This window comes from Mustela nivalis (assembly GCF_964662115.1).
Source record: "Mustela nivalis genome assembly, chromosome: 4".
NCBI classification, from domain to species: Eukaryota; Metazoa; Chordata; class Mammalia; order Carnivora; family Mustelidae; genus Mustela; species Mustela nivalis.
In genome coordinates, this window is record NC_139023.1 from 5,646,157 (window position 1) to 5,718,245 (window position 72,089).

A 72,089-nucleotide genomic window follows, 5' to 3' on the forward strand; every position below is an offset into this window, starting at 1 on the left:
TGTCATTCTGATCTGCTCCATGGAAGACCATTATTCTTCCAACCCCACAATCCCATTTTCAAAAGACAATGCCAAGACTTCTTAGCTGATTAAGGCAACTATTCTATTCTGGTCTACATGTGCTTTTATCCCTGATTACGGGGAAAGTTAGCAAATCAGCAACAACAAAGGGAAAAGATGTGGGCTGGCACATTCAGGATATGGTCAGAAGTTGGATTTCCTACCTTGCATTAACAGTTTCCCAGAACACCACAGCCATTTACAATATTATAAACAGGGAGCAGTTTTCTGTGTCCATGAGGTTTCTACTAGAGAATCAATTTTGCCTGGGAAATCTGCCCTGAAGAGATCACTGGTGCCCATACTACACAGCTTACATGACATGGAAGCCCTGATGTTCACACTGGGATGGTCCCATACAACAGGAGCCCTTATAGGCTCTTCCTCCTTTTATTTTTTGGCTGAAAACACATGCTGTAAGTTAAAGACTTCAGTTATCATGAGGCAAGCAAAGTTTTCTAGTCCTGGCCCCTTATGGGTGGAGTCATTTTGAATTTCTCTCACCCTAGTGTGTATAAGACCACGTGTAAGGCTGTTGCAGTCTGGAAAGTACTCCAACCTGCGGGCCTAGATCAGTCATCCTAAAAGCTCCTGTCCAGAAACTGGGGTAAATACTGACTTTTCTTCATTGAATAAGCTTCTCTAAGTAGGAAATGCAGGGGGTAACCATTGTAGATTGTATTCTACTAAGGCCTTGGGACCTCAAACAATTTGACCTAGACAGAGAGACTAAGTTTTCCATGTGGTAACCATCTGGGACATGGAAAATAAAATTCTGAACTATTTAATTTTGTAAGAAACAGAGGTCACACCTGAGACATAGGTTATGCCCGAGTTTTCACGTCTGAGAGACCATCAAGGAGCCAAGCACCGATGCAATCGCACGAGGGTTTATTTGACAAGCTTAAGCTTGGGCCCAAGTATACCCGACACAGCAGAGTAGGGACTTGGACCCTGAGCCAGATTACAGTCAGAGTTTTCAAAGGCAGAGTCGGGGTGGACTCGGCGGTGGGTGAGGACAAAGGGGGTTATGGATGATGTGAGTCTCTAAGGAATTTTGGAAGCGAGGTCTCCAGGACCTTGAGGGGCTAGCTGTTGTCTGAGGAAAAGGTTATTCATTACCTATAATAAAAATCTTCTTGTGAGACCCTTTAGATGTATATCAGTGGGTCATATACTTGGGAATGATTCTCAACACTATCTTGGAGGTTTAGAGATTAAGTTTCCTAAAGGAATTGTTAAAGTAGACTTACAGGATTCTGATCGGACCTGTCAGGGTAGGGGGTTGGTCAGGCTAGGATTGTCCTTAGCAAAATCTCAAGGTGAAGGCATTTAAGTCCCCAGGGCAGAGCCACTCTGTCTGTTTCAAGGGCTTGTCAATAGGTGAGGAATTTTAATGATTTTCTTCTCACTCTGTTTCCCACATCAGCTATACTTGAGGTGGGATGGCCTTAATTTTCTTGGCCTCCACACATATAGCCCAAACCTTTATGTGTTCTAACATGGTCCTCAGAGCGTGACTGCTACCAACTGGATTCTCCTACCTCAATTTCTAGATGTAAGATAGGAAGCTCAAGAAATAGTTGTCGCCTACATGCTTTTACAACCTACTTAGGACAGAACTCTAGCCTCACTCATATCTTCTATCTCACTTGCCAAACATCCAGTAACTAAAGCTCAGACTCCATGTTGGGGCTTTGTAGGAAAGCAGTGGCCCTCTGGAATGTAACTATGCAGACCCCATCCATGTACATAGCAGGCCAGAGACTAGAATGGATAGTCATATTCACAAAGTCACTGGAGATGGATGACCTGGTATTAGCTTTCCAAAACTCACTTCAAGGAAGAGCTTTTTGCCCAGCTGCTGGGACTACTGTCAGCTGTCACCTACTCCAGGGTTTGCCTCTGCTCTAAAGTGTGGCCTTCCCCTGGCAGCCCACATCCTATTACTGACTATGGAGGGCACACAAAAGGCCAGCCATCTCAGGACATTGTGGAAAAACTCTGATGAGCTATACATAGGCCAATGTTCCTATGGTCCTAGGTGAGGAACTGTTGTGTCTTCACTGCAGTTAACTCCAACCACTTCCCCATCCTGCCTCCTTTCCCACCCCTTTTATAGGATTTCATCTCTAATAAGGGATCTTCACGCCAAACACTTCAGTATCTAACTCTGAACAAGCCAACCTATACAATGAGGCAAAAGGGTCTAAGAGGAACAGGATTCTATTCTTCCTTGCCAGGGTTGTCTGCTTATCATGAGAAAAAAAAAAATTGTTCTGAATTCTAAATTCTTTCAAATGAAGAGATCTAGACAGGTCAGGCACCATGAGAATATGCTGTGTAGATGTACTCTTTCATGTAGATTTATTGGTGTCTAAACTTGCTAAACTAAGTCAGAGAACTGGGTTTTCTACCTACTCCCACACTGAGCTAATTTTGATCAGATGCTTCTCTTCTTGAACCAAAGTTCAATTGAGCTATTCCTTGTAATCCAAATTCACCATTTGTAATTTGATATCATTTGCCAGTGTTTCTGCCCAAGAGTCACCATGCAAATTGAAAATGCACAAAAGAACCTGTGCACATCAGCAAATCCAACTGCACACAGGTACAGGAGTATATGGTAACAAGCTGCTGATTTCTGTTTTCTTCAAGATCCACATCTCATGTTCATATTATTTACAGTGCCTTGTCCCTTACCTCCACCTGAGGAGGAAAACTAGATGAGCCCTAGAATCCTAGAAAAACTCTTATGTTCAGGGAAGAGTTTCATGCCCTAAAACTTTCTGAAGACTGAACCCATAGAAGACACACCTACCCCTCCTCTATGCACAAGAAAATGTGAAATTATATTTGTAGAAAAGGAACCATGGTTTTCAACCATGCTGCTCAAGCACAGGTACTTTTGAAAACATGGTTTCCTCTGCTATTACAACCATTCCACTGATACAGGACAGGTGTAACTCTTGGTTCTCTGAGGGTACTCTGCTCTGCTTTAGACTTCAAAGTACATTTCTCTGCCCACCAAAATCCTCTTTCTATGAAAGAACTTTTTGTTTTAAATGTCATCTGTTTAAGATTCATTTTTGTTTTCACTTAAGCCACTTGTCATCCAAAACCACTTCCATCCAGGGCTACTGATTCAAGATATCCCTGATGCTCAACTAGTCAATCACTGCTGGTTCTCTCAAAAACAGCCTAGGAGAAGGCTGCTTCCCAAGCCTCAGGGAAGGCAGAATTCTCATAGAAGTTCTTATGTAAGGACAGAACAGACCCTTATTAATCTGCATGCAAAGATGAACCATGGCTTCCACATGTTTTCATCAAAGACAAGAGAAAGGTAAGGTTTCTGGAAAGGATCCAAGGATCTTCTACCAGTTATCTGTAACCAATTCTAAGTCCTCAGCGTGACCCATAATACAATTTACAGTGCCTTGTCCCTTACCTGTATATATGTATATATACATACATACATATATACATATATATATATATGGTTTTACCACAACAATAATGTCAATATTATGCCACTCCATAACCTGTAACACCAGAACTGGCTTGATAGCCACTCCCTTGTGCATATTCAGGTACACACAGCATTTGAGTGGACTCAGGCCCCTCCACCAATCAGAATCCTAGACCTGCCTGTGAACTAGATCCTAGATCTAGATTGACGTTCCCAATTCTGGATATATTTTGACATGCTGACCCAAGAGACTAGAAATTTAGATGTATTATTATATACCTCCAAACTCAGCTGTGTTTATATATACTTCTTACAGAACTCTCTCAGCCTTGGAAAGCTCATCCGCAAGGAAATTAGGAATATCAACCTTCGTACTAGTCTCAGTACAGGAAGACTGTCAAAGGGAATTAGATCTTTGACATAAATTTGTTACTGCTTTTCATCCCCTAAGACAGCAAGGACAGTTGACTTACAACTTGGTCAGAAAAAGGAATAGGCCTTGAAGTCAGGGTCTATCCAACAATCTACTCCGCCATCATTCTACTCCAAATGGACATGACATGGCCTGTTCTTTTCCAAAAACGACCTCAACCCAGTGCTTATTCTATGGGCTACCCCCTGTTATACATCTAGTCAATCATTACTGGTTATTTCTACTCATAAATCCATCTCAAGAACAGCCTAACTGAGGTTCCAGCTCACCTGAGGGATCTCAAGGAACATAGAGCCTCACTATGTGAACAAGTCCTGCCATCTCCTAGGCAAAACACTAAACTCTACCCTAGTAGATTTACCCCAAAGTTCGCCCTTAGGTCTTGTCAGATTCTCCACCTGCACTGCCACACAGAATGAAAGAGAACCTCAAGATCAACCATATCTTATAAAACATAGAACATCTTACAGTACCTTAAAAGCAGAGCCCTAGAGAGTCACAAATCTCATTGTTTCTAGAATCCTAAAAATCTCTCAGTCATAAAAACATACACTCAATAGTCTTCTCTGTTTGGATGCTCTGGTCAAAGGAGCCAGGTGAAGGGATCTACAGAAATTCTGCCTAGCTTTTAGGTGTAGATTTGCCTTCATATGGAGTACATACTGATTCTTTCTGCCAGGTACAGTAGGATTTGTCCCTGAGTGACATCACATGAAAGGCAAACCTTGGATAGAAGACTTGTTATAAATACAAACCACTCTTTATTGGTCTGAATGTGTAGATGAAATCTCCTTCCTCTGAAGACAAACTAACAACCTTCCTACCCAACATTGAAGATCTGCAACCAAGGTTAAGTCTTCAACAACCCATTGTGTAAAAGTTGATACACAAGTGAAAAAACAGGCCATATTAGTAATATGCCACTCCATCTGTGACAACAGTAGTGGCTTGATTGTTTCTCTTCTGTGCACATCCAGGCATCCACTGTAGTTGTGTGGGTCCAAGTTCCTCCAATCAAAATCATAGGCTTAACTAATCCTAGATTTTTTCAGTCACCTGGAAGTTCCCAACTCTGGATACTGTTTGGCACACTGACTCAGGAGCTTGGAAATGTAGGTGTGTCATCTCATTCCAGCTCAGTCATATTTGTATAGACCTTTTACATGATTCTTCTTAACCTTAGAAAGCTCATTTGTTAATAAATGAGAAGTATCAACCTTACATTAAACTCAATACAGAGATTCTCTAAGAAGGCATTAGATCTTTGATATAATTTTTTACTATAAAGTTCCATCCCATTTTGAAGGATAGTAGCAGGTAACTCATCACACTTTGTCCAAATGGAACAGGGCTGGAAGTCAGGGTCTACCAATTAGGGTGAAAAAATGGAACTATCACTACAACCACTAATACTGCCTCGCCCAAAACTGACAGGACACTCAGTCCTCTTTCCCTAACCTGCATGTACATGGGCTCTGCCATCAGGCCTAGCTAGTACTCACCAGCAGCTACAATCTTAAGACAGATTTTTTTTAACTTTCCATTTTTTCCAATAAATGGAAATCACAATTATACTTCAAAAATTCCCTTACTATCCAATAATAAAATATGTCATATCCTTCATTATAAGGGAAGATAGCAAAGGCAGTTTTATTCTTGAACTATAGCCCAGATTCTTCAAATGCTTAAGAAATTATCAGCTCTGATACAGTTTTAGGATTAGGAAAGAAACCAAGTTATGTTCTAAATGCTAAAAACTATGTCCAATTCCAAACCACCTTAGATATAACCTATGATTGTGATAGACCCCCTGTTTAGGGAATAGTAATTGATAGCTCCAGCTGCTGTACTACAAATCAATTTTAAGTGAAATGACAAATGGCCCAAGATGAGTGGTCTATTGCCTGGCTATCTAGACTAGGTCCAGATGAAAAAGGATTAGGAAATCATAAAGAAGGTCTAAGAAAAGACATATTATGCAGATTTTTATACCACATATTAATACCTTCAAGTCCTGACTGAAGACTGAAATGTAGCTGAATAGACAAAAGGATTCTACCAGTCTTCTTCAGACAATGGACAAATGATTACAGTGGCCAGGGCCGCAGGGCTGAAGACTACATATGGGTCTAGCTACATGGAATGACAATTTTCAAACAAACTAGCTACTGTTGCCTCTGAATGCACAACCTGTCAGAGAGAACTGTTGAATCCCATATATGGCACTATTTCTTGAGTAGACCAACTTGCCCCTTGACAGAAGTTGACTACCCTCACTACATTAAGCCCCCTCCATTCTAAAAGAAAAAAGGCAGAAATTCAGCCTCTCAGGACTAGATACCTAACCTTGGTACGGGTTTGCTTGGTTTTTTTTCCTGCATACATAGCCTCAAACAATACTACTTTCTAATGACTCTTGCAATGCTCCATCCAGTAGACCTGGATACCATAGTGAAGCACCTGATCAATGGACTCATTTCACAGAAGAGGTAGAGAATGGGCCCTTGAATCATGGGGCCCACTGGTCCTATCACATCATATAACAATTCAAAACCAGTTGTCTTCTTAGAAAGCTGAAAGCATGCAGACAGGATAGCAGAAGTACTAACGCAGAGTTAACATGCTTTAAGTTTAGGATGCCTTCTGTCAGCATGCGGTCTGTACCTTAAAAAGGTATCATCTGTAGGTTTTTATCCCTACTAAGAAAGAAAGCCACATGGGTACAAGAACCAAGGGATGAGGACAAGAGCAGTCCCATTGTCCCTCACTTTCAGTCACCTACTGAGTCATTTCATGAATAATAATTGCAGGAATAACTGATCAGGAAGAAGCTGGGGTACTTCAGTGTGGTGAGAGCATATAAGAATGCACATTGAAACCCTGTGATCCACATGGGTATCCCTTCATATTTCCTTCTTTGCCCCATTATCAATGATACTTTAGTAGTCCAAGCTTGAAAAACTGAATAGTAAGTATTCAGAGTCCTTGGGATGACAGCTGGGGTCACATCACTAAAAGAAGCCAAACTTTGATATGATAGCCAAGGATGAAGAAAATTTACCATAGAGAGTGGAGGAGGAACAGGATGGGTTTCCAGTAATAATCCAAGATCAACTCCAGCAAGGAGAGCTGTATTTCATTCTACTCACATCTTGTCTCAGTCTCACCTCTGTAACCTAGGAACTCTGCAGTTTCTGCTCTGTGGACATGGATAGATAAGATCTGTCAGCACAAGGGGCAGACTGTGGTGGTCATTGAAAGGTCATATCCCCGATGAATTATATCCATGTACAGGAAGAATATTGAGGAAGTTCCATTAATGGGAGAATTGAGCTCCTCTGATGCTTGATTTTTGTTGTTACTTGCCCTTGGCCTTACCAATGCACTTGGTATTACATCAGTCTACACCACTTCCAACCCAAATTTTTCCTTTCTTCAGAGTCAGACTGGCATTATTCTAATGGCTATCTCAATCCTCCAGCTCCTTTTTCTCAATTCTTTTTCTAAAAATTTTCTTTATTTTCATCCTGACATCTGAATCTCAGAGGATATAAACCATCAGTATAGAAGTTTGGGGTCCCAGGGGAAGAGCTAAAATGACAGAGTGGTAAGAGGACCTTAGGTTTGCCTCCTCCCTTGAGCACAAATAAATATCAAGTCATTATGAATACCCAAGAGATTGATCTGAGGACTAATTGAACAACCTGCACCACTAGAGAGAGAAAAGGGCACATCAAGCTAGGAGGTATGAAGATGGGATTTGTGGGAGAAGTGGATCTTGGTGCTGTAGAGGATAGGGAGCCCTGGTCACATGGAAAGAGAGTGAGAGGCACAAGGAAGGAGTCCTGGTCATGGGGGGAGGGGTGGTTGGGCCAGAGGGGAGAAAGACAGACAGACACAGACACACAGACACACACACAGAAGTACACAGGGGAGTGCACAAGAAAAACACTTCCCCAAAGCCATTGACTAGGAATATGAGAAGGGCTGATTTTCATGAGTTTTTACAACCAGTGAGGCTCAAAGCCTGGAGTTCTAGAGGTCTGTAGCATGGCTGGTGTGGAGCCCTGAGGGCACAGCAGTGTTTCTGTGAAGGAAGGCAGTTAGCCCTGGAGCAGACCACATGATCACAGGATCCCCTGGGATGAATTGGGAGAAAGCACTCTCCCTTCTTGGAGCACATCTGGGAGAGGTGGCATTGCCTCTCTGAGGACAAAAGAGCTGGCAGGCACCTTGACCCTCCTCCACCCCTGAGCATAGGTGCAGAGACAACACCCGCTGAGGGCAGCTAACCTGGGCACTGGCTTTTTGCTACATTTTACTCATAACTGCATGCCCCTGCATTTTGGTGCAATCGCCCTTCTGAAACAAATCTGCATCAGTCCCAGCATGGTGAGACCCTTCCATGGAGGACCAGCATGGGTCCATGCCATGCCAGTTCCCCAACGTTTGAAGCTTTAAAACTCAATGCACCTGTCTAAGAAAAAACACAGGTACAGTGCACTCCTGGGCAGGCAAATGGCCCAAACATGGGCAGGATGGGCAGGTATCTGAGACATACCTGGGACACATGAGGGGAGATTGTTTGCTCTTCTGGGAGGGCTTCCTGGACAGTGGAGGCCATGAACTCCCATCTCTCCCGTCTCCAGGCAAGAGGAAGGGGCCTAGCACCATTTCTTTCCCCCACCCCTCAGCATAAACCAACTTCAGTAAGCCACACAGCACTGAAAGTGGCTGCCTAACCTGCTTACACCAAGCCCCACCCTTCTGCACTCTTCAGGTGCTACTTGTCTCTTTAAGTATGTCTGAGAATCAGAGCAGCCGTCCCCTCCCCCAAAATACCAGCACCAACCCCCAAAATACATGCACCACATCTACTGACCACAGAGTGCTGCAAAGCTTCAGATCTAGCAGAAACAACGTGTCTCTTTTAAGAAGCAGACCAGAGCACACCTAGTTAAAACTTGCCACACTCTGGCCAAAATCCAGACAGTCCCTCAGGTCAGTTCTCTGCAGAGTTTCTCCTTGCTTGCAGTGGGCAAAAAGCAGTCAAAAGAGCAGCAGGGACACCTGTATGGCTCAGTGGGTTAAGCCACTATCTTTGGCTCAGGTCATGATCCCAGGTTCCTGGGATCAAGTCCCACATCGGGCTCCTTGTCTAGCAGATAGTCTGCTTCTCTCTCTGCCTCTGCCTGCCACTCTGTCTACTTGTGCTTTCTCTCTGACAAATAAGTAAATAAAATCTTTTTTAAAAAAAGAAAAAAAACCACACACACAGCAGCAGAGGGTACACAGCATTCAACAGAGACATTTCCCCAAATGCCAGGCACTGCACAGCACATAACCTCTTTATAGAGCCATTACTCTCAGGAGTAGAAAAGTAAGAGGCTTTCTGAACATACAAGATGACAGAGAACTAGACGGAATTCCAAGATGGAGAAATTCATCCCAACAGAAAGAAAAGGTCACAGCCAGGGATCTAATTTAAATTGAAGCATAAATATTATGCCTCACCCAGAGTTTAAGTCAATAATCATAAAGATACAAGGCTTGGCTTAAGTAAAGCATAGAAGACACCAAGAAGTCCCTTACTACAGATAAAGGACACAAAAATTAGGTCAAAATGAGAAGTGCAATAACTGAGATTCAAAACCAACTGGGAGTAATGACAAGAAGCATCGAAGAAGCAGAGGAATAAATAAGCAGTAGAAGTTATAAGAAATTATGGAAAATAATGAAGCTGAAAAGAAAAACACTGGATCACAAATGAAGATTTAGGTTGCTCAGTGACTCCATAAAACATGATAACATTCGTATCATAAGAGTTCCAGAAGAGGGAAAAAGAGGCAGAGGGTTTCAGGAAATTTTAACTGAAAATTTCCCTAACCTCAGAAAGAAACACACATCCAAATCTATAGGGCACAGAGAACCCACATCAAAATCAGCAAAAGCAAGCCAACACCAAGACCTATTATAGATAAGGTTGCAAAATATAGAGATAAGGAAAAAATCATGACAAGAATGAGGGACAAGAAAACCCTTACAAAGGAAGACAAAGCTGCAGATCTTTCCAGGGAAACTTTGCAGGCCAAAAGAAGTGGCGGCATATATTCAACACGCTAAAGCGGGGGGGGGGGGGGGGGGGGAAATGCAGCCAAGAATATTTTATCTCTCCTATTCTGAATGATAGCCTTGCTGGATAAAGAGTCCCCCAGACCACAACTACAGGAGTTTGTGACCACTACACCACTCCTGCAAGAAATAGGAAAGGAGACTCCATAAGACTAGAAAGGAATGGGAATGGAGGGGTGGAGTCAAGATGACAGGGTAGTGCAGGGACCGTGAACTCGCCTCATCCTTCACGTACAGCTCGGTCAACATTAACTAGTTTGAACTAGGAAAACAATCTGAGGATTAAGGAAATAATCTGCACAATCACAGGGAGAGAACATGGCAGATGTGAGGTTCGGAGCTGTGAGTTGGGGGAAAGGGAAGCCTCAAGGCCACAACGGGGTGGGAACACTTTCCCAGAGCCAAGTCAGGGAGAGGGGAAAAGTGGGAGAGCTCCCACAGGCAGGACCACACAATAAGCCCCTGAGAGGAGATCCCTTAGGGAGTAGAGGGAGAGCTGGCTCCCCTTCACAGAAGGCATTTGGAAGACCTTACTTTGTCTCCCCAAGAACAAAAGTCCAGGTGGGAGCCATTGAGCAGTGCTCATCAGCAGATCCAGAGGCACACACAGAAGGCAGAAAACTTCAACTTTCTCTTGAGCCATGTGTGTGTAGTGGCTGCATTTCTGCAGAACTGAGCAAAAAGAGAAACAAGTTTCAGATAACTTGGCTGCCACTTTTAGCTGTCTGCCTCAAAAGATTCAAGCCACAGAGACAGCTTTTCTGGGACAAAAAAGAGTAAGGGACTGAGTTTAGTGCAAACGGCTGATAACCTGCCTCCAGCTTTTCAGGGAGCATTATAATGAACTCTAGCCTCTGCATGTGCACTGCATGATCCATGACTGCTTTTCCAGGTAAGAACTGTGCTGGGCATGCCCGGAGCCCCTTCCTTGGGGGTCGGGAGTGGGCCTGCACTTTAGAAGCCTTTTTAAAACTTGGAGTTTTGAATGCAGCCACTGGCCAGAGATAAAATACAGGAGATCTGTGGCTCTGGGTGTGCTTACAGCTGGGGCACAGATAGGTGAAGGACAAGAAACTGACAAAAGCCTGGGGCACAAGAAATTGTTCACTTTTTTAAGAGGGCCTCCTGAACAGCAGTAGCCAGGAGTTACATTCCCCAGGGACAAGAGGGCAGGGTGACACCATATTCTTTCTTCAACTGCCTTTCCTCCTCCCACCCACCATCAGTCAGATTTCAAGAGAAACACAGCACCTCCAGTGGAGGCTGGAGTTCCCCACACTAAACCCTGACCCCCCCCCCCCCCCCGACCACACACACACACCTGGCAGGCAGGGGCATCTTTACAAGAACAAGTCAGCTTGTGAGCCAGCAAAGAAGGCCTCCCCCTTGGAAGACCAACACAGGCTCCCCCTCCCCCATCTACAAGGTCTAGTGATTTAAGAAAACTCCTGAACAGCTTCCAGTGGAAATAGGACCATGATTTTTTCTTTCCACCCCTCTTAATTTAAATTTTTTTTTTGTTTATGACTTATTCTTTATCCTTTATTTTGTATATGTTTTCTTTTTTGTATCAGGCTTATAATCTTTTGTTCATTTGTTTGTTCATTTGTTTCCTGCTTCTTTTTCAAATCAGGGTTATTTTTCTCTTTTTTTCTTTCTTTTTTTTAAAGAGTCGGGCTTATAGTTGATTTTGCAATTTTTTTTTCCCTTTCCCTTTTCTGTTGACTTAGATTAGGCTTTTGTATATTGTTTTTCTTTTTCTTTTTTTCTTTTTCTTCCTTTATAGGCTTATCTTGACAAGCAAATTAAAGCACGTCGATTTAAAGTTCTAAACACTTCCCACTACAAGCAAGAAGGAACTCTGTAGAGGAAGAACCCATGGAAAGAGCAGCCAAAACACAACAGCAGAGTGCACACAGCAACACAAACACTTTCTGAAGTTTTGTTACTGCTATTTTTGCTGGGGGTTTTTTCTTTCCTTCCTTTTCTGGACAAAATGACAAGATGGACTAAAAAGCAAGTGAGCATTTTGGAGAAAGCTGAAAATATGATATGACTGTGCCATAGCCCTAACTATATTTTGTTGCAATTGTCTGTCTAATTACATTCCTTGAGGATAGGGAAGAAGTGCAACTTGTTCACCTTTTTATTGTCACCTAGATTGGGGCCTGGTATATTTCAGATAGCTAATTATCTGTTAAATAAATAATGAATGGTATATTATAGATTTTTTAAAAAATTATTCCTTCTTGGGGCGCCTGGGTGGCTCAGTGAACCGGTTAAGCCGCTGCCTTCGGCTCAGGTCATGATCTCAGGGTCCTGGGATCGAGTCCCGCATCGGGCTCTCTGCTCAGCAGGGAGCCTGCTTCCTTCTCTCTCTCTCTCTGCCTGCCTCTCAGTGTACTTGTGATTTCTCTCTGTCAAATAAATAAATAAAATCTTTAAAAAAAAATTATTCCTTCTTTTTAGAATTAAAGACAACTTCATAATCCACTGGCCAGATACATATTACTAAAAAACAATCTATAAAACAAAGGAAAAATAATGCAAAATGATTTCTTCTTCATGAAAACACTTGCGTAATTTATTCCCTATATATTTTTTTATGCATTTACATTTCAATTTTATTTTTTTATTCTTTATTTTTTTAATTAAATTATTTATTTTCAGAAAAACAGTATTCATTATTTTTTTTACCACACCCAGTGCTCCATGCAATCCGTGCCCTCTATAATACCCACCACCTGGTACCCCAACCTCCCACCCCGCCCTGCCACTTCAAACCCTCAGATTGTTTTTCAGAGTCCATAGTCTCTCGTGATTCACCTCCCCTTCCAATTTACCCCAACTCCCTTCTCCTCTCTAACACCCCTTGTCCTCCATGATATTTGTTATGCTCCACAAATAAGTGAAACCATATGATAATTGACTCTCTCTGCTTGACTGATTTCACTCAGCATAATCTCTTCCAGTCCCATCCATGTTGCTACAAAAGTTGGGTATTCATCTTTTCTGATGGAGGCATAACACTCCATAGTGTATATGGACCACATCTTCCTTATCCATTCGTCCGTTGAAGGGCAACTTGGTTCTTTCCACAGTTTGGCGACCGTGGCCATTGCTGCTATAAACATTGGGGTACAGATGGCCCTTCTTTTCACTCCATCTGTATCTTTGGGGTAAATACCCAGGAGTGCAATGGCAGGGTCATAGGGAAGCTCTATTTTTAATTTCTTGAGGAATCTCCACACTGTTCTCCAAAGAGGCTGCACCAACTTGCATTCCCACCAACAGTGGAAGAGGGTTCCCTTTTCTCCACATCCTCTCCAACACATGTTGTTTCCTGTTTTGTTAATTTTGGCCATTCTAACTGGTGTAAGGTGATATTTCAATCTGGTTTTAATTTGAATCTCCCTGAGGGCTAGTGATGATGAACATTTTTTCATGTGTCTGATAGCCATTTGTATGTCTTCATTGGAGAAGTGTCTGTTCATATCTTCTTCCCATTTTTTGATATGTTAGCCTGTTTCGTGTGTGTTGAGTTTGAGGAGTTCATTATAGATCCTGGATATCAACCTTTTGTCTGTACTGTCATTTGCAAATATCTTCTTAGATATCTCTTTCTAATTCCATTATTAGAAATCTAGGTTGGGTATGATAAAACTAAAGCGTCCATTTCCTGTGGTCTTTTTTTTTTTTTTTCCTGAAACACATCTGAGTAATGCTAATTTGATAGTTTTCATTTGAATGTGTATATCTTGATTTATTATATTTATTAATTTAATTCAAATGATTTGCTATCTTGAAAGTTTTAGAGTGTGCTTTTTCCATTTTACTATCCATAACTATGGTAATATGAAAGTTTAACAGATATAAGTAAAATTCACACTATCACATTTCAGAGGCACTAGAATATACAAGATTTCAATAAGGAAATACAGAAAATATTTGCAAAAAAATGGAAAGCAAATTTGAACTTCAGAGAGACATTATGCATTTAAATTTAAATAGAAATTGAATAAAATTTTGGAGTATTAGCCATGTAAGTTTGAATGTCAATATGTTGAACATTAACTTACAATCAATCAATAAATATATATTGATATTCAAAAAAAAATGACAAGATGGAGAAATTCACCCCTAAAGAAAGAACAAGAGGGAATACTGAGCACCAAGGATTTAAATCAATATTGATATAAGTAAAAGGTCTGAAGATGTATTTAAAACAATGATTATGAAGACAGTAGCTGTGCTTGAAACAAAGCAGAGAGGATACTAGTGTATAGCCCTTACTTAGGAACAGAAAAACTAAAATCTCATCAGGCCAAGTTAAAAATATACAGAGGTGCAGTCACAAATGGAGGCTTTAATAGCAAGAATAAACAAGGGAGAACAGAGTGACAAAGACAAAATAATGGAAAATAAGGACGCTGAAAAGAGAAGAGAAAGACAGTTACTAGATCATGAAGGGAGACTTTGAGAACTCAATGATACCATAATGTGAACATCCAGATAATAAGGGTCGCAGAAGATGAAGAGAGAGGGATAGAAGGTTTATTTGAACAAATTATAGCTGATAACTTCCCTAATCAGGGTAAGGAAAATGTCATTCAAGTCTAGGGAACACAGAGAATCTCACTCAAAAAAATAGGTCAACACCTCAACACATAAAAATGAAACTTGCAAATTTCAAAGATAAAGAGAAAAGTCCTGAAAGCAGTACGGGACACAAGGTCCTTAACCTACAAGGTTAGAAATATAAGGATGGCAGCAGACCTGTCCACAGAGACTTGGTAGGCCAGAAAGGGCCAGCATGATATATTCAGGGTGCTAAATGAGAAAATATACAACCAAGAATACTTTATCCAGCAAGGTTATCATCTCAGAATAAGAGTTTCTAGGACAAACAAAAACTAAAGAAATTTGTGAATTAACCAGCCCTGCATGAATTAAAGGGGATTCTTTGTTACTTTTGAAAAATGAACTATTGAGACTTCAAGATAAAAACTTCTGCACACAAAGGAAACAGTCAACAAAATTAAATGGCAACCTACAGAATGGGAGAACATATTTGCAAATGACCTATCAGACAAATGGCTAGTGTCCAAATTCTATAAAGAACTTATCAAGCTCAATGACCAAATAGTCCAGTCAATAAATGGGCAGACGGCATGGACATTTCTCCAAAGACAACATAAAAATGGCCAACAGACACATGAAAAAAAGTGCTCAGCATCACTTGGCATCAATCAGGGAAATACAAATCAAAACCACAATGAGATACCACCTCACACTGTTCAGTATGACTAAATTTAACAACTCAGGAAACAGATGTTGGTGAGGATGTGGAGAAAAGGGAAACCTCTTACACTGTTGGTGGGAAAACAAACTGGTACAGCCACTCTGGGAAACAGTACGGAGGTTCCTCAGAAAGTTAAAAATAGGGGGATGGGGGATGGGTTAGCCCAGACGGGTACTAAATAGGACACATACTGCAATGAGCACTGGGTGTTATACACCAACAATAAATCATGGAACACTACATCAAAAACTAATGAAGTATCGTATGGTGGGTAATATAATTAAAACAAACATCCATTAACAGAAAAAAATTCTTAAATTTAGAAAAAATTAATAGTTACCCTGGGGCCCAGAAATTGCAATACTGGGTATTTATCCAAAGGATACAGTGATTCAAGGAGGCACCTTCACCCCAATCTTTATAGCAGCAATGTCCACAATAGATACGCTATATAGAAAGAGCCCAGATGTCCATCGACAAATAAATGGATAAAGATTAAAGCTATGAAAAAGAATGAAATCTTGCCCTTTGCAATGACATGGGTGGAACTACAAGGTGTTATACTAAATAAAATAAGTCAGAGAAAGACAAATACCATATGATTTCATTCATATGTGGAATTTAAACAAAACAAATAAACATAGCAGAATGGATGGAAGGAAAAATAAAATAAGATTAAAACAAGAAGCAAACCATAAGAAATTCTTTTTCTTTTAATTTATTTTTTATTTATTTTCAGCATAACAGTATTCACTATTTTTGCACCACACCCAGTGCTCCATGCAATCTTTGCCCTCTATAATACCCACCACCTGATACCCCGACGTCCCACCTCCCGCCCCTTCAAAACCCTCAGATTGTTTTTCAGAGTCCATAGTCTCTCATGGTTCACCTCCCCTTCCAATTTCCCCCAACTCCCTTCTCCTCTCTATCTCCCCATGTCCTCCATGCTATTTGTTATGCTCCACAAATAGTGAAACCATATGATAATTGACTCTCTCTGCTTGACTGATTTCACTCAGCATAATCTTTTCCAGTCCCGTCCATGTTGCTACAAAAGTTGGGTATTCATCCTTTCTGATGAAGGCATGATACTCCATAGTGTATATGGACCACATCTTCCTTATCCATTCATCTATTGAAGGGCATCTTGGTTCTTTCTACAGTTTGGCGACCGTGGCCATTGCTGCTATAAACATTGGGGTACAGATGGCCCTTCTTTTCACTACATCTGTATCTTTGGGGTAAATACCCAGTAGTGCAATTGCAGGGTTATAAGGAAGTTCTATTTTTAATTTCTTGATGAATCTCCGCACTATTCTCCAAAGAGGCTGCACCAACTTGCATTCCCACCAACAGTGTAAGAGGGTTCCCCTTTCTCCACATCCCCTCCAACACATGTTTCCTGTCTTGCTAATTTTGGCCATTCTAACTCGTGTAAGGTGGTATCTCAATGTTGTTTTTAATTTGAATCTCCCTGATGGCTAGTGATGATGAAATTTTTTCATGTGTCTGATAGCCATTTCTATGTCTTCATTGGAGAAGTGTCTGTTCATATCTTCTGCCCATTTTTTGATATGATTGTCTGTTTTGTGTGTGTTGAGATTGAGGAGTTCTTTATAGATCCTGGATATCAGCCTTTTGTCTGTACTGTCATTTGCAAATATCTTCTCCCATTCCGTGGGTTGCCTCTTTGTTTTCTTGACTGTTTCCTTTGCTGTGCAGAAGCTTTTGATTTTGATGAAGTTCCAAAAGTTTATTTTCGCTTTTGTTTCCTTTGCCTTTGGAGACATATCTTGAAAGAAGTTAAAAGTTGCTGTGGCTGATATCGAAGAGATTACTGCTTATGTTCTCCTCTAGGATTCTGATGGATTCCTGTCTCACATTGAGGTCTTTTATCCATTTTGAGTTTATCTTTGTGTATGGTGTAAGAGAATGGTCGAGTTTCATTCTTCTACATATAGCTGCCCAGTTTTCCCAGCACCATTTATTGAAGAGACTGTCTTTTTTCCACTGTATATTTTTTTCCTGTTTTGTCAAAGATTATTTGCCCATAGAGTTGAGGGTCCATATCTGGGCTCTCTACTCTGTTCCACTGGTCTATGTGTCTGTTTTTATGCGAGTACCATGCTTTCTTGGTGATCACAGTTTTCTAGTAAAGCTTGAAATTCTTAACTATAGGGGACAAACTAAGGGTTGCTGGAGGGAGATGGGTAGGGGGATGGGGTAATTAGGTGATGGGCATTAAGGAGGGCACTTGAAGAAAGGAGTACTGGGTGTTGTATGCAACTGATGAATCACTAAATTCTAACTAATAATACAGCATATGTTAATTAAATTGAATTAAAGTAAAAGAAATTTTTAAAGACTAGAAAGACAGAAAATCTCTTAAAATGACTTAACAAGTAATGAAATGGCACTAAGTTCATATCAGTAATCCCTGAATATAAATGGACTAAATGTTTCAATCAAAAGATATAAGGTATCAGAATGGATTTAATAAAAAAAAAAAAAAATCCACAAGACCCATCTATAAGCTACCCACAAGAGATTCATTTTAGACGTAAAGACCCATCCGCAGATTGAAAGTGAGGGGTTGGAGAACCACCTATCATGCAAATGACATCAAAAGAAAGCCAGAGTAGCCATCCTGATACCAGACAAACTAGATTTTAAACTAAGGATTGTAACATGAGATGAAGGGTACTATATCATAATAAACGGGTTGATTCATCAAGATGTAACAGTTGTAAATATTTAGGTCCCCAGCTTGGGAGCTACCCAAATATATAAGACAGTAACAAACAAAGGAACTCATTGATGATACAGGTGGTAGTAGCACCTCACAACAGTAGACAGATCATCTAAGCAGAAAATCAACAAGGAAACAATGGCTTTCTCCTTATTCTCCTAATGTGAGCCTGATGGTGGATATTAAGAAGGGAGAGCTTGGGGGCACCTGAGTGGCTCAGTGGTTTAAGCCTCTGCCTTCGGGGCTCAGGGCATGATCTCAGGGTCCTGGGGATGGAGCCCCACATTTGGTTCTCTGCTTAGCAGGAAGCCTGCTTCCCTCTCTCTCTCTGCCTGCCTCTCTGCCTACTTGTGATCTCTGTGTCAAATAAATAAAATCTTAAAAAAAAAAAAAAATGAAGAAGAAGAAGAAGAAGGGAAAGCCTGGTGGTGGGTATTGAAGAGGGCACGTACTGCATGGAGCACTGGGTGTGGTGCATAAACAATAAATCTTGGAACACTAAAAAAATAAAATTAAATTTTTTAAAAAGGGTGCAGATTGCATGGAGCACTGGGTCTCATATGCAAACAATGAATCATGGAACAGTACATCAGAAACTAATGATGTACTGTTTAGTGACTAATATAACAATAATTTATTAAAAAAAAAAAAAAAAGAAAGAAACAATGGCTTTGAATGACACACTGGACCAGATGAACCTAACAGGTATATTCAGGATATTTCATCCCAAAACAGATTACACATTTTTGAGCACACATAGAACATTCTCCAGAATAAATCACATACTGAGTCACAAGTCAGTTCTCAACCAGTAAAGGATTAACAAAAGCAGTCCTACCACCACCACCTACAACCCTAACAAAAGTTTTGGGTCCCAACTAATGACTAAAGCACTATATTCATTCAGCTTTGGAAAGAAACCTATAGATATCTGCAAGTTTACTCCCTTTAGAAGAAACACATGAGGAGGTTAGGTGCAGCTCTTGAGTTATTTAACACTGTAGACATTGATTTTACCCCATATTGCTGTGATGGCTGAGATATGAGGATCCTGTTTTCCAAAGATCAGTCCCTAATATTTCCAAACCTATTATTTCCTTCCAAACCTATTATTTCCTTCATTGCCAATTTATCACCTCACATTTACTCATGCCTACTTATTTTGTTCTAGTTTTATGTTCTTGTCTTATGCCATTTCTGTTATTGACTTAGATCAACTTACAATTTCTTGGGCATAATTATCTACCTTTGGACCCCATCAATGTCCTTTTCCTGCCCCAAGAATTGGATCACTAAGTTTCTAAAATAAGTGGCTAGAGGCACCCAGACTCATCAGTAAGGTTCCTTCGGATTGGAGGCTCACTGAATCCAGGTTGACGGAAACCTGAGTAACTATTGCCAACACCAGCACAAGTGCTGGTGTTATTCACAATTACACTATGCTAATGCCTTTTGGTGGGGGGGCATATATGGTTTCCATTTCACTTTAAGTGTCTTCCTTCCTTGCAAACTTTAATCATTTATAGACACAAGTCCAAAGTGGTAGTAATTTCCTAACTTTACTTACATTACTCATGACATACCTCTTGAAAGCACCACCTTTCCTTTATTGAAGTCATATATATGCTGACAAACTCAATAATAAGCAGGACAGACACACAGATAAGGGCTTATTTCCAATTTATATTGGCCTTGACATAGCCTTTACAAATCCCTTTAGTATACTCTTTCCTACTCTAACACCATTTTTAACTATGCAGTCTTAATTAAAAACCTTTTAAGTCACCCTACCACCCAACTCCCCAGATTAACAAGCAATTTGGTTTTAATATTGCAAATGAAGCAAGACAGTTTACTTTAATATTTACCCATGGAATTTACCCATGGCAGGATAAGGACATTGATGGGGGAGATAATTATCCCTAAGAAAGCTGTAAGTTGATCTAGGTCAATAGCAGAAATGGCATAAGACAAGAACATAAAACTAGAACAAAATAAGTAGGCATGAGTAAATGTGAAGTGATAAATTGGCAATAAAGGAAATAATAGGTTTGGAAATAATAGAGACTGATCTTTGGAAAATAGGATCCTCATATCTCAGCCGTCACAGCAATATGGGATAAAAATCAATGTCTACAGTGTTTAATATTTACCCATTACAGTTTACTTTAATATCACTTACCCATCACATTTCAAGACTATTCCATTGGGCTATAACTGAAGATTTTTTCAATTGCAAATGAGAGTAAATCCAAACTATAATTGTTTTTAAGATAGAAATACAGGGCATCTGGGTGGCTCAGTCAGTTAAGCCTCTGCCTTCAGCTCAGATCATAATCCTGGAGTCCTGGGACCAAGCCTCATTTTGGGCTCTCTGCTCAGTAGGGAGCCCCTCCCCTGGCTGGGACTTTCTCTACCCATTCCAAATAAATAAAATCTTGAGATAGGAATACATTGGCACAACTGACAAGTCTAAATTTAGTTTTGTGTAAGTGAGATTGGTTTAAAGGGTTCTCTTTATCTTCTGGGAAATTCCAAGGTCACCCTTTATGATACCAAATATTCTACCTTATTACCTTTGTCATATTTTTTTACATATTCTTCTGGAAACTAAGCTGTTCCTTTTCAAAAATATCTTCTTGTGTTTTAATGGCTGACAGCATGCCTGTCCCTGAACTAGCCACTGGACTCATGGGTATATGGGTAGGGAAATGGAATATTCTGGTGAGCAGAAGTCTGATCTAGGACTGAGAATGACAAAGGATAGAGGGAAACTGAGAAATTATTCCTTAGAAGAAAGTCAGGTGTATGTTTGTCTTAAAATGTGGGAATAAATATTGAATAATCTATTAAGTGTTTTTGGTAAGATTTAAGCCCAGAGTAGGATGACTAGCTTTGAGTTCATAACTTCTGCTGAAGAGTTGTTCCTCTGAAAAGCCCCAGGTCTAGCTTTGACATCAGTTATTACTCCTTGAAATCTGTCAAGTTGACCTTTCTAATAAAAAGCAATGAGACAAAAAAGTGATAGCTTCCCATCTGATGTTACTTACTCAAACACATAATGTTTAGCTTTATAAACTATTTGAGATGATTTTGGATGGGGGTGATATACTTAATCAATACGAAACTGTGGGTATACTCTAATAGTTATTATATGTACTCTCCCACTTGAGACCATCCCCACCCAAAAGAACTACCAAGTAACAGATTTTGCAGTATAGCCAAGGCCAAATAATGATTGTATCACATTTCTATTCCATTTTTTTCCTTCAAATAGTTTTTTTTAATTAAATTAATTTATTTATTTTCAGAAAAACAGTATTCATTATTTTTTCACCACACCCAGTGCTCCATGCAATCCGTGCCCTCTATAATACCCACCACCTGGTTCCCCCAACCTCTCACCCCCTCGCCCCTTCAAAACCCTCAGATTGTTTTTCAGAGTCCATAGTCTCTCATGATTCACCTCCCCTTCCAATTTACCCCAACTCTCTTCTCCTCTCTAACACCCCTTTTCCTCCGTGATATTTGTTATGCTCCACAAATAAGTGAAACCATATGATAATTGACTCTCTCTGCTTGACTTACTTCACTCAGCATAATCTCTTCCAGTTCCGTCCATGTTGCTACAAAAGCTGGGTATTCATCCTTTCTGATGGAGGCAAAATACTCCATAGTGTATTCAAATAGTTTTTTTAATTTAATTTTATTTTTTCGGTGCTTCAAGATTCATTGTTTATGTATCACACCCAGTGCTCCATGCAATACGTGCCCTCCTTAATACTCACCACAAAGTTCTCCCAACCTCCCATCTTCCACCCCCAAACCCTCAGTTTGTTTCTCAGAGTCCACAATCTCTCATTGTTCATCTCCACCTCCAAGTTCCCCCAACTCCCTTCTCTCCTTTATCCAATGTCCTCCATGTTATTCCTTATGCTCCACAAGTAAGTGAAACCATATGATAATTGACTCTTCCTGCTTGATTTATTTCACTCAGCATAATCTCTTCCAGTCCCATCCATGTTGATACCAAAATTGGGTACACCAAGCACCACTTGACCACTTTTCAAAGATTTTAGTTGAAACCCATGACACATTAAATCCATGCACAGAGGTAACTGGTAAAATTTATCAATTCCAAGTGTACCTGAGATCAAGAACCCCCCTGGGATCTAGAGCTTACTACGGATTCTTAATTTGCATCCAAGATAAGTGCATTTTAAGCCATCTTTGGAGGACTCAGATCTCCCACCCACTTTCTAGGCTTTAATTTTGTACTCTGCTTCATTATCTGTAAATCTGTGTCCACACCAAAACGCTCCCATAACAGAAATAATCAAGAACCCACTATGTTCTGTGGTGGTCAGAATAATTGCCCAGCCCATGCCCCATGATAAGGAGTCTAAGGCAAAACCATTTCTTCCAAGACACAGGCCTTCTTTCAAATAGGCTTTGAGCAAAATATCTCCTGCCAGTCTACTCAAACCTCTTCTGTGACTTCATTTAAGTCTGAGGCCTTATACCTACCTACCTTCCTTCCTTCCCTACTTGCATTATGAAGGTTCTGTCCTGTCTCCTCGGGCTCCTTTCCCCTCCCTTCAGTATTATCTTTAGCAAGTTCTTATACATCCAATTCTGTCTTGGCACTTGCTTCTCCCAGAATTCTACACAAGGAATCACCAGTTTCACCCCAACCTTGGCTCAAAATCCTAGCAGTCAGTATATACCATATATGTCCCCAAAACTATAGCTTCAAGTGCCTAGCTCTGATAGAGACTTGCAGTCCTAAATTCTCACCAAGTCTCTGCCTTATGCCAAATACAACCCATGCCAACCTCGCCCAGTAACTCAGATGTTGGGATAAAGAAACTTCTGGATTATAGGAGTAACCCCAGAAAGAGTTGAGATATGGGATAAATGGAGATGCTAATGATTACATTTCGTGCCCTGCTCTAACCATATCCAAACCAAGAGGATCCCAGTAGTGGAAACAATGGCCACTATTACACACAATTGCTGGTAAGCAGCAGTAGCTCAGACAGAAATAAAGGAAATGTCAAACATACAGCTCATACCCAGGGACGCCTTCATTCTCCCACCCCTCACTGGGACCAAGAAATCTTCTCAGAACACACTGAGGTCAGAATCTAGAGTTGCACAGCTTCAGATCCTGCTAGCACCAGGAATAGGGAAGGAGAACCTCTCCCTGACCACTGAGCAGAATCATGTCCCATGCCCACCCTGTCATATAAGGATGATGTCCAAGTTTCTCTCACCTACTTCAGAGAAGGAGCCACCTTACTTTATGTAACAGTCACAAATTTTACCCACAATATAGATGTCCCTTCAAAGCTGAACTCCTTTTCTTTTCCCACCAACACTGCTCCTATTAGTACCCTCACCGGAGGGAATATTTATTCCTAGGTCAAAGCAGACACTGCTGTGCCCAGATTAGCTTTTGATAGATAAAAGGAAATATAATTTTTAAATTACAGAGAGATATCCCCAGGGGTACAGGTCTGTGAATCACCAGGTTTACACACTTCACAGCACTCACCAAAGCACATACCCTCCCCAATGTCCATAATCCCACCCCCTTCTCCCAAACCCCCTCCCCCCAGCAACCCTCAGTTTGTTTTGTGAGATTAAGAGTCATTTATGGTTTGTCTCCCTCCCAATCCCATCTTGTTTCATTGATTCTTCTCCTACCCACTTAAGCCCCCATGTTGCATCACCACTTCCTCATATCAGGGAGAGAGAGTTGTCTTTCTCCAATTGACTTATTTCGCTAAGCATGATATGCTCTAGTTCCATCCATGTTGTTGCAAATGGCAAGATTTCATTTCTTTTGATGGCTGCATAGTATTCCATTGTGTATATATACCACATCTTCTTGATCCATTCATCTGTTGATGGACATCTAGGTTCTTTCCATAGTTTGGCTATTGTGGACATTGCTGCTATAAACATTCGGGTGCACGTGCCCCTTTGGATCACTACGTTTGTATCTTTAGGGTAAATACCCAATAGTGCAATTGCTGGGTCATACGGCAGTTCTATTTTCAACATTTTGAGGAACCTCCATGTTGTTTTCCAGAGTGGCTGCACCAGCTTGCATTCCCACCAACAGTGTAGTAGGGTTCCCCTTTCTTTGCATCCTCGCCAGCATCTGTCATTTCCTGACTTGTTGATTTTAGCCATTCTGACTGGTGTGAGGTGATATCTCATTGTGGTTTTGATTTGTATTTCCCTGATGCCGAGTGATATGGAGCACTTTTTCATGTGTCTGTTGGCCATCTGGATGTCTTCTTTGCAGAAATGTCTGTTCATGTCCTCTGCCCATTTCTTGATTGGATTATTTGTTCTCTGGGTGTTGAGTTTGCTAAGTTCTTTATAGATTCTGGACACTAGGGTTGCTGGGGGGAGGGGGTTTCGGAGAAGGGGGTGGGATTATGGACATTGGGGAGGGTATGTGCTTGGGTGAGTGCTGTGAAGTGTGTAAACCTGGTGATTCACAGACCTGTACCCCTGGGGATAAAAATATATGTTTATAAAAAATAAAAAATTAATTTAAAAAATTAAATCTTTTAAAAAAAATAATAAATTACAGAGAGATAAAAAGTATCTACATGATAGATAAAAGGAAATGTTTAAAGGAAGTGTAACCATCATCTTTCATTACATTTCTTCTGTGCCAGGTTTCATTTCCTGCAAGGACCCAGATCTCGGACTGTTTTGGTTATAGTGGGCGAGCAGGTATTCAAATATGGTTGAAGAAGAGACTTCCCCCTTTCTAGTTTCACATGTATGGGCTTGGAAGTCACTTTGTCCTAACAAATAGAAATCTCAAAGAAGAAAAAGTCAACTCTGCTTAGATGTATAAGGAGAGGAAATACAGGGCAAACCACTGCCCCCTAGACTGAAGAGACAGATGAGTGAATGCAGGGAGTTCTGGCTTATAAGAACAGACTTCTTTTGGAAACTTCAGAGGGAGCCAGCAAGAGGGAAGAGAACCTAAACTGTATTTTATCAGTTTCTGGAAGTTAAAAGCAGCCAAGTCTTAGATTTAAAAACTTCATGGCCCTCATTCATAGGGACTGTGCCCACCTTAAGATAGAAGAGCTCCTGGAGGTAGATCTAAGTTCTACAATGAGAATAGGGGACAAAGTCCCTTCTGCTCCTGGCAGGGGCAGAGAAGAATCATTTAAAATGGGCCAGAGGGCTCTGTTATTAAGGTCTGCCCTCAAGGGAAACCAGTACACTAGAGCCTACCCTGCTAAGGTATTATCAGAGCCTTATCTAGAAGGAAAATACCCAAATTCAGCCGTTTATCCCACTAACAAGAGGAGGAAAACACACCTGTGAATTTCATCGTCCCAATTCATAGGCTCATCGAAAGCCTGAGACCTAACCTTGTGACTATGTAGGACTTACCCCATATTTCATATCCACATTACCAAAGTCCTATTTACCTGGAAGTTTCTTTTACCTGGAACACCGTGTCTACCACTTAAAAAGTTACTATATACCAAAATACAAAAAAGAAAAATTATGTTTTTAATATCATGTCCATTGTACTCACCTGTTGTTGTTTTTTTTAAATCAATCCCTTGCATGGTCGTTCCCCACATAGAGGAACCAGAGTCCTCTTCATCCTGCCCATTACCATCAACATTCCCAGAAAAAAATCTATTCATAATGGCCAGTGCATGGGCAAATTAAACTTCAAAGTAGAACAAAATTTTCTGGGCATTTTGGCAAAAAGGCGAAGTCATTTATAACTTCAACAGCAGAGACACTGTAAAAGTATCATCAAGAAAAGAAAATATGACCCAAAGGTTTTCTAAAACAAAGAACTTTCATGAGTCCACAAGATATTGTTAATAGGACTCAGAATACTGCTCCAACAGTCTACTAGATAACAACCTCCACAACAACCAAAATAACTGGTGAGATGCCAATATGGAAACTCTTGTCCCTGCAAGGAAGCAATGCTAAGATATACAGTATACAGTAAAGAAAAGACCCCCCCCCCCAAAAAAAACCCAAACCAAACCAAACAAAAAATAAGAAGCCATGTTTCTATATTCATCCATTGCCTACTTCTCCATAATGACTTATCTCAGCCTTCAGGTGGCTCCTGACAGAGGTCTCCCTCTGCCAATTTCTTACCCTGCCATTGGTTTAAACTTTGGAGCATTCCAGAAGATGCTGAATTCAATTTAAGAATGGAGAAAATGATTTCACAAAGCTATTTTGAGTTTTCTTCTTATAATTAAGCCCAAAGGCAAGCATACACAGAATGAGGGGTCACATCTCTGGGATAGTATATAGAAAAGTATGTGAAGGAATAAACACAAGATCTTTAGGCCTTACTTTCCATCTAGGCTTTGTCCTCTCCCTCCTCTAACCCCACAAGCATTAATGAACCATGTTGAGGCCAGGCTTATATCCCCTCAAGGCCCTTTTTACCATTTCTCTCTCTCCTCAACTCTGGCTGTCATGTGACTTCCAGAGCCAGCTCCTGCCTTTGTTCTAGAATACCATCCTTGGGTTATTGGACCTGTTTTGTCTTTACACACAAAGATCCAGATGTGCATTGGGTTTATACTTCCTTACCTCTACCGAATAAAGATGTTTAACTTCATGACTGTCAGATATGATACTTACAGTCCAACTAACAGTCTAATTTGTAGTCTAGTGCTCCCCTGTGTGATGCATATGAATGGTTTTGCCAGAGATCATTCTTCCTTGGTTTACCTACCAACCCCTCTATTCTGTCTTCCCACTCCTTCATGGAGTTCTCCTTAGAACGGTTCCTTATTGCTTACATGAACCTCATGTTCTTTTGTGGGGAGCCAACTCATAGCACTGCTGGTTTTGGTGATCTACTTCTTGATTCAGAAGTGTTTGGAATCAATAAACTTTTCTAAGGGTTTTCTTTCTAGCTCCAGGAAATGTTCTCTTTCTAGCTCCAAGAAAACCCTCTATCAGAGGCTGTCAGCACTCAGCCCACACCTCCCCAGGGCATCTCCTAATTGTAGGCATTATAGTTCCAGGTGATTCGACTGTCAACAGCCAGGACTTACATCTTTGTTGGAGGGTGCAGGGAAAGCAGCCATCTAAAGAGGGCCCAAGAGCCTGGAACTTGTCTCGGACAAGATTTAGTCAAAGAGAGATGAATGAGATGGCAGGAATACTTTTGTTTTTTCCCTTGATTAGAACAGCTAAGATAGGACCTATAGTATTTTCAGAGGTCCTCTGCCATATCAACCTGTTTATCTATTAGGACTTTACATGGAATCACACCTTTGCTTAGCCTCCTCTTGCCCATCCTACCTCCCTACTATCCTATGGAGTTTTACTTGGCTGTGCATCCTCACTCAAATTCTCATGTTAGGCTAGGCTTTAAGAAGCAGACCCCATGCACTCTATGCTCCTGACCAGCTTGTAAGCCACCTAAATCTTTCATAGACAGCACCTGCTTCTCACCACAAACCTCAATGTACTTCACAGTAAGTTCCATCCACACCAATGATGCTGCCAACTACCTCCTCAGTCAGCATCTGAGCAAACCTCTACTGGGCTATTTTGACCATGAGGATGTGGCCTTAAGACATGAAACCACATTCTCTGGGACTAGACAGAATTAATGAAGGCACCAAAATCATCCAAATTGCTATTTGGGTATCAACTGCATCCTCTTACTAGTAACAAATGGGGTCACACCCTGAATACCTCAACAAACATCAGACCCTCAGCCTTCTGGATCCATATACCCTGGGCTCTGCAAACCATAAATATGCTCATCCCAGTGATTTCCTATAGAACCAATTCCTGAAGGCAAAAGGCCTCAAGAACATAGCTATGACCTGGCAAGATGGTACAGACAAACGCGCCTCAGATTAGCTTATCTAGCCTGAGATTCTGAGAAACAGACTCAGGTGTGACTGGACTCGAACCACATGAACTCAGAAATCTATTTCTGGTAACAAGTCAAGTAAGTTTAAAATGGGGCGAAATTGGATCCAAATGTTTAAGAGGTAAACTGAGTAGTAATCTAACTGTTCTTGCTGATTTATGCAGGTCACCCAAAGATTCCTGTCAACAGTTCCACAGGCCAGTGGCTTCCTGTGTCTCTCTGCACAAGTTCCTCTGCCATAAGACCCTGTTTTCCAAGAGTGCTAGGATGCAGTCCCCCAAGAAGAACCCTCAGCCAGGGAGGAAGATTGGGCATCCTACCCTTTGGCAGTCTTCAAAATGTTGTTCCTCAGAACTATCCCACCAGAAGGTTCTGATCAGAACTAGCCCGAATTACCACAGTGGTTACCTACTCACTAGTGTAGTCACAGGTATACCTGCTATCCCTGCCTCACTTCTCTAACTCACTGTTTCCTCATAAACACCTCAACAAATTACTGCCTCCAAGATTCATTTCTCAAGGTCTACATTTTTATAGAACCCTAAGTAGAAATGAAATCTTGATTACCTGATTTTACTTCAAAATAGTCTTAACCCTACAGTGATTCAAATTACTGACATTTAACTAGTGGTAAAGAGATGATGTCATTTTAGGTAGAGAAGGGCTGTAACATTTTTGTCCACCTTAGCATAGGATAGATTTAGGCAGGCTGAGCTTTTGTGCCTGTTTTTTGCCTCTTGTGTGTAAGTGACTAGTCTTAGCCATTACAAAAGCTGTGTTATGGCATCAAAACAGAGGACTTGACCTTGTTCCTCTTTCTCCTTCTGGACTTTACAGAAGCTTTTTTGGTAGAAGGGAAAGTTTAAGATGGACATTATTTCATCCACAAAGTTTTCAGTTAAGTTACACGTTTGGTTTTACACAGAATACCAGTTTGGCTTTAAGATCTCAAAGAGAGTTCTGCAGCTCAATGGTGTCTTCACGGACCCAGGATTTTCCCATCAACTCTATCGTCTTTAAAATGGTGACTTGCCAGCCTACTTTTAATTCAGGCATAAAATGTAATGAGCTCCGGCTAGCACACAGACTTTGCAGACACAAATACAGAAAAGGTCTTCATTCCTATTTCTTAGTTGATTAAAATTCAAATCAAATATCTTTCCCAGAAGCCCTCCAGTAGACTTATGGTTATGTCTCAGTAATTCTCACTTTCTCAGCTCTTCTTAAAATCTATACTTAGCAATATAGTTTTCAGTTTGTTGAAGGCAGACACACACACACACACACAGGAAATTGCTTAGCCATAGGAATTCTGAACCTAATTTGAAAGGCCCAGGCTGAAAGTGGTAGGATTCAACTGTTTTTCTAGGGCACATATATCCCTGTTGTTATTGTTTATTAACTACTTCTTCAAGGCAAAGGAACCACAAATGCCACAACTACCTAGAAATCAGTGGTAGTGGACTCTGGTATGCTGGAGACTAGAACAGCATGAGGCACAAAATACCCCTCCTCTTCCACTCTAAAATCAGCTTTATGTCTGCCCATAAAGCTCTAGACAGAAGAATAGGTTAAGCTATTAATGCTGTCCACCATATTTTGCTTCAACTGATCCCAGACATCTGACCCAGAAAGGACAGTCACCAGCACAGCTATATTTCCATATAACATATCCCTAAGATTCATGCATCCAAGTACAAAATCCATGCCATGGACTCCAGAGCTGTCAGAAGGCCTATCATAAAAAGCAAGGTGATTTCCTGCTACTTCCTCCCTCCTCACCAGGACTGCCTGAATAACCCCACCAGAGCTCTTTCTTTACATCTTTACAAAGAAAGACAGATGGTTTTACTTATATATATTTATATATTTTTTAATATATTCTTTTCATTTATTTTCAGCATAACAGTATCATTATTTTTTCACCACACCCAGTGCTCCATGCAATCCGTGCCCTCTATAATACCCACCACCTGGTACCCCAACCTCCCACCCCCCCCACCACTTCAAACCCCTCAGATTGTTTTTCAGAGTCCATAATCTCATGATTCACCTCCCCTTCCAATTTACCCCAACCCCCTTCTCTCTAACTCCCCATGTCCTCCATGCTTTTTGTTATGCTCCACAAATAAGTGAAACCATATGATAATTGACTCTCTCTGCTTGACTTATTTCACTCAGCAGAATCTCTTCCAGTCCCATCCATGTTGCGACAAAAGTTGGGTATTCATCCTTTCTGATGGAGGCATCATACTTCATAGTGTATATGGACCACATCTTCCTTATCCATTCATCCGTTGAAGGGCATCTTGGTTCTTTCCACTGTTTGGCAACCGTGGCCATTGCTGCTATAAACATTGGGGTACAGATGGCCCTTCTTTTCACTCCATCTGTATCTTTGGGGTAAATACCCAGGAGTGCAATGGCAGGGTCATAGGGAAGTTCTATTTTTAATTTCTTGAGGAATCTCCACACTGTTCTCCAAAGAGGCTGCACCAACTTGCATTCCCACCAACAGTGTAAGAGGGTTCCCCTTTCTTCACATCCTCTCCAACACATGTTGTTTCCTGTCTTGCTAATTTTGGCCATTCTAACTGGTATAAGGCTATATATATATATATACATAATATATATACATATATATATATTACTATTATATATATATTACTATTATACCTAATCTAAGCCAAGCAGCCAGGCCACACACTATTGCTTTACCTGAATGCCAGTGAAGTATCAAACATGGCATCAGCTCAAGGGCCAGTACAAACACTAATGGGACAGGTGTCCCATAGACCCATATATTCATGTTCCAGTAAAATGTTCTTCAGTGGTAAAACTGTACTTGAACCTTGCAGAAGAAGGTTTCTAACCAGTACAGCCAGTCAGACTTAGCCTAACCCAGCTATGTAACCTTAGAAGGGTTTGACTTGATCGGCCCACAGGCAGAGGAAATCTGAGGAGGTGAACTATCTCATTACAAAATATATTGGTTCCAAATCTAAGAGGCCTTCTTTAAATATAGAGGGGGTACAACCTACCACTGGTCATCCAATATGTTCTTCCTTCCAGTAACAGAGTCCCTCGTATACAGGTCAACCTACAACTCACCAGCTAAGACTACATGACCAAGCTTTCAGCTAGTTGTGACCACATGACTAGAAACTAGGCAATGGGATGTTAACAAAAATTAAGTCCAAATGCCAGCCCATGCCTTTAGAAAGCTATGGACCTGTGACTTTGTGTTCTCTGCCTGCTGTCTGGAAAAAAAGATGATCATAGTAAACCATTGTTAAAAACTCAACAAGAAAACAGGCTGGAGGATGCTTCAAAAAAATAGATTGATCCAAATCTGATTAACCCGGCAGAACAAAACTGCCTCTCTGAACTAACTACTAACAAACTTTGAAGATGACAGACAAGTCATATCTTACATCTTTTGAAATAGCTGAGTATGGATATCCTAAGAGGTATTTATAATACTAACGAACCTCTTTCCATGCAAGTCACCCTAATAAGAGGGTTAACAAGAGGACTGTACCACAAGAGGACTGTACCATACAGTCCTCTCCAGTGCAACACTCCAATAAGAACAATGGCCCAACCCCATCTTTTGTGATAATGCTGTGCAAAAGAACCTCCTATAGCAATTAGAACAGACATTTACATGGAGATTAGTGTTGTCTTCTGTAGTTCCTTCTTACAAGCACTTTCTGCCATGAGGATTCATCAAAACCATAGTTCTGCCAGTTCTTCATTCCTTGGTATTAGTGACACTACAAGACAGGTTCTGAGTTAGGAAAAAGAAACCTTCAATATCTCACTTATATTTAGAATCTAAAAAGGCCAAATGCAGTAAAACCAGAACAGTGATTACCAAGGGCAGCCAAGTAAGGGAAATGGGGGAATGTTGGCCAAGGAGTACCAAGTTGCAGTTCTGTAAGATGAGAAATTGTAAAGATCGAACATCATGGAACCTACATTTTAATACAGTATTGATTACTAGAAATTTGCTAAGAGTGCATCAAGTACTTGCACTGGAAAATAAAGCATTTTATGTAAGAAGTTCTTTTAGCTGGACTGATTTTTTTATTGTACTTATATACATTTTTAAAGATTAAAAGAAATGGGCTCTAGGTCCCATATTTTTCACCCAGGCCATTTAGCTTCCTTCTACCACCTGACCCATTACCACGTTGGTAAAAATGATAAAGGAGGGGCTTTGAGGAAATATATCCCCAGATGTTGATCAACTCTATTATACCAGTGAATATCCAGAGCTTTAATTACAGCTCCAATAAACAGAGGGGCAATTTGAACATCAAAAGTCAAAGACAGACAAGTCTCAAGTAGAGAAACCATGCAGAATCCATAAGGACATTAACGCTGAAGAACAGAAAGCTAAGGGGAAACGTCAGGCCACAGGGGAGGACTATAAGTACCTATGCCCAAGCTCTATTGTTTGATCTAAACACAAGGGGTAGAAAGTACCAAGTCTTAGCACCTCATGTTGTAGCCAAATTGTAGAAGAACTTAGTAGCTTATACAAACCTCAGGAAGAATTCACAGATCAAATTGAAAGCAGCAAGAACACCATCTTTCCCTCTGCCCCAAGAGTCTCCACATACGTGGTTCTCAGCCTTGTTTTCTTTAGTCTCCCTATCCAGTAATCATTTGGAGCCTTTGGAGACCTTGCTATGATACAAGTTTCCACCATTTAATTCACCAATATTGTAGACTGTATTCACATGAATCCTTTCATGAACACCTGTCCTTTCCAGGTAGAGATGCTTCTCATACCCTTCTGTAGTAGATAGAGTAACCACCCCCAAACTCTACATCCTAACTCCTGCAACTTGTGAATATATCATGGCTATACATCAGGGAGCAAAGACTACAAATGGAATTAAGTTTGGTAATCATAAAAATCAGATTATCCCAGAAGGAGCAGTAGAATCATAAGGGTCTTTAAACATGGAAAAAGGAGAAAGAAGAATCAGTTCCAGAGTGATACAATGTAAAAAATGCTTAGCTGGCCATCATTGATTTTAGAAGGGGTTATGGGCCAAAGTTAAGGGCAGCCTGTAGTAGCTGGAGAGGTCAAGAAAGTGGGTTTAATCCCCTGTCTAAAACCTCTAAATCAAGTGTGCAGCTATGCCTACACCTCTAATTTAATCTAGTGAGACTGGTTTCAGTTCTAACTTCCCCAATTTTAAGATATATACTATTCTTATTTAAATTCAATTAGCCAGGATATAGTACATCATTGTTTTTTAATGTTCAGTTATTGGTTAGTTCAGTCTAACACCCAGTGTTCATTATATCAGGTGCCCTCTTTAATGCCCATCACCCAGTTACCCCTTCCCTCCATCCACCTTCCTTTCTACAACCCCCAGTTTCCTAGAGTCAAGTTTCTCATATGGTTTGTCTCCTTCTGATTTCTTCCCATTCAGTTCCCTCTACCTTTATTTTCCTCTACACTATTCCTTATGTTCCACATAGAAGTGAAACCATATGACAGTTGTGTTTCTCTGACTTATTTCACTTAGCATAACACCCTCTAGTTCCATCTATGTTGATGTAAATGGAAGATATTCATCCTTTCTGATAGCTGAGTAATATTCCATTCTATACATGAACCACATCTTTATCCATTCATCTTTTGAAGAACACCTTAGCTCTTTCCACAGTTGGCTATTGTAGACATTGCTGCTATGAACATTGGTGTGCATGTGCTCCTTTTCACTACATCTATCTTTGGGATAAATACCCAGTAGTGCAACTGTGGGGTCATAGGGTAGCTTTATTTTTAATGTCCTGAAGAACCTCCACAGTAGTTTTTTTAGAATGGTGTACCAGCTTGCATTCCCACCAACAGTATGAGAGGGTTCCCTTTTCTCAATATCCTTGCCAGCATTTGATGTTCCCAGTCTTGTTAATTTTAGCCATTCTGGCTGGTGTAAGGTGGTATCTCTGTAGTTTTGATCCCTGATGTCAAGGGATATGAAGCATTTTCTCATGTATCTGCTGGCCATTTGTAGGTCTTCTTTGGAGAAATATCCATTCAAGACTTCTGCCCATTTCTTGACTGGATTATTTGTTCTTTGGGTGTTGGATTTGAGAAGTTCTTTATAGATCATGGATACCAGCTCTTTATCTGTAATGTCCTTAGCAAATATTCTCTCCCACTCCATAGGCTGCCTCTTAGTTTTGTTGACGGTTTCCTTCGCTGTGCAGAAACTTTTTTTTTAATTAATTTATTTTCAGAAAAAACAGTATTCATTATTTTTTCACCACACCCATTGCTCCATGCAATCTGTGCCTTCCATAATACCCACCACCTGCTACCCCAACCTCCCACCCACCCCCGCCACTTCAAACCCCTCAGATTGTTTGTGCCGAAACTTTTTGTCTTGAAGTCCCAAAAGTTCATTTTTGCTTTTGTTTCCCTCGCCTTTAGAGATGTACCTTTTAAGATTTTATTTATTTGAGAGCAAGAGAGGGTAAGTGAAAGAGACCACGAGCCAGGGGAGGGTCAGAAGGAGAAGCAGACTCCCTGCTGAGCAGGGAGCCCAATGTGGGGCTCAAACCTGGGACCCCAGGGTCATGACCTGAGCAGAAGGTAGATACTTAATGGACTGAGCCACCCGGTGCCCCTAGAGATGTATCTTGCAAGAAGTTGTTTTGTCCAAGGTCAAAGGGGTTGCTATCTGCGTTCTCAAAGATTTTAATGGATTCCTATCTCACATTTAGATCTTTCATCCATTTTGAGTTTATTTTTTTATTTATTTTTTTAAATTAAATTTATTTATTTTCAGCATAACAGTATTCATTATTTTTTCACCACACCCAGTGCTCCATGCAATCCGTGCCTTCTATAATACCCACCACCTGGTATGTATGGTGTAAGAATGGTCCAGTTTTCTTCTGCATGTGGTTGTCTAATTTTCCCAGCATGATTTATTGAAGAGACTATCTGAGCTAGTCTCTTTAAGATATCTATTTTAAGCCACTTTTTTGGTAATTCACTGTGGCAGTGAAAGGTGACCCACATCTTATTTCTATTAGGACGTAATGATTCATACCAAGAAACTGGCAAGCAGGGAGAGGCCTATTTTTGCCTGACTTTTCTGCTAAGGAGTGACTAGCTCTACTGTCTCTCTACTTCCCAACAATACCAAATTGATGCTCACTCTGCAATGAGAAGCTTCATAATTACAGCCATCACCACCATCATGACCACCTTTCATGAGCAAGGAGTTAATAAGCCAGAGTGCTGCCCTCAGGGGACATCTCCCTTACTCCCACCCCACACTAACCCAGAAGGAGTCTCACAGTGCCACATAGAGCTCTCATTTGCATAGTGTAGATAGTTGAAAAGGCGACTCATTCATCAGAAAAATGTCAATTCAGAAGTTATTTGCATAGTAAGTGGTTCATGTAAGAGGGTAATGAAGATTTTAAGTTGTATGTTTCCATGTTTATATTAGTACCGATGGTGTGCTATTTGCAGACTTGAAAAGTTTACAAACCTTGCTTTAGCAGGCTCTTCATTAAATTTTGGACAATGAGGGGTGCCTGGGTGGCTCAATGGGTTAAGCCTCTGCCTTCGGCTCAGGTCATGGTCTCAGAGTCCTGGGATCAAGCCCCACATTGTGCTCTCTGCTCAGCAGGGAGCCTGCTTCCCTTCCTCTCTGCCTGCTGCTCTGCCTACTTGTGATCTCTCTCTCTGTTAAATAAAGAAATAAAATCTTAAAAAAAAAAATTTTGGACAATGAAACCTCTTCAGCTTTAAATGAATATTAAGTCTTCACAAAAGCTCTTCAATATTCAAAGTGGATTCCTTTGCAAATCTAATAACCACATTTAAGGTTATGTTTTTCTTTAGAAATACGACTCCAATTCATTTATCAGCTGTGACAACTTTTTTGGTGTATTGACATGAGTAGACTACAGTCCCCTTTCAGATACTAAGTGGTGGTAACAAGGTATTTTACAGATTTAATTTAAGTCAACTGGAGTCAGGCTTTAAGAAAGTGAAATTACCTTAGACAATCTCATAAGCCTGAGAGCAGTTGCATTACCTTGAGATCAAGGCTGTGGTTTTCTGAAGAGAGAAGAAATTCTAATAGTTTCATCTGTGTTCAGATTTCATCCTGATTATGATTTTTCATTTCCTGAATGCCTATGGACAGTAGGTTTGGTATAAACCATTTAGATTTAGCCAGTCCAGATCATCAAAAGATGATCTTTTCATCTTGACTGCCTGCTCTATTTTCAGATTTGTTTAGCAAGATCTTCCCAGTTGTGTATCTATATAATGGTTTTTATACTATGTATATGTATGTATACACATATTTTACTGGTTCTGCTTCTCTGGCATAAACCTGACTGATGAAACTCCCAATCTTACATAGGACCTTAAGTAAGAAAGGGTTCTGCTGCAGGTTCAGACTGTGGGCCACAATCCTGAACTATTGTCATATGACAGAGAAACAGTGCTGGAAGAGATAAGTGGTACATACTTGATTGGACTCAAACAGATCCAGAGATTAGGCAGAAACAGGCAGTCTAGTTGCCCTGCATCTACATTCAACTCAAATTTGTGCACCTTGAAGATGGGGAGGAAGAGGAGTTGATCACATTTCTGAAGGAATATTATAACTTTAAGATCAAGAAGTCTGGATAAGAAGTGCTCAAGGAAATAGGCACAAAACTCTATATGTGTGTCTCATCAGTGACAGTAGCCATGGTAGAGGCAGCACTAACCAGTGAAGTTGAGCACCATCACCTTGAATCAAGGACTCATTTTACAGTTGAAGAGGATAGGACAATGACACATGACCATAGTACTCACTGACCCATAAATATACACAGCACCAAGAAGCTGGTCTTAGAGACAGTTTGTAGGAATGCCTTCCTAAAGGCTCAAGTTGCCAACTTAGTAACAAGTTGGATGGATCTGACACTGTCCTCCTGAATGCCCTCTACAACATGTGCAAATGGCTACTATATGGTACTTTGTTCTCATGCCTATGTGTTCTATGTATTTGTGACCAAGTGGTAGAAGTCATGTTAACTCCTCTTACCATCACTCCCAGTGATCCACTGGAGGAAGTGGTGCTTAAGACTCTATGAGATTGTATGTGGTCCTCTGTAAGGGATTGAGAAAGCTTACAAAAGACAGTTCCAATAAACCCAGAGTTAGGTTCCTTTTGGTTATTTTGGTCTCCAGCCAGTAGCTCAGGAGGGAATGTAAGGGCTTGGTTTACTGACAGGGGTCATAAGTCCCAGCCCTCATGAGTTTGGACAGCTGCTACTAAATGGTGACAGAAATTAGCATGTCTAGAACTTAAGACAATCACAGGGTGTCTCGGTACATAGTGAGAATGGACAAGTTGCAGCAACTATTGCCTGACAGAATCCAGGTAACCAGTAGCTCAGGTCTCAGAAAGATATAGGTGTTGAGTTTTTCCACAGGGCTAGAAATCTATTCCAGCAGAAATGTTGGCCAAGAGTAAGAGAAATCTATAATGATTGATAGAAATAATGTCAGTTACAACCCTGAGCTCAACTGCCAAAGCATGGATAGAACTTGCAACCAACACTGTCATTTTAGGGATGGTGGCCACAACCAACTTGACACATAGGTAACTGAATGTACTCCAAACCAAGGGATGGCATCAGCTTTGATGTTTCATTCACCCCATATCTCGGAGTTTACCTGCAGCTGAAGAATATAGTTCCACCACTTACCATCAACTTCCTGTCTCAGACACTCCCATCTTTGATTCTCTACCCAAGAGTTTTCTCCAGTACCACATGAGATTTCTCAACCCACTTATTGAAGTCTGCTGGCAAAGCCAACCAACCAATAAACAGGAAACCGTAACTGGGTGATAAATACTTTCTTTCCCCAACCATTTATTTCATGGTTCTTTTGTCCCCAGTCACCTGAAGCGATTACTGTTATATTCTCATTAGGATGCCTTTAGTAGCTTCACTGGATCTACTGTCTCTTTCCTTACCCCTTCATTTGTTTCCTGTGGCCATCTCCCAAATAAAGCACTTAAATCTTCATCTCAGATTATGCTTATAGAGAAATCCAGACTAGGGTACTTCTTCAAAATTGGCATGGTAGAGTCATAGGGGAGTCTATAAGTTACTATATAATCACTTATATTTGTCTTGATAATTTGTTTGGAACAACTATGGGAATAAATTGAAAGCATTAAATATCAACCAAAGAGTGGGCAAAGTGGAAGAACGCATGTTGACTGCATTTCCAGAGATGGATTTTTTTCAGTCCTATCTGTAAATTTACCTTGAATAAATGAAATGTTGAAGTGAATGGACTTAAACACTTTATGAATTTCCCCTTAAATTATCTGCCACAAGCCTTACAAAAGAACTTTAAGATTCTTAATTTCAACATTTTAGCATTGCCTGCTTAGAGGGGCAATGTTAAGTTGAGCTCTTTTTCTTTGAGAGGCAATACACACCACAATTGGATGTGCTACTACAATTTGCCAAGTAACCCAAAAGCTATCAGCCTAGAGGAAAAAAACAAACAAACAAGCAAAACCTTTGCAGCAGGGTCCAACTTATTCTGCCTGCATGTTCAGAGAAATAACTCCAATTTTGTATGCTCCAATTCAAGGAGTCATCTTTTCTAATAAAGGCAGGCTCACATGTCCAGTATTTCATAATGATTCAATTTTCCATGTAAATATGGTTACCAGAAATTATTCAAGTAGTATGAAAAGTAGGCCATTATTTTTCCCACAAGGATCCCAAGGAGTGGGGAGAAAAAAAATCCAAAGGTCTGGCTAGTGGTTTCAGGGTCCTATCCAAATGTTCTTATCTAATTTAAGAGTAAATAACAGTGAAGAAAGTGTTGTAAGGCAAAGATGAGCACTGGATATTTGGGAGAAGTACTAGATCAAGCTACATACTTTAAGTAGAATTAACCCATTGCTGCACTTAGAAAGGTATCCTGGCATAGTCTTTGTTTTACCAGTATGTCTATGCTTGTGTCAGGAAAAAAAAAAAAAAAAAAAAGATAATCTGTAGCTTCCTGGAAGTGTTTGGTCCTGGGTAGCTTTCACCTTAATTTTTATTGTTCTTTGGATGTTTCCCCTATTATTTTCAATAAGGCTGTACAGAACATTTTAGCTAATATACTGCTCATGTGGCATTTTAGGCATTGGCAAGATAGTCTTGGGCATTCCATCATACTTGCAAACAGTATATAAGGTGATCTTGGGATGCCTGGATGGCTTGGTTAAGCATCTGACTCCTGATTTCAGTTCAGGTCATGGTCTCAGGGTTGTGAGATCGAGCCACACTTCAGGCCTCATAGTGGGTGTGAGCCTGCTTGGGATACTCTTCTCTGCCTTCTCACCTCTCCCCCCCAAAAAAGGTTATCTTACTGACCCTGTCCTTTCAGCTTGTTATGCCTTTGATATTAGTAACTATACTGACAAATGCCCTCTAATGAACTTCCTGGAATAGGTTTCATTTTCCTCACTGGATTCTACCCACTCATTAAGCACCATAGCCTGTAATGCTTGTGGAGAGAAGCTTCCCTTCAAAGTAGTGAACACCTATTTTGAAGGTGCAGAGAACTTACCACTTAATGACCATGCCTTAAGGACTCTCCCCGTTGACACCCAAGGCATTTGGAAAATGGAACCCTATTACTCTCTTAACCCACTCGACCATGGCATTCCCCTTTATGGGACAGCTGGGTACCTCCAAGGCCATGAAGATGGCCTTTCCTTTAACAGCTTCCTAAACTAGGGCCCTGCTGCACTAAGCTCAGTGTAACTTAAATACTACATGATAATGATGCCTATCTTTATCCTGGAATCAATTACCAGAGCCATCTCACCAGCCTGCCAGAATTTTAAGTGTTAAAGGAGTTCACAGCTAACATTACAGACCCTGTTCCCTAGAGGAGAGTTTAGAACTCATTTACCCTGGCAAGACAGGTCTACTGCACAAAAACCAGTTTTTCAGGTGCCCTATATAACCTGGGAGATCCTCTGCTATCAAAACACAGGGGATAAACCCCAGTTAGTAGAACCAGAAGATTCTAATCTTGAAAATGCCTACTTGGGCTCTAGAGAAGCTTGGCATTGCCTTTTGAAGGGCCACTCAGAAGAGGTTCCCCTATACTATGAAAGTAACTTCCCCTCTGGGAAAGGACAGAAATGACAGTCCCACTGAGATATTTCCACTCTACAGCACGTTCCCACAGTGATACCTGAAAGCACTGACTAGACAGGATGTGGTCTACTAGGTCTACTATTTGCTTAGAGCAGAGTCCCTGGTGTGGCATTCATATCAATGTAAACCAGGGAGAACCTAGGCAGGTCATAGCCTAGAGATGTGGTAGCATTAAGACATTATTGGCTTCAATGTCACGACCTGATATGAAATACTCACCTGCTACTTTATCTAAGTCCAAGATGAATTACCAGCAGGAAGATGTATGAAGGGTTTAGTCAAAGTACCTAGTGGTTCATAGGCAAAGATCCCAGAAGGGAAGGTAAATGGGACCAGAATGAAGGGATTGGAGGGAAAGAAAGCCTAAGATCTAGATGTCAGAGACCTAAACACATGAATCTGGGGAATAAGACACCATCTAAAAGGTCAAAGTTTATATCAAAATAGAACATTGATTAGCATATTTAACTCATATTTAGTCATTCCGCATAAATTTTACAATGGGGCAACAAGTATAGAAGGCAAAAAGTTGCAGGACAATAGTTTTCAAACAGTTTTGTCCCCCCGGGACACATTTGGCAACATCTACAGACATTTCAGATGGTCAGCTGGGGAGAGACAGCTACTAGTACCTAATGGGTAGAAGCTACAGATGCTTAACATTCTACAGTACACAGGACAGCTCCCTCCCCCCAGTTAATACTCTACATCAAACTTCAGCTTAAAGAAACAGATGTAAGTTGGTCGAGACATCCCAACTTTTGTAGCAACATGGACGGGACTGGAAGAGATTATGCTGAGTGAAGTAAGTCAAGCAGAGAGAGTCAATTATCATATGGTTTCACTTATTTGTGGAGCATAACAAAAAGCATGGAGGACAAGGGGTGTTAGAGAGGAGAAGGGAGTTGAGGGAAATTGGAAGGGGAGGTGAACCATGAGAGACTATGGAGTCTGAAAAACAATCTGAGGGTTTTGAAGGGGCAGGGGGTGGGAGGTCGGGGTACCAAGTGGCGGGTATTATAGAGGGCACAGATTGCATGGAGCACTGGGTGTGGTGCAAAAATAATGAATACTGTTATGCTGAAAATAAAAAATAAATTTTAAAAAAAAGTCAAATTATTTTAAAAAAAAAGGCCTCTGAGGGCTTAAATCTTAAATGCCCTAAAGAAATTAATAGAGTTCATCTTAGGCATTTTTACCAGACACAGCTATGTGTATCTGCTCTGATTTTCAGCCTTATCTCTCTCAGGTACTCTGGAGCTGTATTTTTTACCTGAGGGTCTTGACGGTTTCAACCACCAAGGCTTCCCAACCTGCCATGCAGTCTCTAGTTATTCCTACTCCTCTAGAAGGAAACAACCTACCACTGGTATGGGATCTCATTTCCTTGGCAGCTGTTAAGAATCCATGTGATTAGCAGTTGAATATAGATATGTCACCCATGAAGAATGTGCCAGGGTAAGCACCAACCCAAAGGCAGGTATCCATGATCTTAAGTGCATTGAAATTGAACATTTACATCCCTCCATCTGATATAGAAGAATCTGGTACCTTGAGGCAACCAATGCTGAAAAGTAATATCCTTAAGAAACTGGGACATTCTCAAAAGTTTTCTTCATGAGATGAAGGCACCCCACAGTGGGTTCATCCTGAGAATATTGTTTATGCTTAAACAATATGCCATGGTTCCATATATACAATGGAATATTACACCTCCATCAGAAAGGATGAATACCCAACTTTCATATCAACATGGACTGGACTGAACGAGATTATGCTCAGTGAAATAAGTCAAGCAGAGAGTCATTTAGCATATGGTTTCCCTTACTTGTGGAGCATAAGGAATAACATGGAAAACACTAGGAGAAGGAAAGGAAAAGTGAATTGGGGGAAACTGGAGGGGGAGATGAAGCATGAGAGACTGTGGACTCAGAGAACAAACTGAGCATTTTGGAGGGGAGGGGATGGGGGATGGGTAAGCCTGGTGGTGGGTATTAAGGCAGGCACGTATTGCATGGAACACTGGGTGTGGTATATAAACAATGAATCTTGGAACACTGAAAAAATAATATTAAAAACAAACAAAAGACAAGTGCCATGGTTTTAGAAGCATCCAGTAAGCTTATAGACCCATGGGAAAACTGACATCCAGGCTATAGTACAAGGTGCCTTAAATCTACCTTGATCTACCAAATCCAGTGGTGCTAGGGGTATTTGTGATACATAAAGATTCTCTAAGTCTTGGGAAACCTTAACAGGCAAATTAGAATCCCTATGATTCTAGCATAAGGCCACATCTTTTATGTCAGTGAATTATACTCTACTTCAAACACAGATCATGACTTACTATTGTGTCTTATTGCACATATTGCATGGAGCACTGGGTGTGGTGCATAAACAACAAATCTTGGAACTCAGAAAAAATAAAATTTAAAAAAAACAAGATTGATTCATCCAAAGACTGGATCAGTCATTATTCATATTGGCCTCAGTTTTAATGCCTACAGAAGCAGGGATTCTAGTGCCAAGACCTCTGGAGGTATAGCTAAGGAAATCAGACCAGCTGGGGAGGCAAGTGTTCTTATAGTCACTTACTCACATTAATATACACTGGAATATGGGAAATTTGAGAACTATTAGAAGATCTGAGTTGACATGGATATCTAGAGACCCAAAGTATTATGACCCCATGTTAAAGTACAGACATAAGGGGGGGTCCAGTAATAAATGAAACTCTGGCCAAAGTTTGGCTGAAAAATAATGCAATAGGTCTGGGGACCCATCCAGAAGTTACTACCCATGTCTAACTATATAACTGAGATTAACACACTTAGCATTTGGATCAAAATCCCTACATTGGATTGCTGGCAAGTGAAATAAGAGTTATCACGGGATAACACAAATTGGAAGTTTCTGAAACTGGTCCGACCACAGCCAAAATATTAAGTCAAAAATATTCCATGAGAGTGTCCAAGTTTAGTGCTATATTTAAGAATCAGCAAAAAGGGTTGGTGATTCTTCTATCTCCATTTAATTCTATATTCTGACTCATAAATAAACCAGATACTAGAAAATGATCAGACTGCTTCAAGTTCAGTCAAGTATTAGCCCCAGCTCCCAAATGCATAAGTTTCAAGGAGTACATCTGGTCATCTACTTTGTATAAGAATAAACGTGCCTGAGGTGAGAATATACATAAATACTGGGGCAATAGGCTATGGTCTAGCTATCTGGTCAGCAGCTTAGAAAGACTGAAAGTCAGAAACAAGGTGATATTGGTAGAATAATACAGACAGACATATGGTACTGGGCATGCAGTATGAAGATTTTTATCCCACGTTAACACCCACCAGAAAGGATATACCACAGAAGATGTACTGAATAACCAAGTAGATAAAATGACTGCCACCTGAAATTAGCCGGTCTTTCAGTCATAAATCTTGGATTTAGGTCTTTCATTACAGCCTTTCATACATTAAAGTCTTTCATACATAAATCAAGTTGCAACAGGCAGTGAAAGGAGCCATATGCAGGGCCAACATCACACACTTGCTCTTACCAGAACCAGCCTAACTATAACAGCCTATGCACGACCTCTATTGCTGACAGGTTGGACAACATGGAGGCCCCAGATTGACAGTATTACTTGAGTACCAAAGTTGCTACTTTGGGGAAGTTAAATCTTGAGCACCTTCTATCCTACGGCCAGAAGTTGCTTCTCCTAGTAAGATGCCTATCCAAGCATGGGTCTTCCTGCTTGGCCTACAAGACTCAACTTGCAACACTGTCCAGAGTATTCATGGAATCCACAAAAAAATTGCCTATGTCATAGCTTAGGACCAGGAGGTTCAATTCAAAGCAAAGACTGGGATGACCCATGACCAGGATCCACTGGTCACTTCATGCATTTTACCACCCAGAAGCTCCTGGCCTCAGTGTTAATATTTTCTTCTGAAAGCAGAATTACCACCTCCAAAGCAATAAAGGATGGGGTTCCAACCTTATGAAGTAGTGTGTGCACAGAGGGGGAGAGGCCTATACAGTGCTGGGTCCCCAGTAAGATAACTACATAGTGAGTATGGTACACTCCCCTCATTCTAGGAACTATCTCCCAGTGACCCACTGGGGGACTTTGTGACTCTCACACCTGCAACTCTTGGCTCTGAGGGGTTAGAGATCGTCAACTACAAAAGGTATGCAGTCTTACCAAAGGATCCAGATTAAGTTTCATTGAACTTGCTACCATGGTACTTTTGACTCTTCATGCCCAGGAACCAAGCCACAAAAGAGTCACCATCTTAGCAAAAATAATTGACCTTTATCATCAACAAGTGGTAAGGCTATTCTAGTGAGAAGAAGGTCTATAGAATGTAGGTGATCTAAGTGGATTGATATGCCTTTGCCCAATTGTAACTGAATAAAGATAGATAGGAATCCTGGTCTCAGAAGATAATGGTTTCTATGACAATAGAAGCTTCAGGCATGAGGGAAGCCACCATGACTTGTAGAGGGGGATAGCTGAGGGTAAGGAAAATTTAGAATGGCAAGTGGAGGATGGAGATAAGTAGCAATACAGCCTGGAAAGTAATTACAGGAGAAATGTAGTTCCCACTAATCTCTTATGAGACTCATCTCAGGAAGAGGGGCCCATAAAAATCATGAAAGACTTTCTCCCCAAATGATTTTGGAGATATATCTGTCTAGCACAAAAGTCAGGTTGTTGTAGCCAAGAAGATGGTACTCAAATCTCTCTTTAAGACAGAATCCACTATAAACATTTGAATCCACTGAGTTTCCAGCTGCAGTGCTTCAGGATCTATTACAGCTTTCAAGCTGACTACAGCATTCAAGCCTAGGACATGTTCTTCCCCAAGAGCAATTTTCCAAAGGCTGAGAACAGTGCAGTATTAAGGCCTCACCATTTCTACCTAATCCAAGACCTCTTTACTGGCCGTCTTTGCATTGGAACTCCACCTTAGGTTGGCAGAGACTAGACTGCAGAGCTGTACTGTAGTCTTAGGCTCTTCCTATTCTTCCCTTCTACCTTGTTCTCAGGCATTACAAAGAAGCATGAATATTTTCTCTGCCTGCTCCTCTTTCATCCCCCCTTCCACAACCTCATCTGACATTACCGCTTACAACAGAAACCTAAGTCTCTAAAATCTTCGAGAGGGTCATTCCTCCAAATCCCTGATGTAGACTCCACTATTATGGGTTTACTCCTGACAAATGAATTAAGAACTAAATATAGCATGGAAAAAAGCTGAACACTCTCTTCAACTTGCTGTATGACATATGAAGCTGTTCAATATCCCAAGACCTTCTCATAACACCAGATTCTTCCAGGAAATTAGATTTAGATATTTGTCTATCCTAGGAATCCCAAGTTTTGTGCCCAAACCAACCTTTCTAGGAAGAAATATCCAGAATATGTATGATAGAGCACATTATAAGATCCTGACAGACTCCAATGCCCAAGAACATTAGACTCACTTCCATATATAGGAGGACATGGATGAGTTCCAGATCTGTCTGACCCTATCTTTACAGTAAATACCTAGAATTGTGGTATCCCTACTCCACCACAACCACAGAGGAGAGCCTAGTCCTGTACTCTATTGGTCCACACACTGTTGGACGCTCCTGAGAACCTTGAAAACCCTTTTCCTGATCTCAACTCTTCTGCATACTTGTGTGGAGCCATGGATAGGAGATCAGCACCACTAACCAATGTGTCTCTCTAGGCTACTTTGTCATGTCACCACAGCAATTTTGATCCCAGGTTGGTGTTTGAGATGCCATAGCCCCCTCATTTCCCCAGGTGGTTCTGAACCTATTGAAAACTAGAAGTCATAGCATCAGACTACCATTGTTAAATCAAATAAGAACCAAGCTTGAAAGTCCCCCTGAACCAGGCTGGATGAGCCTTCTACCATAAAGAATTCTTGCTTGGTGGACAGCTTTTCTACAAACTGAAGAGGGCAGACTGCACAAAGCTGAAGAGAAGCCTTCAGCCACATATGCCCCTTGAATTCCTCCCAGTCTCAAACCAATTCCTGTTCTTCCCTTGAATAAAATTGAGTGAGGAGATAGGGACTTTTCTAGTTTTTGTGTCCCTAAATATTACAATGAGAACAAATTCTATTTCACAGGGACGCAAAGAGCACCCCATGAGCCAGGATTTTTTTTTAAGATTTTAAAGTAAGCTCTACACCCAACATGGGCTCAAACCTACAATGCTGAAATCAAAAATCACATGCTCCACCAACTGAGCCAGCCAGGCACCCCCACAATTTTTTTTTAAACAGCCTTCCAACTCTTGCCCAACTCTACTTCCCATTCCAAGGGACCTCTGGTAGGTGCATCCCAATGGACATTGGGGCAACAAAACTGACATTATCCAACCCATAAAAGTTGTTATGAATTAAAAGCAGCCAGCCCTTTGAAAAATACCGGTGGAATTTTGATTGGATTAGCATTAAAAGTATAGATTGCTCTAGGCAGTATAGACATTTTAACAATGTTTATTCTTCCGATCCAAGAGCATGGAATGGTCTTCCATCTTTTTGTGTCTTCTTCAATATCTTTCATGAGTGTTCTGTAGTTCCTTGAGTACAGATCCTTTACCTCTTTGGTTAGGTTTATTCACAGGTATCTTATGGTTCTTGGTGCTATAGGAAATGGAATCGATTCTCTAATTTCCCTTTCTGTATTTTCATTGTTAGTGTATAAGAAAGCCACTGATTTCTGTACATTGACTTTGTATCCTGCCACGTTGCTGAATTGCTGTATGAGTTCTAGTAGTTTGGGGGTGGAGTCTTTATACTGTTATGCTGAAAATAAATAAATGAAAAAAAAAATCAAAAAAAAAGAAAAAGTCCAAATAAAAGTTATGACCAAAGGGAAATAAAAAGTGAGCTGGCAGAATTCACAGGAGGAATTAAGAATTTAAAATAAATAATAGTGGGGCGCCTGGGTGGCTCAGTGCTCTCTGCTTGGCAGGGAGCCTGCTTCTCCCTCTCTCTCTCTCTCTGCCTACTTGTGATCTCTGTCTGTCAAATAAATAAATAAAATCTTAATAAATAAATAATGAAAAATTTTAAAAATTTAAAAAAATAAAAATAAAAGCAGCCAGGCTTGTCTAGCAACAAACTCCAAAACAAGTAAAGCCCTAAGCCTTTTTCCATACTTGCCAATTGCCTAACAAAGGTTTTACCCCACTTTAAGTTAACTGTAGGTGAGAATTTTATAGATGTGCTATGTGCACCAAGACAGATTTCCTTTCTATATTAAATAGACTAACTGTCAACCTGGACTTTTTCCTTGAATTTGTTCTTTATTCAAGGAACCAATAACTGCCTCTTACGAAATGTTGCAAGAAAACAAAACTTTTGTATTTTTCATGTGACCAACAATTACTTCTAAGGTGTGCCAATGCTAGAAACCCTATTAGTGACACTATGTACCCCCAGCTATTTCTTTTTCCTTAACATAAACCTAATAAATGTTTAAGAGTCTTATGCCTACAGTAAAATTGGTCATCTGGCATTTGAAGATGTAACTATAGTCTTATCAATCAGCACTGCAAGAAACACATGGCCAAGTACATGCAAAGTAGGCTTCTCCCTGCGATTCCACTGCCTACTCCTTAGTTCTACATGGTCTTCTGGCACCACTCAAACCAGTGGCCACTGTATCAATCCTCCAACTCCCACACCTCTGGTGTTTCACTATTCCTCTTCCTAGTCTAGGAATCCCATCGTTTCTTTCCCCCTAAAAGCAAGGAGACTATATTATTCAGGCAGTTCTTGGCCCCTTGCCTTTCAGGAGCTAAAGACAGATCTTTCAATTCCCAATGCTCTCAGGAGTTACCAAGACATAATCTGAAGTTGTATGCAAAGGGCAGTAAGAGACCAAAGAGTCAGGGTATTCCAATTTGATAGGTAGCAGATTAAACAAAGGGAACTGATATGAGATTTGTCTTGGGCATCAACAAGAAGAATGGATCCCCACACCCACTCACCAAATCTTGAGAGTTTACAGCAATGCCTTAACTGGGTAGATTCAAATATACCATGTAGGTGCTCAACACCACATTATCTGAAGACTATATCCTTGGAACAGTCTCTGGGAGCAGGAAAGCCAAGTGGAACCCAAATTCCAAGGACAGGGGAAGAGGTGAGGAGCTTCTGATCACTCAGGTCCAGCTCAAATGTAAAGTGGCAACCACATTTTTTCCATAACCTTCTACAACAGGACCCCTTTCTTGTGGCCTTCTCTAGCCCTAGTCTTAAACATAAGGCAAGCTTTTACCAGGAGAACCTAGGGAACTTTGCCCAGCTGAGTTTCAGGTATCAGTTCTGATATTGATCATAATTGTGTACAGTTTTTCCAAACTTTAACATTGAAAACTCTTCAGGTGATAATTTAGACAAAACCCAATATAGAAAAGAGATATTCATACCCATTATTGTACAAGCAGGCATGGGGAAGGCCCCCAAGCCCATGTCTGGGGATACCTCTTAGTTACAACTTCTACCCACTATTTGATCAAAGGACTCTGAGCAAGGTAGAATCATTAAGACATGATTCCATATTTATTTTTTTAAAGATTTTATTTATGTATTTGACAGACAGAGATCACAAGTAAGCAGAGAGGCAGGCAGAGAGAGAGGAAGGGAAGCAGGCTCCCTGCTGAGCAGAGAGCCCGATGCGGGACTCGGTCCCAGGACCCTGAGATCATGACCTGAGCCAAAGGCAGCGGCTTAACCCACTGAGCCACCCAGGCGCCCCATGATTCCATATTTATATTGAAGTGGTACATTACAAGGTCAAGGCAGTTCTATTACGTTTCCATTACCTTCTTTCCCTGACCATCAGTCTCACCAAGAGGAATCCACTATCAGTCTTATTTTGAGTAGTTGAGAATTCCACCATTAACCTTTCTCTATAGATCAAAGTCAACCTCAGAAGAAGCAGACTACCTAGATCAGAACTGATTCAGTGTAGACTTCATTGGTGGAACAAGCTGTACCAGGGTTGGTCAAGACATGGACACTATACAGGGACGTTTGCCTCAAGGACAATTGTTCCTCAGTAGGTTTCATAGTATACATTGCCATAGTCCAAGAAAACTTGAGGATCTAAGCAGAGATCCAGTTCTTAGGATGGGAGTTTAACGTGGAAACTTAGAAAATGGGAAGATCAAGTAATCAGCCACTAAAGTTTGCTGAGATTGGCATGGACCAATAAGAGATCTCACTTAATGGTAAATAACCACTGCTGGACTATTACACCATAAGAAGTAGAATTGGCTCTAGAGCCTGGGTTGGAGCTAAGACACTTCACCTGTAAAGATGGGATGCTCTAGACATTAAACCAAGTCCTCTTTCCTGCCTACCTTTTGCCTGCCCACCAGCAATTATGTCTAAGAATGAATGACTTCCAAGTTTTCCTCATGTGCAGAATATAATATGAAATGCCTTTTTACCCCCACCCCTGGCAAGTTCTATCTTCAGGGGTATTTTCTCCAAACTAAAAAGTCAGTACCCATGGCCAGAGCTCCCTAGCTAGTGAGTCATAGTGGAGTGAATCATATAGGAATATGATATAAATCTCCCATTCCTCAGGAGAGCTGGGACCTGCAGCCATGAGAAGCCTCAACTAGCTTTCCAATTCCCTTCACGTCTGGGTGTCCTACAAGCATTTTCCATGTGAGCCATGACTGGAAGTGATTGGAAAGTGTCATGCTATAACACCCTACTATGGGACTTCATGTTTCAGTTTTGTAAGCTGTAAATACCCTCTTCTGTGCAGCCTCTGGATTTTATGCCCTTTGACTTCCATTCCCCTTACTGTAAAAGAATCTCATGTTGGACAACTATAGTTGTAGACTGTCCTGTATCAGACTAAAAGATGACTGTCTCAACTTCAGGAATGACCAACCATCTTCACCCTATGCAAACACCCTCCATATATACTTCATTTAACTCCAACAACCCTAAAATGTATGTCTAACCAGAAAACTGAGGATTGGGGAAGGTAGCTGATTTGCCAACAGGTTACAGAGCCAGAAAATGGAAGTTCTAGAATTCCAGCTGTCGCCAGGGTGTCAAGTCTGTTCTAATTGCTAGATTATCTCACCTTGCTGCAAAACCTCAGACTATTCCACAGAAAAGCATTTTCAGAATTCCTATATAGGATGAATTTAACAAATGATAGCCTGATTTAGTACTGCCGGCTTGAAACCATGTTTACATGTCAAGCCATATTAAGAACCAACTACATTGCTTAGAAACAGAGTAGACCGGGGGATCATGAGATGGAGAGGAGGTGGCTAGAGTTCTTCAAGGCACCCTTTGGCATAGTCATTTAAGGGATTTTGCAGGCATGGCATCCCAACTGTAGCTATCTAGGATTTATTCACTTCTGAATCTTTTCATACTTAAATCTTGGCAACTTCAGTTCCCTAACAATTTTAAGGTCCATCTCAAATTTTAGTTGTCAGCCACATAAGACTCTAAGAGCTATCTATATTTAATAGTTGATGTCACTTATTCACAACCTACCTTCCCCCAAGGGTCTTTTGAGGTAATCTGAATTGACAGAAGGACCTAAGTGAATGACCATATGAGGGACCTAACCACATTCTCCCTCGTCTCCAAACTGTACGAAAACCTCCCAAACATCAAAATGGGTATGCAGTTACACATAAAACAAGTTAGACTCCTGAAAGAATGAAGTCATTAAACATTACATAATTTGACCCCCCCCCCAAAAAAAATCAAGTAGGGATTCTTAACATTGCAAATCTGCTAAGACTTCAAGTTTTGTGTTTTGTTTTCTTTTGTTTTATTTTAATTAGAACATCTCAAACTTTGTTTTCCATCAAGAGATCCAGGCATAGTAAATTCAGATCTGAAATACCTTTGTCTGGCAGAGCAATATCCACAGCTTTACAAGATAAAGTTGTAACTGGCTAGCAATGAAAGATTGAGGGGAAATTAACTTATCCAAAATTAATTAGGTAATACCATATTTTATCTCCTGAGGCTGCTGTGATGGCTTCAGAGACTTCTAATTCTGATCAACTTAATTCTATAGGAGGAGTCCCTCTAAAGTTATTAAGACATGGTAGTTTGGGGGGAGGAGCAAGATGGTAGACAAGTAGGAGACTTAAATATCATTTGGTCCCAGAAGTTCAGCTAGATAGTTATCAAATAATTCAGAACACCTACAAACTCAATAGGAGATCAAATAAAAGAAAAGTAGCAATTCTAGGAAAAGAAAATCAACCACTTTCTGGAAGGTAGGACATGTGGAGAAGTGAATCCGAGGTGATATACAGAAAGAGAGACCATGGGAGGAGGGGCCAGCTCCCAGCAAGCAGTAGAGCAGCAGAGTGCAAAATCAGAACTTTTAGAAGTCTGCTCCACAGAGGGACATTGCTCCAGAGGCTAAGTGAGGGATGGAACCCTTGCAGGAGCAGTGTGGTCTCAGGACCTGTGGGGTCACAGAAAGACCAGGGGTGTGTGAGTGTAGCAGAGCGGCCAGGTATTGGAGCAGGGAAGCTGGCTACAGAGACAGAGACAAGAGTGTGCTCTCAGCTCAGGATTACCTTAAACCATGATCCAAGGCACAGTCAGTCCACTGCTCTTCAAGCAGGGATCCCACAAGGGGCAGATCCAGGGAGACCCCCTCCTTCCTCCTCTGGGAGGAGCAGCATGAGAGCACACTGCAAGAATCTGCTGAGTTTGAAGACTCCAAAAGTGGCTAATGTGCTAGAGATTGAAACGATCAGTCACAGGCCAGGTGAGCGTGGAGCACAGTAGGAGATCAGGGAGATGGGAGTGATTGGCTGCTTTTCTCTGAGGACTCAGCAGGAAGCCTGCTTCTCCCTCTCTTTGCCTGCCTCTCTGCCCACTTGTGATCTCTCTCTATAAAATAAATAAAATCTTAAAAAAAAAAAAGACATAGGGTATCAGAATGGATTAAAAAAAAAAAAGACCCATCAATATGCTGTCTGCAAGAAACTCATTTTAGACCCAAAGACACCTCCAGATTTAAAGTGAAGGGGTAGAAAATAATTTACCATGCTAATGGACATCAAAAGAAAGCTGCGGTGGCAGTTCTTATATCAGATAAATTAGATTTTAAGGCAAAAACTATAATAAGAGATGAGGAGGGACACTATATTGTACTTAAAGGGTCTGCCCAACAAGAAGATCTAACAATTTTAAATATCTATGTCCCAAACATGGGAGAAGCCAATTATATAAACCAATTAATAACAAAATCAAAGGGATGCCTGGGTGGCTCAGTGGGTTAAAGCCTCTGCCTTCAGCTCAGGTCATGATCTCAGGGTTTTGGGATCGACCCCCACATTGGACTCTCTGCTCAGTAGGAAACCTGATTCATGGCCCCCTCTGCCTGCCTCTCTGCCTACTTGTGATCTCTCACTGTCTGTTGAATAAATAAAAATCTTTTTAAAAAACAAAACAACAAAATCAAAGAAACACATCTACAATAATACAATAATAGTAGAGGACTTTAACACCCGCCCATCACTGAAATGGACAGATCATCTAACCAAAAGATCACAAGGAAATAAAGACTTGAAATGACACACTGGACCAGATGGACATCACAGATATATTCAGAACATTCCATCCCAAAGCAACAGAATAGAGATTCTTCTCTAGTGCACATGGAACATTCTCCAGAATAGATCACATTCTGGGTCACAAAGCATGTCTCATCCAGTACCAAAAGATTGGGAACATTCCCTGCATATTTTCAGACCACAATGCTTTGAAACTAGAACTCAACCACAAGAGGAAAGTTGGGAATGTCACCTTTGCGAGGTGGAGATCCTGGTGATTGGAGCCAAAGTGATGGGGAGACTACCAACTGCTGACCAGTAGAGGTCTTTATTTCCTACAATAACTTCTTTTTATATCTTCCACAAGATCCAATTACAAACAGGATATAGATTTGTGTAGGGCGTGGGCTACATGTGAGATGCAATTTACGTGCAGGCAATCAAGTGAGACAAGTGAACAACAACAATTATTTCTTAGCTTTAAGTGACAATATCTCTTACCTTTAAATGACAAGAGCAAGTTAAGGATTCTCCACACTTATCAGATCTATCTAAAGGAGGACATGAAAACTCCAGGGATCTTCCCATGTTTGATCTGGGCTTTGGCCCAGAAAGACTGTTGCCCTCCATCACTTGGAGTTGTCTCACAGGATTTGACATGACCCCAGCTGCATTGGTGAGGACCTGGGTTGTATGCCAAAAGTAAAGAACTCAAATACATGGAGGCTAAAAAGCATCCTACTAAAGAATGAATGGGTCAACCAGGAAATTTAAAGAATTTTTTTAAAAAATCATGGAAACAAATGAAAACACAACTGCTCAAAATCTATGGGACACAGCAAAGATGGTCCTGAGAAGAAAGTATATAACAATACAAGCCTTTCTCAAGAAACAAGAAAGTTCTCAAATTACACAACCTAACCCTACACCTAAAGGAGCTGGGGAAAGAACAGCAAAGAAAGCCTAAACCCAGCAGAAGAGAAATAAGGATCAGAGCATAAATCAATGAAATAGACACCAAAAGAACAGTAGAACAAATCAAGAAAACTAGGAGCTAGTTCTTTAAAAGAATCAATAAGATTGATAAACCTCTGGCCAGACTTATCAAAAACAAAAGAGAAAGGACCCAAATTAATAAAATAATGAATGAAAGGAGCAATCACAACCAACACCAAAGAAGTACAAACAACTGTAAAAACATGAGCAACTATTCGCCAGCAAATTTTACAATCTGGAAGAAGTGGATGTACTCCTAGAGTCATATAAACTACCAAAATGAAATCAGGAAAAAATATAAAACCTGAATAGACCCATAACCAGTAAGGAGATTGAAACAGCCATCAAAAATCTCCCAACAAACAAGAGCCCAGGGCCAGAAGGCTTCCCAGGGGATTTCTACCAAACATTTAAAAAAGAATTAATACCTATTCTCCTGAAACTGTTCCAAGAAATAGAAATGGAAGGAAACCTTCCAGATTCATTTTATGAGGCCAGCATTACCTTGATCCCAAAACCAAAGACCCCACCAAAAAGAATTACAGACCAATATCCTTGATGAACACAGATGCAAAAATTCTCACCAAATTACTAGCCAATAGAATCCAACAGTACAATAAAAGGATTATTCACCACAACCAAGTGGGATTTATTCCTGGGCTGCAATGTTTGTTCAGGATCCACAAATCAATCAATGTGATTCAATACATTAATAATTGAAAGAACAAGAACCATATGATATTCTCAATAGTTACTGGAAAAAAAATTTGACAAAGTACAGCATCCTTTCTTGATCAAAACTCTTCACAGTGTAGGGATAGAGGATACATACCTCAATATCATAAAAGCCATCTATGAAATACTCCCAGCAAATATCATTCTCAATGGGGAAAAACAGAGCTTTTTCCCTAAAGTCAGGAACATGGCAGGGCTTTGCACTATCACCACTGCTATTCAACATAGTACTAAAAGTCCTAGCCTCAGCAATCAGACAACAAAAGAAATAAAAGGCATCCAAATCAGCAAAGAAGTCAAACTCTCACTCTTTGCAGATGACATGATACTTTATGTGGAAAACCCAAAAGACTCCACTCCAAAACTGCTAGAACTTGTGCAGGAATTCAGTAAAGTTGGGATATAAAATTAATCCACAGTAGTCAGGTGCATTTCTATACATCAACAACAAGACAGAAGATAGAGAAATTAAGAAGTCGATTCCATTTACAATTGCACCCAAAATCATAAGATACCTAGGCATAAACCTAACCAAAGAGGCAAAGAATCTGTATCCAGAAAACTAGAAAGTACTCATGAAAAATTGAGGAAGACACAAAGAAATGGAAAAACATTCCATGCTTATGGATTGGAAGAGCAAATATTGTGAAAATGTCTATGCTACCTAAAGCAATCTACACATTTAATGCAATCCCTGTCAAAATACCATCATTTTTTTTTCCAGGAAATGGAACAAATAATCCTAAAATTTATATGGAACCAGAAAAAAACCCGAATAGCCAAAGAATGTTGAAAAAGAAAGCCAAAGTTGGTACCATCACAATTCCAGACTTTAAGTTCTATTACAAAGCTGTCGCCATCAAGACAGTATGGTACTGACACAAAAAAAAAAGACACATAGATCAATGGAACAGAATAGAGAGCCCAGAAATTCACCCTTAACTTTATGGTCAACTAATCTTTGACAAAGCAGGAAAGAATGTCCAATGGAAAAAAGACAGTCTCTTCAACAAATGGTAGGAAAATAGGACAGTCACATGCAGAACAATGAAACTGTACAATTTCCTTACACCACACACAAAAATGGACTCAAGATGGATGAAAGAGCTCAATGTGAGAAAGGAGTCCATCAAAATCCTTAAGAAGAACACAGGAAGCAACCTCTTCAACCTCAGCTGCAGCAACTTCTTAGAAACATCGCCAAAGGCAAGGGAAGCAAGGGCAAAAATGAACTATTGGGACTTCACCAAGATCAAAAGCTTTTGCACAGCAAAGGAAACAGTTAACAAAATCAAAAGACAACTGACAGAATGGGAGAAGATATTTGCAAACGACATATCAGATAAAGGGCTAGTATCCAAAATCTATAAAGAACTTATCAAACTCAACACCCAAAGAATAAATAATCCAATCAAGAAATGGGCAGAAGATATGAACAGACATTTCTGCAAAGAAAACGTCCAGATGGCCAACAGACACGTGAAAAAGTGCTCCACATCACTCAGCATCAGGGAAATACAAATCAAAACCACAATGAGATACCACCTCACACAAGTCAGAATGGCTAAAATTAACAAGTCAGGAAATGACAGATGTTGGTAAAGATGCAGAGAAAGGGGAACCCTCCTACACTGTTGGTGGGAATGCAAGCTGGTGAAGCCACTCTGGAAAACAGCAAGGAGGTTCCTCAGAAAGTTGAAAATAGAGCTATCCTATGACCCAGCAATCGCACTACTGGGTATTTACCCTAAAGATACAAATATGGTGATCCAAAGGGGCCTATGCACCCAAATGTTTATAGCAGCAATGTCCACAATAGCCAAACTATGGAAAAAACCTAGATGTCCATCAGCAGATGAGTGGATAAAGAGGTGGCATATGTACACAATGGAATACTATGCAGCCATCAAAAGAAATGAAATCTTGCCATATGCAATGACATGGATGGAACTAGAGGGTATCATGCTGAGTGAAATAAGTCAACAGAGAAAGACAATTATCATATGATCTCCCTGATATGAAGAAGCTGAGAGGCAGAGTTGGGGTTTGGTGGGTAGGGAAGGAAAAAATAAAACAAGATGGGACCGGGGAGGGAAACAAACTGTAAGAGACTCTTAATCTCACAAAACAAACTGATATAAAATTTGCTGGGGGGATGGCGGGTATGGAGAGGATGGTGGGTTATGGACATTGGGGAGGGTATGTGATATGGTGAGTGCTGTGAAGTGTGTAAGCCAGACGATTCACACACTTGTACCCTGGAGCAAATAACACATTGTATGTTAATAAAAATAATAATTTTTAAAAAGGGATAGGTACTATTTACAGATGAGGAAATTGAGGCACTGACAAGTGAACTAACTTGCTCAGATTACATACTAGTAATTGACAGAGAATAGTCGGTCAAGATTTCAAACCAGACAGTTTAAATCTGGAGTTCAGACCTTTAACCTATGGACTATGGTGCATCTGTGAATGTGGAACAGCAAAATGATCTGCACATTATGCACTCCACTGGTGTAAACTACTGGCATAGCTGCTTACATGTGTCAACTAGACTGTGCTCAGTAATGCCCAAGGAGTTCGTAAAACTTTTTTTTTGGGGGGGGGGTGTCATTGAGGATCTGAACAAAATGGCAGAGGAAGGAGAATTCTGAGTCACTTTAATATTTTTTTTTAGATAGAGACAGAATGCATGCACCTGAGTGGGGCAGGGAAGGGGTGGGCAGAAGAAGAGAATTTCAAGTAGGCTCCACACTCAGCACAGAGGCTACCCTGAGGCTCCATCTCACCACCCTGAGATTATGACGTGAGCCAAAACCAAGAGGCAGGCACTTAACTGAGCCACCTAGGCTCCCCTGAGTCAATTATTTTAAAGAGTCAATATAAAATTTTTATTTCTTCCTCTTTGAGTGTTTTCAAAATATAATTCTGCATCTATCAGACCTACTAGAGATTGGTTTTCTGGTTTTTTTCACTATATTCTATGAAGTGTTGGCCTGTGACAGATTAGAAACAAACTGACCTGACACCCAATTGTATATCTCAGACTGTCTGGTACACCCAGCCTTATAATTTCTTTGATAAGTTATTACTACCAGAACATTAACCATTTTACTCCTGCCATCCCATTAAGCCCAAGCTCAAAAGCTTCTACCTAAAAATCAGAAGATAGCTGTTGGAAGAAATCCTTTCCTTTGTTAATATCAGAAGCCAACATTCAGAGTCTCAACCAGTCTAAAACTTCCAACCCTACCCATTCTCAAATTTCAGCAAATACAGACAAAACAACTAGCCTTTACAGGGAGAAATGGAGAATGGCATTTATAAATGCTGACACCAACTCTATAAAGCATTGCCCTGGGATAAGAGACCCAGATTGGTAAAAGCCCAAACAAAGACTATGGCAAATACATATCAAAGCAAATGCCACAGGGAGTGAACCAACAGAGTCTAACACCATGCCTTCGCGTTTGTGCAGCCTTGGTCCTTTCAACACGCAGGATCTTGCTCTTTAAGCATACAGGGCATGATCACCAGTTAGAGCTTTTAATCCATCTTCCAACAGGGGGCACTTAACAACCAGGAAAAAGAGGAGAGCTTGACTAAGTTGTGAAACCATGACTGCTTTTGCTAAATTGCTTGGAAAATTTGGGGTTTCCAGGGTGGACACTGCCACTTTAAAGAGGGAATGCCTTACCACAGGGGCAGAGATATAACGAAACACTTTAGTAGGTGTCTACCCTAAGACACCTGTTCTCAATTTCATACAATCTTCCAAAGAACAGATGAGCCTCCGCTGTCTGCTGACCTGGTTAGAAACAGTCACCAAAGCCCTCCTAGAACAAGTCATTCAACATAGTTGTAGAAGTGTCATGTGCCTAGATGCCTAAAATCTCTTGAACCATTTGAGAATTTCACTTTGAGTTTTGCCACTGCAAGGGCTCCCTTCTAGTGTCCCTCCTGCTTAGGGACAGACCCAGGACTTAGCCTCCAACAATCGGATACCAGACATTCAGAAAGGAGGAAGTCAGTGGGTGCAATCCATCTTAGAACATGGCAGCTACTTAGGTTGGTGAGTTTAACATGCAAGAATTGGTGAGGATAAAGAGCAACACACCAACTTCAATTCTGTGCCACATTGATTTACGGTTATTAATGTCACATTTTACCAACTTGTTTATAATCTCTGAAGGCAAGAGGAAACTTCTGTTACAAAAATTAAGCAAAAGTTACCTAGTTTTGGTGGGGCAGGGGCCAGGGAGAGGGCACAAGGGGAGTCTAAGCTTAAGATTGCCTAATAACTCTCGCTCCTCTTTCTTCCTTCTCTCGCCTTCCTTCTGTGATATTCAGCAGTGGGGAGAATCCAAATTCGGTTGTAAGCTTAGAGGTGTAAATCCGCCTTCATCTTTAAGAATTCATCCAAGCTCTGCCTTCACAGTGTTAGGACAAAGTAGACCCTTAGATTCAGACAGGATTGAGGTTTATCAGAAAGGCATGACAGATAAAGCCTTTAAGATTGTTACTTGGGAAAGAAGTGAAGTTAACAAGGAGACAAAAGCAGCAGCTCAAATATTCAGATAAAGCAAAGGGGTCAGAGAGGCTGGAGGTCCCCATGAAGATGCACAACTGTCTTAATAGTCCTGAAGTATGCATAGCTGAACAGCCAAACAGAAGACAAGGTGAGTAGAATAAGTTAGTTGCTTGGGATAACAAAGGTGTTAACCACCCGTTCAAGAAAGAATAGAAGCAATGGACAGTAAGGGGAGTCAGAGGCTGAAGGAAGCATTTCCACAACCATCCTATCCCCTCTGCATGTAACAGAACTAGTATCTGGCTTTGGACCAGACATAGGGCTCAAATCCCAGTACCTCTTATAAGGGAGGCTTCAGACAGTTAGCCTCTGAGCCTCACCTGTAAAAGTTGATAACTACCTAGGACTGAGTAATTGAGATTCATTTAACAGGCAGTTGGCCAGTACATGCAAGCATTCTCTGGTAAGTTAGTAGAAGTAGAAACTGACTGTTGTAATACCTCAGAGGAAGATTTCTATATCAGTTCTAGTTTATCAGATGACAGGTACTGATTGTTTCACTGAATCACATAGGTAGTCTGTTACATCAATCTAGATTTTACTATTACATAGAATTAAGTGCATACATGTATCAAGCAGCAGCTCTTAAATGATTTTAGTTTATTAGGACAACCCAGAAAGATCTACTAGAGTTAAGCCACAAAAATGGGAAAAGATGGAAAAATACCTTCCAAGTGTTTATGAGAGATTTATACCACATTTTTTATGTCTATTTGGCCATTTAGTCTGAAGCAAATGTGTACATGACTAAGCTCATGACATTTAATCAGTCATCTTGCCACAGCAAAAGCTTCCATTCACATAATGGTAGATGCCCTATGTTACCCATGGTTGACATTTGAGTCAGTGTACCCAGGAACTGGGTGAACAGATAAGACATACAGGAAGTGACAAGTCCCTTAAGATGTCTAGCTTCCTGCTGAGCAAGGTAGGAATGGCATCCACTTGATTAGGTGCAGTTTTGGCTTAGAGATTGTTTACTATTTACGTGTTACCTAACACTTAACTGTAACACTAAGCATTTGAGGAAATGTTTGTTCTATCAGTACATTATAGCAAGTCATTGTAAGGGCAGTTTAACTGTATACATAAAGACACCTAACCCAAGATGAACAATTTCCCAGGTTGAGAGATTGAGAAAGTAACAACCTCTGGGCCTCAGATTTTTCTCTATGAAATGAAGCCACTCTGAACCAAAACATGTAAAACATTCAGAATATGAATATGATGTTTTAGTTACTGTTGCTATTATGCCTTGTCCATATCTGCACATGTTTTATGTAGTCAGTCATGACCCTGATCTACTGTTCACATGACCATGACCAGGTTCTACATGTTTGAGCAATGAACAATTATATAGACTGAAAATCCTTGATAGCCTAAGGATAAAAGGGAGAACCAGAATCCTCAATATCCACTAAAGTTTAAAGCAAATGGTAAAAATGGATTGAAGATTGGGAATAGAATGAGCATAAGAGTAGCCCAAACGTGGTAGAAAGTCGAACAAGAGCATAACTAGTATGGAGACATGAGAATATAACCAGAATATACAGAATAACCCAAACAAAAGGAGTGCTATACCATGGATCCAGGGTGTTTTAAAGATCTGCTTTAAGTTGACCACAAAAGTGGAATAACTGCCAGTTATGGGTCACACTCAACCCAGCAGGAAGAAATGAACAGAAGCCGCATTCATGAAGTATTCACTTTGAACACTGAATAGACACAAACCTGGCTTCCTCAACTTGAATTTCTAACGTTTTGAGTAATACCTATATTGTCTAGATTGGGGTTCCCATGGCATTTAGTCATCCTATCAAGCCCATCAAGTGATCTGATAAGTCTTCCTCACCCCGGAGAGAGGAACCTTTCAAATAAGCATTTTCAAACACCCAATTCCACAATTCCAACAAATGAGGAGGATGAGAGGAGAACAGAAAAGTAGGCAACAGGCAGCGCTTCAGGAAACTTCCAGACCCCCTTCTAAACTGGGAGGCCTATTAATTCCAATTATTAGTAATAGGGATATATGCCAACTACCAGCCAGGTTGCCAAGACTCAGGCAGTTCTTTCAGCATCTGATCATAAATGAAACAAACCCTGTAAAATACATTTCCACGCTTTCAGGTTTGAAAACTTTAAGGGAAAAACCCTGTGAATCACAGTTATAACTTAGAGTTATCTATTTAAGGAAGCTTTGTTACCAGACAAGATCATTTGCCACTTAATCCTGTAGATTCTTTGGACAGGGAGAGACATTGACTGGACTTCATCTGTTAGCATTACCTAATGGTGACAAACTTGATATTTGACAGCTGGCAGTAGAGCAGGTTAAAAGCATTGAGTCAAGTCAAATACGGGTCCATTTCCCCGTGCCTAGGGCCTTTGTCTATTGTATTTAAGCATTTATATCAAGACTGGTTCTGTTTCAATAGTCAAGGGCTGTTACCTAAGATTAAGTCTCTAAGAACTGCCTTCATCCTGAGTCAGATCTGTGACCAGTCTCTTGGATGTGGTCTTCCAAAGTAATCTTGTTACATTAGGTCAAGAATGGCTGGCATTTGCAGACTTCTCCTAGACAAATGTTTATTGCTGGAATAGTGGCTAAAGCTTAGCTTGGGAAGAATACTGATGTTCACCTTAAGACTGGGTAGAAGGAACCACTATTATTCTAGGAGATTTGAACTTTTCTAAGTAGTTCAAAAGAACAAAGAAAGTGCTGCCTGTAAAAACAACAATTGCCAGTAAACGCAGGTTAAGGTAACTGGACAAGATTTTTTAGGTAAAAACCTTTCCAGTTTCTACATGGTTTACTTGTCTCTCCAAAGCCTAACCCCTAGTGGCCCACTCTTGCATTAATACCGGCTCCTACTTAAAAGCTGGCCCAGCCTATTCTATAAGCTAACTGGTTAAGAACTCTGAGAAAATGCTTTAATTATTGTACAGTTTGTTGTGCATAATTTAGAAGCTGAGCCAAAGCCACAGACTGTACTTGTTGACTCTTAATCTCAAGAAATCCAGAGATGCAGCAGTGCGGACAAAGCACGTGAGCTTCCAGGTGAAATAGACTTATCAACACGTGACAACATAGATGGGCTCCCAGCTTCCTCGAATATATAATGAAATAGTAAACACATAGAGGCTTAAGGTAGAAGTCTTAAGTAGGAAAAATTTTCAACGATATTTAGCAACTAAATCAGGGATATTGTATAGTAGTAGTGCCAAGTCTTAAGTTATTCCAAAACATTTTAGTAACTCCAAGTCATTTATTGAGTTTTATAGTATAACTACCAGCTTGGAGATGGTTCCCCCAGCTATGATTTAACAAGAGTTAATACCGGTAGGTCAACTACTCCAATGACCGGATTAGGCCTCCAAAGTTTTGTTGCAGCTCAAGGATGTCTGGGTTGTCTGCATACAAGATGCTACAAGACATATCTGCAGGTTAGCCATCAACCTGAGGTCTGAATTTTAAAGTCGCCTAGATATAGAAACACCACAAGCATCTCGCTCTTCTCCACACACTGGGAAGCTCCGAAGAATCAGGCAGATGCTGCACGTGCCTGCTCAGCCACCCCAGAGATCTCAGTAGCGGCCACCTGGACAATCAACAGCCACACGGACATTGCTTAGGCTCCCATTTCTCAACTTTGGGGCTGCTGTTGGCTAGCATCACAGAGGGACTTGCAGTCTCAGCACGTGGATGGCTTTTTACCGATTATGAAGTAGTTCCTTAATTAGAACACAGTAAAGACCTTGACTCTGCTTCTATTCTATAACTGCTCAGGTATTACAGCTTTACATTGTGTACTATTCGAAGTGGTATGCCTCTAAAACAGGAAACCCCAATTGCTCCTCTCATGATTTAGCCCTCTGTGACTGAGCAAGATAACATCAAATACAGTTTTTTTTTTGGCTTACATCTACCATCACCACCACCCCCACAATAGCAAGACCTCCCCCAGAGCAGCCTTTCATTTCTGGGCCCCTGGCTCATGAAAAAGTTGGTTCCAGTTCTGCTCTGGCCTTATTTATGTCAACTGCCCAAAAGCTCCTGAGGGAAGTGTTACTGGCTTAACAACTTCCCACTTTCTAGATGTGCCAAGGAGACCTGCGTCCTCTTCATTTCACGATGCGAGGATGCAGCTATGGTTCTTACGTGAGGCTACTGCCCTGCTTCCATACACCAGACATCTTGACCCTAGAGCTGCCCACCTTCAACCTGGGGCTCAGCCTCACCACAGCTTTCTGACATAGGTCTAAGGAAGGAGACACTCTCCTCTCTTCTACCTTCCCAATACATCAGCACTTCTCTACAACTCTCAGTACAACAGCTTCCCCTTGGCAGACGTAGATGCCTCCAAGAATGTGAATGCCTGGGGGGAAACTAGCCCAGTCGTACTAAATTCCAATCCAGATGCAATCAGTTTACTTTGAAAGTGTTGAGTAGTTGTGTTATAAGGATTCCCCCCTACTCTCTGGAAAACTTAATTCAGTTTTATATCCATTTACATTGGTCCTTATACAGGCACATCATCTCCAGTCCTGGTAAGTCCCCACCTAACCCATTTATTAGGTTAAGTCTATACTTCAGTTGGCTTAGAAGCAGTTTCGGTAACAGACCATCACTGAAGAGCACTCAGCCTAACTGGAGTGTAATTCAGCACAGTGCAAGACAGTTTCTCCCACAGTGAATAAACTCTGGTATGTATGCTAGAGGCCTGGGATTGTAGTGAAGAGTAGACGCTCTGGTAAGTTAGATAATAAATGCTTAAGTACTTGGTCTCTTTAGGATACCACTAATTAGAAAATACTCAAAAGGTAAGAGCTATATGTGGTCCTTTTCCAGTATCCTGTACTTAGACTAGCTGTGAGTTACTAAACTAAGCTTAAGCCTGTGTGGTTTGGATATACATGGCATTGAAGATTTCAGAACAAAGTTGGTCAGCAATAATCCAATAAAGTGCTTGCTAGGGGTGTGGAAGATGGCCATATTGCTAACGTAGGATCATGTTAAACACAAAGGCAATCATTCTGACAAAGTCCAAGTAAACAGCTTAAATGGCTCCAAGTGTTGATTCATGGGAATTTTCTTCAAAAATTTACAGTCAACTGACAGCAATACTGAAACTGCATTCTACACAGGTCATCTTAGAACATTAGAGAGGGATAGTAGGACACCGCCCTCCCGCCCCAACCAAATACCTTTCATCTGTTGCAACAGAACAGCCACTGGCCACTGAACACTTGAGACAGAGCTAGTCTGATTGGGGATGTACTGTAATTTTAAAATGAATACTAAACTTTAGGAAGTATCAAAATATAAGCCTTTGTTTTCTTTTATTACATGTTGAAATCTATTCCATCTATTGGGTTAAAATTCAGTTTAATGGAGTTACTATAACACTCAGGATTATAATATGTGGTTTGTACTTTGTTTTTCATGTGTCTCTTGGACAGCATCAATCTGGAGTCTCCTAGAAATTCTTTATAAAGATAATATGCCAAGAACTTTGTGATCTAGAAGCTTTCCACTTGTGCTGTTTCAGAAGTTGAGGGTTCTTTGGGATGAGAACTTGATTTCAAAGAACTAGACAAGATTACAAGATGCTGTTTATTCCACATCCCATCTACTTGGGAGTTCCTAAACTTCAGACCTGAAAACAACAACAAAAAATGTTACACCAGGTTGTTTGTTTTTTTTTATTTCAATTTAGTTAGCCAACATGTAGTATGTTGGTCTCAGATGTAGAGTCCAATAATGCAGTTGTATACAGTGCCCAGTGCTCATCACATCGCATGTCCTCTTTATTGCCCATCACCCAACTCACCACCCCTTCAGCAACCCTCAGTTCCTTATAGTTAAGAGTCTCTCATGGTTTTCCTCTCACGACTTGTCATTCAGTTTTCCCTCCCTTCCATGATCCTCTGCACTGTTTATCTTCCACATGAATGAAACCATGTAAGTCAGAGAAAGACATTTCACTCAGCATAATACCCTCCAGTTCCATCTATGTTGATGTAAATGGTATGTATTCACCCTGATGGCTGAGTAATATTCCATTGTATACATATACATCATCTTTATCCATTTGTTGAAGGACCTCTCTGCTCTTTCCACAGTTTGGCTATTGTGAGTACAGATCCCTTGCCTCTTTGATTAGGTTTATTCCTAGTTTCCTATGGGTTTGGGAGCAATTGCAAATGGGATCAACTCCTTAATTTCTTTCTTCTGTCTCATTGTTATGTATAGAAATGAAACTAATTTTTGTGCATTAATTGTATATCCTGCCATGTTGATTTCCTGTGTGAGTTCTAGCAATTTCAGGGTGGAGTCTGTTGGGTTTTCCACAAAGTATATATCATCTCTGAAGAGAGTTTGATTTCTTTGCCAATTCAGATGTCTTTTATTTTTTTTTATTGTCTGATTGCTAAAGCTAGGACTTCTAGTATGATGTTGAACAGTTGTGAGAATGGGCATCCCTGCCATGTTCCTGACCTTAGGGGAAAAGCTCTCAGTTTCTCCCCATTGAGAAGGATAGTCACTGTGGGCTTTTCATACATGGCTTTAATGATATTGAGATATGTTCCCTCTATCCCAACACTGAATAGTTTAAATCAAGAAGGGATGTTTTACTTTGTCAAATGCTTTTTTCTGCATTAATTCAGAGGATCATGTGGTTCTTGTCCTTTTATCAATGTGATGTATCATGTTGATTGATTTGTGAATATTGAACCACTCTTGCAGCCCAGAAATAAATCCCACTAGGTCATAGTGAATCATCATTTGAATGTGCTATTGCATCTTCTTGGCTAGTATCTTAGTGAGAATTTTTGTATCTATGTTCATCATAGATATTGTTCTAATTGTTAGTGGGCTCTTTTTCTGGTTTTTGGATTGAGGTAATGCTGGCACCAGAAAGAGTTGGGAAGTTTTTCTTCCCTTTTTATTTTTCGAAACAGCTTCAGAAGAAAAGGTATTAGTTCTTTAAATGTTTGGTAGAATTCTCCTGGGAAGCCATCTGGCCCTGGACTATTCTTGTGTGTTGTAAGATTTTTGATTTCTCATTTAATTTCTTTGCTGGTTCTGTTCAGGTTTTCTATTTCTTCCTGTTTGTTTTAGTAGTTTATAAGTTTCTAGGAATGCATCCATTTCTTCCAGATTGCCTACTTTGTTGGCATATAGTTCTCATAATATGTTCTTAAAATTGTATTTCCTGGGTGTTGGTCAGGAGAGCCTCTGTTTTTTTTGTTGTTGTTGTTGTTGTTAAATCTGGCCAGGGGTTTATCAATCTTACTCTTTCAAAGAACCAACTCGTAGTTTCATTAATCTATTCTACTGTTCTTCTAGCTTCTATTTCATCAAATTCTGCTCTAATCTTCACTAATTCTGCTCTGCTGGGTTTAGGCTTTACTTGCTATTCTTTCTCCAGCTCCTGTAGGTGGAAGGTCAGCTTACGTATTTGAGACTTTTCTAATTTGACAAAAGCTGGTGTTGCTATGCACTTTCCTCTTAGGACCACCATTGCTGCATCCCAAAAGGTTTTTTTTGTTTTTTTGTTTTTGTTTTTTAAGATTTTATTTATTTATTTGACAGACAGAGATCACAAGTAGGCAGAGACACAGGCAGAGAGGAGGCAGAGAGGAGGAAGCAGGCCCCCTGCCAAGCAGAGAGCCCGATGTAGGGCTGGATCCCAGGACCCTGAGATCATGAACTGAGCTGAAGGCAGAGGATTAACCCACTGAGCTAACCAGGCGCCCCCCAAAAGGTTTTGAACAGTTGTATTTTCAATTTGTTTCCATGAACTTTAATTCTTCAATTTCTTGGTTGACCCATTCATTTTGTTTTAGTGGAATGATCTTTAATCTCCAAGTATTTGAGTTCCTTGCAAATTTCCTGTTGTGAGTGAGTTCAAGTTTAAAGGTATTGTGGTCTGAAAATATGCATAGTATGATCTCCATCTTTTTGTACTTGTTGAGGCCTGATTTGTGACCCAATAGGTGATCTATTCTGGAGAATGTTCTAAGTGCACTCAGAATATATTGTTGCTTTAGGATGGAATACTCTGAATATATCTGTGAAGTCCTCTGGTCCAGTGTCTCATTCAAAGTCCTTATTTTGCTATTGATCTTCTGCTTTGATGATCTGTTCATTGCTATGAGTGGGGTGAAGTCCCCTATTATATTGTTAAGGTGTTTAATTTTGTTATTGATTTATGTAATTGGCTTCTCCCAAGTTAGAAGCATAAATACTTACAATTTTTAGTTCTTGAATAGACCCTTTAATTATGATAGTGTCCCTCTACATCCCTTACTACAGTCATTGGTTTAAAGTCTGATTTGTCTGATAGGATGGTTACCCCCACTTTCTTTTGATGTCCATTAGCATGATAAATGGCTCTCCCCCTACCTACTTTCAATCTGGAGGGGTCTTTATGTCTAAAATGAGTCTCTTATAGACAACATATGAAAGGATCTTTTTTTTTTAAGATTTTTTTATTTATTTATTTGACAGACAGAGATTACAAGTAGGCAGAGAAGCAGGCCCCCTGCTGGGCAGAGAGCCCAATGTGGGACTTGATCCCAGGACCCTGAGATCATGACCTGAGCCAAAGGCAACGGCTTAACCCCTTTCAGGCACCCCTGAAAGGGTCTTCTTTATTCAATCTGATACCAAGTGCCTTTTGACTAGAGTTTTGGGCTCATTTACATTCAGAGTTAACTATTGAGAGGAATTTAGCACTATTTTATTACTTGTAAAGTCCCTGTTTCTGTAGATTGTCTGTTCCTTTCTGGTCTATGTTAATTTGGAGCTCTCCACTTCCAGGATCCCCTTTAATATTTCTTTCAGGGCGGTTTATTACTCACAAATTCTTTTAGTTTCTGTATCTTTATAATTATTTCTGAATCTACATCTGACATACTTCCATCCATATCGATTTAATCTATGGCAGAGAGTATTATCTGTTTGTGAATTTCTCTTTCTAGTCATTTTGTCCAGAGTAGATGAGAGAACAAACTCCAAAGGATCAACCACAACCCCAGAGAAGTACACACTAGAAAAATCCAAAGAGACCCAAAACCAGGAAGTGAAAGAATATCATCTCCCAGGTGGACAAAACAGGGTGATACACTTGGTCCTGGGTGTATCTGGATATGTTAGAAGACCCTTGATCCCAAAATTGTAAAGAAAAACATACAAAAATAAAATTGAATTACAGTGAAAGAAAGCTAAGTATAAAAATGAAAGTGAAGACTTAACAAGTTGATAAAGAAACATGAAAAGGAAAATAAAAGTTTTAAAATTTTAAACTGAGAGACTAGAGACTCATAAGAAAAAACAAAAAAACCCTCAAATTCTCTGTACTAATTTTCTCCGACACAAGAGTTTCAGTTCTGTGTGATCCATACTTGGGATTCACCTGATGTTCCTGCTGGCCTTCTAGGGGAGGGGCCTGTTGCACTGATTCTCAGGTATCTTTGTGTGGGCAGAGTTGCACCGCCCCTTGCCAGGGGGCCAGGCTCATTGTAAGCTACTTTGGGCTGCTCTCTGTGGCTTTTATTCCCTGAAGGCTTTTTGTGCTGATTTGGTGTGTGGGGAAGATGGCAGCACCCCAGTCTTCAACCCAGGAGCTGAATGATCACCACTTCCACTCTTCAGTTACACCCTCAGGGAAAAGCAGTCAATCACATTTGTGTGTGCCAAACTCTGCAAACTGTTGTGCACCCATGCCACTCCTCCCATGGGAAGAAGGAGGGTTGCTGCAGCTCTGTGGCTTGCTCAGCCCCTGCTGGCAGTGAGGTCCCTGGGTTAGGCCATGGTTCACTGCTTATGGCAAACAGCTGAGAACCCACTCCAGCACTCACTCATTGCAGCTGGCCTCCCCATACCAATGCTTGGGAACTTTGCCACATTCAGGTACTCCTGTTCTGTGTCCCCAGGGATCCTGAGACCACACACTGTCCCACCTGGATTGTGTCCCACTTCACCTGAGCACCTTTCAGGCAGGGAGGTCCCTTAGACTTCCAGAAGTCTCCATTTTGCACTCCACGGCGGTATCATTTTCTGGTAACCGCCTGACGGAGGCTCCCTCCATGCAGGATTTATCTTCTGATAGATCCCTCAGATTCATTTCTCTGCTCCTCCTACCCTGAACAAGTTGTCCCTTTTCTATTCATAGAATTGCAGCAATTCTTTTAGAGCTCAGGTTGAATCACAGGTGTTCAGAATGATTTGAAAGTTTTCTAGCTGAATTCCAGGGACTAGATGAAACAAGGGTCACCTCCCCATCTGCTCCCTCCCCACCACATCAGGTATCTTGACAGTTATTCTTTGTCCTTTAGTCTGTTACCTCCAATATAAACACCCCTCAGTTCTCAGAATGCTTCAGAAACCTCACCAGTGATAGCACAGACCAAAATCCACCTTGGGCTTTTCCAAGCTTCTCCTTCAGATCAAACCTGACCTTGCTGCCATCAAACCATCCCACTGTGGAAGTGAGACTACATTTTGTGGTCAGCTCGGGGGCTTTCCTGATACTGCAGTGAAGCTTCATTCCCTTCACTCCCTACTTCAGTTCTTCAAAAGCCCCTTCTATCCCCCAGTTGAGTAAGATTGTGCCTGGATTAGACATCAAGTTTTAAATAAGGTCATCGTGGCTTTTATTGTAATGAGAAGTTTAAGCTAAAGATGAAGTCTACAACACTTTAACATTAATTCAGAGAATAGAAGCCAGACTTCAAAGTTGGTTCTGATTGCCAGCATGCTTTCCCTCACCCTCTTCCGAGGAGTTTGTTTTGCAACGGATTAAGCACCTTGAGCCATAGCTGGGTGTTTGTGTTCCTCCTTAAGCTGTGCTGTAGTTTCCCAAAGGGCAAGGCTCCCTTACCAGAGTGTGCTCAGCACAGGGGCATCCAATCTCCCTGCCTATACACTAATCTCACTCAACACACAATCTTCAGAGAAGAGTTGTTTGCTCGCAGCCAGTCACTTGTTGCAGTCACCAGTCTCATGACCATGGCTCTGGTTTGGGAGGGTAAACTGACCTGGATAACTTCTAACCACCATAGGTCACACCCACAGGCTTCTGCAGAAAGAGGAAAAAAGGTCAGTCTTTGGAGTTTAGCAGAATCAGGTTTGTGAAAAGGCAGTTATGTAAGCAAATTGCTTTATGCATCAAAGTACTCAGACTCATAATGAAGACCACAGTTTCCCTTTGAGCATTTTCTCCAACTGTCTCCATTGAAGACCTCAAACTTAACACTGACACACACATCACAGAAGCCTGAAGACCCAGAGTGATATCATTTCTACTCAAACTCAAAAGTCTGCCAGAGGAAGAAAGGAGATTAGGCCTAGAAATGGAGTTTCCCTAGACAGACCCTGAGAATTTGGAGAAGTTAATGCTGTAGTCACAGCTTCAATCTTGAGGTGTCTTAATAGGAAGAGATTTAAAAAAAAAAAAAAAATGGGTGAGTTCAACAAGCCTAAGTATCATATTTAAACATTTCCAACTATGCTCCCCAATAACCTTGGATATTCTATGGGCCAACAGGGGCAGCAAGCTGGATAAAGTATATATTTTCCCCTGCTGCTCCTGAAGTAGGCTTTTCTTTGCTATGCATCAAGGTTAAAAAGAAAAAAAAAAAAAGGTTTAAAGCCTACTGGCTAGAATTAGGATATCTAATATTGCCTCATGTACATGTAGATTTATCGTGGGAAATGGTCCAATATTCAGAGCACTACCATTAACAAAACCCTTGAGAAACTTAAAGCTTCTAGAGGCACACGTTTTGGTTCACCTGGTTACAATTTATAATTGTATTCTCTCACCTTTGAGTTTTGCTACTCCACTTGCTGAGTACTTCTCTCAGTGACTGACTATGATTAAGGCAAGGAGATTGGTCTTTGACTGTGGACACTTTAAAATTTGGTGCTAAGAAATTAGATCCAGCAAACAACCAGTTTCCTGGGAAAGTAGCAGTGAACTCTGGTTTTGAGCAGCACTAGGTAAACACTAGATACTAAGCCAAAACCCAAGAAAGGAGTTGAACCCAAAAATGGTCTTGACACAACAGAATCATTTCTATTAATGCCACCCTGAGAGCTTGTTAGGATTTGAGTTACGAAGAGCTAAATCTCAGACAAGTTTTAGGAGAAAACGTAAGAGGTCTGGGCTGATGAGGTCAATAGGCCATAAAGCAGACAGATGGCAGGCACATCGGGCCAAAGCTCAGAGGTATCCACAGAGAGGACTTGCCCTAAATCATGGCTAAATTCCCACTAGCAGCAGAGAATCCTGTACTACAGGTTTTGTTCTAAAAGAAGTTTGACATTAAAAAATCTTGACACATTCAACCTCTTCTCTCCCGTCCCTAATGATGGTCTAGCTACAGGGTGGTCTCCTAACCCACCTCTCGTCATACGCTGGTTTGATAACTAGAGCCATGAGGCCCCAGAAGTCCCTATAGTAACACCAACATAGAGACAGCAGCTTCATGAGACTCATCTGCAGTTGAATCCTTAATTAGTCCAACAGTAGGAATCAATGGTTTTGTCCAGCACTTCTAAGGTGAGGAAAGCCTACTTTTCAGGGTCTCCAGGTTTCCATTGAGGGGCCAGTATTTTGTCCAGTTATCCACTTAAGTATTTTGTCAATTTAGAGTTGGGAATATGGTTTGCTTTTTGTTATTTCCTATGGCCTGTGTAGTTAATGAGGTTTACAGAAATGGGAAGAGAGCTGGTGGACAAAATATACCATGTACTTTATCTTCGATTTCACTTCTATTTAAGTGAATTCTTGGTTGACCATTAAATCACTAATATACCAGCTTCTGGAATTATTAGAAGCAGATAAACTTT